The following is a 72,089-nucleotide window of genomic DNA, read 5'->3' as shown; positions in this document are numbered from 1 at the left end:
AGGGACTTTGAGGAATATCCTGACCCTTTAGTTGAGATCCTTTTGTAAAAGGCCATGTCCTGGAAGTGGGGGCAAAACTGAAAAAAACCTACTCTAAAGCCTAACACGAAGCCTCAACAGAATCAAAGCAATGTGCTGGTGATTTAACTGCTGCCAAGACAAAACTCAACACTTTTTAGAGGATCATAGCATAATCCAAAGCTTCTACAGTCTATGTCAATAATATTTGCAGTACAATTTTAAAAAACTTCTAGATATGCAAAGAAGAAAAACGTGTCTGATAAGAAATAAAGCAGTCAATGAAGCAGACCCAGGAACAATCTATATATCAGGTCTTAAAATAACTGTGATTAATAGCTTTTAAATACATTAGACTCCTAGTTCCAGCTCTGACATGGGAAGAGCATAAAAGGTGTCATTCCTGTTCTTACAATAACGGGGAAAAAAAGCTGAAAAAATGGAAAATCGATGACTTTTTTTGGACTCATTAGACAACTGAGTCGACAGAGAAAACCACCATCCTGAAATCTAAAGAGACATTTGAATACAAACACACACACAGACACACACACACACAACTAAGTTTATGTTTACCTGGAGCAGAAGCCACTGGAGCTATAAACTGGTAGTAACACACAAGTAGTAATTTTGACAAACTGTTGAGAGCTGAGTGTAGATTAGCATAAGAGTGAAAAATTCCTGGGGGCTACAGTCTGAGACATAACCTTTCATAGATTTTACTTCCTCAAACCCAACTGAGTTCTTACGGTCACAAGGGTCAAGAAAGATCCCCTTGTGGCTCTAGTAGGAGAAGGGGAATTATAACCATTTATAACCATATGCCCAGATCCTTGCCTAGCATTACTGTCTCACCTACTCAGGAGAGGAGAGTGATGGCTAAGTAATACTCGTGAAAGACATTGTCCAGGAACACAGGCCTACTATGAAAATGAAATTTAATTATAATATTATAGATAACTTCCCCTCCCCTACACCTTACCACCATATCAACAGACTCCAGTATAATAACAATGAATTATATCTGAAAGAACTGCAATGTGCAGATTCTATTTAAGAAGGCATTCTGGCTGGGTGTGGTGGCTCACACCTGTAATCCCAGCACTTTGTGAGGCTGAGGCGGTCAGATCACTTTAGCCCAGGAGTTCAAGACCAGCCTGGGCAATATAATGAAACCCCATCTCCATTAAAAGTACAAAAATTAGCCAGGCATGGTGGCATATGCCTGTAGTCCCAGCTAATGGGGAGGCTGAGGTGGTAAGATCCCTTGAGCCCAGGAGGTTGAGGCTGCAGTGAGCTGAGATTGCACCACTGCACTCCAGCCTTGGTGACAGAGCGAGATGCTATCAAAAAAAAAAAAAAAAAAAAAAGAGGGAGTTCTTAGAGAAGCCCAAAGACCACAGAGGAGAAATCATGGACACTGGAGTAATTTGAAGCCTCTGGCACCTACAGCTACAGAAGCATTAAATACAACCCAACTATTAGCCAGATCAACATAAAACTTCACAATAAAGACTTATTTAACCTCAATTCTTATTATCCAACCTAACATAGCTAAGTTTAAACAAAAAATTACAAGACATGTCGAAAGAAAGAAAAAAACCACAATCTGAAAAGACAAAACAAGCACCAGAACCAGACTCAGATATGACACAGACTTTGGAATTACCATATAGGGAATTTTAAATAACAATGGTTAATATGTCAAGGGCTCTAATGAAAAAAGTAGACAACATGAAAAGCAGATGTAAGCAGAGATGTAATTTAATGTAGGCAGAGAGAGAGAGAAACTCTAAGAAAGAAACAAAAAAGAAATGCTAGCAAAAAAAAAAAACACTGTAACAGAAATGAAGAATGAGCTTGATGGGCTCACTAGTACACTGGAGATGAATAAGGAACAACCAGTGAGTTTGAAGACAGGTCAACAAAAACTTCCCAAACTGAAATGCAAACAGAAAAAAGAATAGGAAAAAAAAAAAAAACAGAATAGAACATCCAAAAACGTGGGATAATTTCAAAAGGTGAAATATATGCATAATTGAATAACAGAAGAAAAAAGAGAGAATGGAGCAGAAGAAATATTTGAAATAATCATAGTCAAGAACTTTCCAAAATGAACGATAGACACCAAACCACAGATCCAGGAAGTTCAGAGAACATCAAGCAGTACCCAAAAAGTCTACATCTAGGCATCACATACTCAAACTGCCAAAAACCAAACACTTGAAAACAGCCAGGGGAAGACAAATAAATTTTTAATGGGCAGAAAGAATAAAAACATGGAGTATTTTAAAACATAATTTAAATCTATAAAAAAATCAAATGATAAACTGCAAAATATGAAATCTGAAATTTAAAATCCTCTGGATGCCGCTTAACAGCCAACTAAACTCAGCAGAAGATAGCATGAGTAAACTTCAAGCAGATCAATAGACAGTATTGAAACAAGAGCAGAGATGAAAAATAATGAAAATAGAACAGAGCAGAAGAGAAATGTGAGACACAGTCAGAAGATCTCCAAAGGGTAGGAGAGAATTTGATAAAGCCAGTACTTAAAGAAATCCTGGCTGAGAATAAGCCAAAACTGATTAACTACATCAATCTAGAGAGTCAAGAAGTTCGAAGAACACTAAGCAGGAAAAATAAAAACAGACCTACACCTATGCACATTATAATCAAAGTGGAGAAAAACAAAGTTAGAGAGAAAATCGTAAAAGTAGGCTGGGCGTGGTGGCTCACGCCTATAATCCCAGCACTTTGGGAGGCTGAGGCAGGTGGATCACCTGAGGTCAGGAGTTCAAGAGCAGCCTGGCCAACATGGCGAAACCCTGTCTCTACTGAAAACACAAAAATTAGCTAGGCATGGTGCTGTGCTCCTGTAATCCCAGCTACTCTAGAGGCTGAGACAGGAGAATTGCTTGAACCCGGGAGGCAGGGGTTGCAGTGAGCCAAGATCGCACCATTACACTCCAGCCTGGGTCACAGAGTGAGACTCTGTTAAAAATTACATGTTATCATCCGTGGGAAAATGCAAATTACAGTTAACTTCTCAATAGAAACAATGGAAGCCAGAAGACAATGAAGAGACACCTTAATGTTTAGAAACAGTCAACCTATACAGTGAAAACTTCTTTCAAAAATGAAGGCAGGCTCCACGCCTGTAATCCTAGCACTTTGGGAGGCGAAGGCTGGTGGATGGCTTGAGCCCAGGAGTTTGAGAGCAGCCTGGCCAACATAGTGAAACCCCATTTCTACAAAAAACACAAAAATTAGCCAGGCATGGCAGCACACACCTGTAGTCCCAGCTATTCAGGAGGCTGAGGTGGGAGAATCACATGAGCCTGGAAGGCCGAGGTTGCAGTGATTCCAGACTGTGCCACTGCATTCCAGCCTGAGCGTTGAAGTGAGACCCTATCTCAGTAAAAGAAGAAGAGAAGAAAGAAGAGGAGGAGGAGGAGGAGGAAGGAGGAAAGAAGAGGAAGGAGAAGAAGAAGAAAGTGGCAAAGTAAATAAGTTGTCAGACATTCTCAGACAAACAAAGGCTTAAAGAGCTCTTCACCATTGTGCTTACTCTACAAGGAATACTAAATTCTTCAGGCTAAAAGATCATGTTCCTAGATGGAAACATGGAAATGCAAGAGGGAGTACATGCCAGAAAAGGAAAGTATGTGGGTAAATCTAAAATTATTGATCATTTAGAGAAACAATAATAGCAATGTCATGTGAGCCGTGTAACAGAAGTCAAATCAATGACAACAATAGCAAACAAGGTGAGGTCGAAGGCAAATGGAATTAAACTTTTGTAAATTTTCTGCATTGTTCAGTATGCAAGAAAAGCACTAATTACTAATGTACACAAACTGTAATAAAGATATGTTTTGTAATTTATTTTGCACCCACTAACAAAATGACACTAAAAGATACAATAAAAAGGTTAATGGTGGAGATAAATTGAATAACACAATCCTGATTAATACAAACGGCAGCAAAATAGGCATAAAGGAATACAAAAGAGACGAGATAGAAAACTAAGAGCAAGATAATAGACCTAAAAGTATCACTTTGGCTTCTGAGTGGAATACAGGCTGTAGATGGCAAGAAAGGAAGCAAGGAGACTAGTTAGAAGACTTTAAAAATAACACAGAATAGATAATGGAAGTTGGATCAGGTTGGCACTGTCAGAGGTTGTGCAAAGTGGCCAGATTCTGAGTGTATTTTGAAGGTAGAATTAATAGGACATGCTATAAATTGGATGAGGGATATGAGAAAAAGAGAGGTGCTGAAGATAACTCCAAAGTTTTCTACTCGAATAACTAAAAAGGTAGAATGTGAATCTGAAAGAAATTTAATGGAATGGTCAAGAATAGAATCTATCCATGAGTATGAACCAAATGGTATTATTATGCTGTGGGCTATTATTTTGAAAGAACTCAAAGCTTTGTGAAACACAAAAACATATCAAAGACAATTGAAATTGACAGAATTTTTTAACATTTTATAATATTAATAAATAAACCAAACTACAAAAAATAAAAATAAAAAAAGGAATTTCCAGCATTCCCTATTCCCAAGACTCAACAAGAGCTGACTTGCTCAATCCAATGGCAAATACTCAATGCAACGGATTTATTAAGCACCTACAGACGTGTTTCCAGAGTTACTTACCTCATTGGCATTACCTGCAAAGATAAAACATCCAACCAATTGTTCTTTTGGTGGACATTTAAGTGCCTGTTAGGTACCAAGCACTAATCATAGGCATTTGAAACCCAAAATGAATAGAAAAACACAGTTCCTGCTTTCTAGGTACTCCTGGATAAACTCCATATAAACTGGCCTGCAGCCAGGAGTGGTGGCTCACACCTGTAATCCCAGTATTGTGGGAGTCCAAGGTGGGCGGATCACCTGAGGTCAGGAGCTCGAGACCAGCCTGGCCAACATGGTGAAACCCCATCTCTACTAAAAATACAAAAATTAGCGGGGCGTGATGGTGGGCGCCTGTAATCCCAGCTACTCAGGAGGCTGAGGCCGAAGAATCACTTGGACCCAGGAGGCAGAGTTGCAGTGAGCTGAGAACACACCACTGCACTGTAGTCTGGAAGACAGAGCAAGACTCCATCTCAAATAAATAAATAAATAAACAGACCTGCTCATGTCACAAGGGGGAAGACAAGAGAGAATATTTAACTTTCCAAAGACAGGAAAGGAAAATCAGGATAGCAGAGTGGACAAGAGCACAGCTTTGATGCCCAGACAAACCTGGACCATTTTTCTCACATGTCACATGGTAATAATATCTATCTCACAGGGGTGTTATAGAATTTAAAACTACATACACTTACACACATTTACAGACATATAATTGTATCACAGCACCAGGCACATAATATACATTAAATAAATTATCATTATTATTATGGTGTGTGAGTTATCTGTTTATTGGCTCTCAGGTCCAAATCAACTCTTCTTCACCCTGCTTTGTGAGACTCTGCAAAAGTTTCTCCTGTCTCAGCTGGCAGAATTTTAAGCTTCACCAAAAGACAGCACTGGAGTGACCTTAAAAGGCAAAGATAACAGGAAGACACCTCAGTTTCAGGTTCTTGTCTTCTGATGTTTTTATTATTACTATTATTATTATTATTATTCAGCATGGGAGTCCAGTGGCCTCATGTTCAGTTCCAGCTCTGCCCTCAGGCCACTCCCTCCACCAGCAGCCACATCCACCAGCAATGGCAGGCCACATCTACAGACCAGTTCTGCTCAGCTCACACCCTCCAACAAGAGCGGACCACTTCTAGGGACTACCGCCACCTGCACCCTGGCAAGTTTCTTCTCCATCTGAAGGCTTGGAAGCCATGCTGTCTTCCAAGAAGTTTGCATCTCAGCCTTCGTTGAGGCAGGGAGACCCTTCTGGTCCTAAGTTTCTTTATTGTTTACTCTACCTCAGCCTACAAGTTATAGCTTCTTAAAGTCCTCTTTGGTCCCTCTGAGTAGTTAAGCACTTTCCTCTAGTAAACAAGCTTTTACTTATTAAATTTGTCCTGTTCAAATAATGGGTGTGGTTTCTGTCTCCTTGCTGAACACAGACTGATACATAAGGTTTACCAAAGAGAATGAAACTTGGTATGAATGAATAGCAGGTGGAAAGGTATGCAGACAAGAAAAAGGCTGTCAGGAAATTGCAAGTAGGTAGTTCAATAGAACTGGAGAGTGGGCCTTTGTTCTAAAGTAAAAGAACAACAGAAAACCTGAGGAGGGAGTAGCTGGAGGAATTTGGGTAGAAGTAATAAAAACACAACCACTCTCTCACAACCACTCCCCTCCCCTAGAAGAGTAGCTCACATCCTACATTCACTGTGAGGCCACTGCTTTTGTTTACCACAGCACAGACAGAAGGACAATTCACTCACACCCTCTTGTTTCCTCTGTGTTCTTGCTGACTTGCCGCAATTATAAAAAATGTTGGCCAGGCATGGTGGCTCATGCCTGTAATCCCAGCACTTTGGGAGGCCGAGGCAGGCAGGTCACCAGAAGTCAGGAATTCAAGACCAGCCTGGCCAACATGGCAAAACCCCGTCTCTAATAATACAAAAATTTGCCGGGCGTGGTGATGCACGTCTGCAATTCCAGCTACTCAGGAGGCTGAGGCAGAAAAATCGCTTGAACCCAGGTGGCAAAGATTGCAGTGAGCCGGATTGTGCCACTGTACTCCAGCCTGGGTGACAGAGTGAGACTGTGTCTCAAAAAAAAAAAAAAAAAAAAAAAACTCTGCACACCAAACCAAGAGGCTGCAAGTTGTACTGTGGGCTAAAAACCGAGTCTGCCACTAGAGTTGGCTTTCTGGAAAGCCAACTATTTTGAGATAGGAACAGTCTACAATGGGCAGTTTCTTCATGGTGAGCTGATTCGTGAACTCCTGTTACTTATGGCAGTCACTGTGCTTGATCTTGGCACTGCTACCCAAGTACTCTGGTCTGGTGAATCTACAAGGTGTTTTAAAAAGACAGAAGTGGTAAGGGAGATGTAAGAGACAGGAAAAAGAGAGGAAAGGGGTATTTTATCTCTTTCAATGGGTTGATTTTCCTACCAAAAACACCCACATACAACTGTGAATGGTTACAATTTCACAACGAAAAAAGAGAAAATGTTTTCCACCTTTGCTGCCTATCTCTTTAAAGAATATTTATCTTAAATATTGTGTTTCAAGAAAAGACCTGGGGAAGTGATAATTTTCTAAGTACCATATGACCCAGCAGTCAAATTTGAGCCAGAAAAATGAAAACTAATGTTCACACAAAAACTGTCCACAAATGTGTACCCCAGTGTCACTCATAATAATAATCACAAAACTGGAAACAACCTCATTTCTTCCCATGGATGAATAAAGAAATTGTGGAACATCTGTACCATGGAACACAAGTCAGCAGCGAAAAGGAAGGAACTACTGACCCCAGCCACACCCTGGATGCATCCCCAGAGAGTTATGATGAGCAAGAAAAGCCAATCCCAAAGGGCTCCCTGTTGTATGATTCAGTTGACATGACATTCTGGAAATGTCAGGTTTATGGAAATGGAGAAGGAGTCCCCGGTGGCTGGGGTTACAGAGCGAGTGGTGAGGGAGGAGGCGATGAAGATGCTGGGTACTTTCCGCATGAACGTCTCTGTATCCCAGCTAGGGCGCCGCACCACAGCACTGTGGGATGTCACCATCGGGGAACCGGGGCAAGGGGTAGCAGATTGCTTCTTACAACTACATATGAATCTACAATGATCTCAACATGAGCAGTTTAATGTAGAGAGGCAAGAGGGCTGGGAAAGGTAATTTCCTGATGGTGCAGAGGCAAGAGGTAGGAGGGCTATGTTAGAAGTGCATCTGGCACGGGTGGCAGCTGCCACCGACAAAACCCACGGAACAGATGATTCAATTTTTAAAGCTGAAAATTTTAAAGCTGAAACACTAGCAAAAATCTCAATCTTTTCACAGCCATGTATGGAAAGCCTTTGTTTATGGTTTGGAAATTCTGCCATCTCACCTAGGGCAAGATGAGAAGACCTCTGGGCAAAGTGGTGCCTGTTTCCTTGCTAGCTCTGGGATCTGCTCTCCACAGGACTCAAAAGGAGCCTTCACTTGCAGTACAAAGTGGGGAAGGGTGAGCTCTCCCTCTCCTACACCTTCCCAGGAGCCAGCACCATGCCAGGTCTCTTCTAACAACACAAGCTTCCTACACATTGTAGTTTCTGAAGTGTGGTTTCTCCCTCATGGCCTACTGTTTTAGCAATGCTTTTTTTTTTTTTTTTTTTTTTTTTTTTTTTTTTTTGAGACGGAGTCTCACTCTGTTGCCCAGGCTAGAATGCAATGGCACAGTCTTGGCTCACTGCAACCCCCACCTCCCAGGTTCAAGTGCTTGTCCTGCCTCAGCCTCCGGAATAGCTGGGATTACAGGTGCCTGCCACCACACCTGGCTAATTTTTTGTATTTTTAGTAGAGGCAGGGTTTCTCCATGTTGGCCAGGCTCATCTCGAACTCCTGACCTTGTGATCCACCTGCCTCGGTCTCCCAAAGTGCTGAGATTACAGACATGAGCCACCATGCCTGGCCAACACTTTCATTTTATTGGAATTTATGACTAAGTTTAATTTAGTTGCAAAGACCTTCTTTAAGAAAGTTCTGGTTTCCATCGTTTCTGAATTAAAAATGCGATACCCCATTTTATTATGTGGACTTAGTGTTACGAAGTTGATGCTTTCAAAATTCTAAACAGGCAAACTTTTGGCAGGGCACAGTGGCTCATGTCTGTAATACCAGCATTTTGGGAGGCCATGTTGGAAGGATCACTTAAGCTCAGGAGTTCAAGACCAGCCTGAGCAATGTGGCAAGACTTTGTCTCGACCAAAAAAAAAATTTTTTTTAAATCACGGAATTAGCTGGGCTTGGTGACATGCACCTGTAGTCCCAACTACTGGGGAGGCTGAGGCAAGAGGGTGGTGTGAGCCCAAGAGATTGAGGCTGTAGTGAGCTATGATCATGCCACTGCACTCCAGCCTGTGCAACAGAGCAAGACCCTATCTCAAAAAATAAAATAAATATGCAACTTTGGTCCTGTTGACTATGCAGCCAGACAGAAACCAAAAGCTTATACCTCTTCTAAGGAATGCTTCCACTCAACAAGGACTCTTCTGTATTACTTTTAATTAATGCAAATAAAACAAAACTATAAAACACTAGACAAAGTTTAGGAAGTTTTTCTGCTCCTTCTACAATTGTATGCTACAGTTACTAAAATACATTTTTAAAAAAAAACACTTCCTCAATCTTATTACTTATCCCAACTAAAGCAGTAAGTGAACAATTTCGAAAATGGCCCTAAGCACAGAACATCACAACTAAGTTTTAATCACGTGCAGAGAAGGCTGTGGACCACAGGGAGAGAGCTGGACGTTTCTCAGCTCACACTCCAGGGTCGGTGTTTACTACAAAGGTTAAAGGCTCTCAATTCATTTACATGAGGAGGTTGGAGTATCAGCTGCTGACACAGACACCCAGCACTGTGCAAAGCTGGGGAACAGAAATATCGAGTGACCGGCCAAAACAAAATACAAACTAGCAGGAGAGACTGCAGCCAACCCAGGCTAATGCTGCATCTTTGCTCAGGCTCTGTCCTTGGCATGTGAAAGAAAAGCCCTCTTTCGGTCCTGATCAAGTGCAGCCTTCCCACCAGGAAGACGTGCCCCTTCCACGTGGGTGCAGGCAGCCTTCTCGTCTTTGAGGCAGTCCGTGACTGTGGTGGTTCCCAGACGCATGGCTTTCCTTGTTCGCTATGCTGCCCTTGCTCCCTGGGCTCAGGGGCCAGAACAGGGTGGAACAGCTGGGCAGATCCAAGCTGATGTCCCAGAAGGGGTCTACGGTAGTGGAGACTCTGCTGGAAGCAAACAGAGGGAACAGTGTCTGTGAGGACTGATGCCCTCCCAGCTCCAGAGGCATCCTGAGGAGGAGGCTGCGCCCACACCCCTTCCCCACGGCACCTTTTGTTTCAGGGACACTTGGGAGGGTGGGACATATCAAGAGCAGCAGTGCTCACACCCGACCTGTCCTGGCTCCCCAGGTGGCCCCTGGGAGGGGTGTGTGTGAACCCTGAAGCCAAGGGCTGCTCCTCAAGCAAGGGCTTCCCAGCCTGGAGACCATCATAGTCACTAAGGGGCTTTGGAAGAGGATAAACTCATGGGCCCCGTCAGAGGCTCTGAATCCACAGGTCTATTTCATCTGCATCTGGAACCTGGGGCCTGCGATCTAGGTGACACTGGAGACCTCTTGCACACTTCACAGAGTGTGCCCCAGCCAGGCTGGACTTTTTTTTTAATTGACAGAGTCTCACTCCATCACCCAGGCTGGAGTGCAGTGGTGCCATCTTGACTCACTGCAACCTCCGCCTCCAGGGTACAAGTGATTCTCCTGCCTCAGCCTCCTGAGTAGCTGGGATTACAGGTGCCTGCCACCATGCCTGACTAATTTTTTGTATTTTTAGTAAAGATGGGGTTTCGCCATGTTGGCCAAGCTGCTCTTGAACTCCTGACCTCAAGTGATACGCCTGCCTCAGCCTCTCAAAGTGCTGGGATTACAGGCATGAGCCACCGTGCCCAGCCCCGAGCTGGACATTTAATGCTGCATTTCACAAGGCCGGTTCCTTGCTAGAGATTTATTTGACAACACTAAAAACAAAAACTCGCAGACTGGGAAATTTGCTGTCAATATTTATACAGGATTTAAATCTGAGACAATCTCCTGCTGACGGAATTTAGTAGTTGAGGGCCAGCGAGGAGGTCCAAACTGCTCAGAGCAAACTCGGTTTCTAATGCTTAGAGCCAAGGCCCCTAACGGTCTATGCTCCTTACAGAAAATTGCATCTGTGACACAGCCAGCAGTGGCCTTCTCCGTTTTTCATTGGTCTTATGCAGACTGCAGGTGGCAATCCATTATGGGTTCTGAAATCATTTTAGTGGATCATGTCCAGGGTTTTTAAAACTTCTACTGGAGTAAAGAACAGAGCCAGGCACCGTGGCGCACACCTGTAGTCCCAGCTACTTGGGAGGCTGAGGTGGGAGGATTGATTGAGCCCAGGGGTTCAAGGCCAGCCTGGGCAACATAAAACCCCATGCCTAAAAATAAAAACAAAACCCAGCAGCATGCACTGAGGTTGGTTGAGAGGGTCCCTCTAATCTAACAAAGCAGCAGATTCTTCCTGCACTCAATGCCTGGAGCTATAAGCAAAGACCACACCTCAAAAGAATTAGGGCTGCTACATAGAGAAAATGGAACAGGAAACCATAAAATAATGATAATGAAAACTAACACACTTCAAAGCACATATGTAAATAATCTGCCATGCGTGATCCACCCCTTCTTGAAGGGGTTTTTTTTTTTTGTTTCCTGGTCAAGGACTAAAAGAAGAGAAATGGTGGGGGAAGCTTCCAAGAACACACTACTGGCTGTGGACAACAGCCAAGACCTCCACACGGAGGTCTCGCATCCCACTGGGACACCCGCCCCAGGATCTCCCCAAGAAGAAGCACCTCTACCCCATGACCTTCGCTCTCAGGGCGTCTGTTAACCATTTCTCTTGTAGCCTCCTTAAAGACCTCTCAGAGCACACACAGTTCTGGAGACTGGCAGCTCTGGAGACTGGCAGCTCTGGAGACGGAGATGTCAGCACAGCCCCGGTGGGTTTTGATGGCACCAAGCACACAGCCTGTCACTTACTGGCAGACTTGGCTGGTGACGTCCAACTGCAGCCCACCAGTGAAGATCTGATCTATGAGGCAGCTGCAGTGTTTGGGGTTGTTGGCTTTCTTCCTGTTGTCATCACCTGGGGACAGGCCACGGTTCTGGGATTAACATCTGTGCACTCCAAAGTTGGGGAGTCTCCAAGGGAAGAGCACATTCACCCAGCAGAGACCCGAGGAACCCAGGGCCAATGCTTTAAAAGGCCACGTGAGGCCGGGCACGGTGGCTCTCGCCTGTAATCCCAGCACTTTGGGAGGCCAAGGCAGGTGGATCATGAGGTCAAGAGATCAAGACCAACCTGGCCAACATGGTGAAACCCCGTCTCTACCAAAAATACAAAAATTAGCTGGGCATGGTGGCATGCGCCTGTAGTCCCAGCTACTCAGGAGGCTGAGGCAGGAGAATGGTGTGAACCCGGAAGGCGGAGGTTGCAGTGAGCCAAGATCGCACCACTGCACTCCACCTGGTGACAGAGCGAGACTCAGTCTCAAAAAAAAAAAAAAGCGCACGTGAGGACACTCCTCATTTCAACAAAGGGTCTCATTATTTTAACGTGATGAGAAATCACAGCACTTGGATTCGTAATGCTTCTTTTTCTCATTCCCTAAGAAGAGCCCCACAGCTTCAATCTTGCCAAGAAAGCCCACATAATACCCAAATGACTGAGTAGGGTAACTGATTACCTTTTTCATATAGAGAATGATTGAGTCAATATTTTTCTGGTAAGACAGCTGAACATATGGTGGGCCAGGTACATCCAAGGAAGCCCCTACAACCTCCCTCCCTGACTAGGTATCACCATGCCCTGAGTACAGAATGTGACACCACAGGATGCTCCTGGACTGTCCTCATCAGCTGGAGCCCCCGGGGGACAGCATGTCTTCCTGTCAGTTGCATCTAGAAGCGCCATGCACACCCTCTCTATCGAATACACGTTTCATCCATATTTGTGTGTGTGGATCAGTGAAGAAGAAACTTAAGTAGTGGAACTTAATACATATGTGGAACACATCTTCTACATAACTTCACTCAACCAGGCAGTAGGGATAGCGCATGGGGCCATCTGTATATAGGTCATAGTTCAAAGACATTGAATCCTGACAGAGGAATAGAGACTGACCACTGAGTCTTCTGAGCAGAGGTTTAAGATTAGAGAGAAAAAGGCTACCCAGAAGGAACTCAAATTCATGGGACAAAATGTTAGAATATCCATGTAGGAAGATGCAAAGAAAGATAAATGGAAAGATGCCAGGGAGGCCACAAGGACAAACAACTGCATGTAACCAAGGGCAAATGGCCGGGTCACCTCGCTAAAGGGTTCTGATGATCATGTTTCTAAATAGAAGAACCTTACATTGCTTTTCAGACATTTCCAAGGGAATGATATCAGAAGCACAAGAGTCTTGGTTAGGTGACCATGGACCCCTACAGCAAGAGTGCTGGCCCCAGTCGAGCACTTACCTCACTAATTATGACTCTCTATGGCTCCATGTCCCCATAGATTGTAGGTGCTAGGACAACCCCTGATGCATTCTAGGTAACTGGTAACTGTTTACTAAATAGCACATTTTATAAATGTGTGCATCAACGTCACTTCAGTGTTCACTACTAAATGACCACCTAGTTCCTTAGCTACTCAAGGCAAAAAAAAAATTATTATTGTTTTTCACATAGTAAATTTTTTATTGGAGGAGGAGAACATCTAAAATCTACATTCTTAGAAAAATTTGAGTATGCAATACAATATTATGAATATTATAATCCTTGTGCTGCACATTACATTTCTAGGCTTATTCAATTGATCACAGTTGACATGACTACAACCATAAAGACTGTTGAGATTACAATGCTCTTTAAAAATAACTCTCTTCAAGAAAAAAACTGAAATGACACCCACAAAAAAGCTGATTGCGTTTTTATAATAAACAACTATGAAAGAAAGAAAATATGTTTTGAGAAGAATTTAAAGTACTGAACTTAGGTTAAATTATTTAGTACCAAAAAAGTATTAAAGTGTAATTTAACTCATTTGTAGTTTAAAGTCAGCAGAATATACATACTTTTAATTGTCATCCTACTAAGAAGATACGTATACTGAAATCAACAAGGCTTTAAGTTTTTCAATTTTTAAAGATGCATATTTTAACGTTACTGAGACACTTTCCAACACATCTTCTAAGCAAGGCACCAGACTCCAAATTGTTTTTTCATGTAAAAAATATTCACTGGGCCGGGTGCATGACTCACGCCTGTAATCCCAGCACTTTGGGAGGCCAAAGCAGACGGATCACCTAAGGTCAGGAGTCTGAGACCAGCCTAGCCAACATGGCAAAACCCCGTCTCTACTAAAAATACAAAAAATTAGCCAGGCGTGGTGGCGAGCACTCGTAATCCCAACTACTTGGGAGGCTGAGGCAGGAGAATTGTTTGAACCGGGGAGGCAGAGGTTGCAGTGAGCCGAAATCACACCATTGTACTCCAGCCTGGGCAACGGAGACTCTGTTTCAAAAAGAAAAAAAAAATCATGTTACTGGTCTCTTCATTCATTTTACTGGTCTCTATAACAGACTTAAAAGAAAGGTTATAGACTGTAATTCATGCTTTATGTTATTGTCTACCTCCTACTTATTCTTTACCTGAAGGTGAAAGGTCTAACTGTGATTTGGAATTGTCATCAACCCACAGTATTCTAAGCATATATTATTTTCATTGCCAAATTTCATCTTCCCTGCTTGAAGGATTACTAGCAAAATGAGGTGGTGACAAGATCAACATGTGAGAAGTCAAAAGAAGGCAATCTGAGGCTACTGGCCCCCTGGCCATGTTATACCTAAGAAGTCAGTCACTTGAGCATCCCTGGGTAAGAGGCTACTTTGTGTTGTTGAGATCACATCCTGGCTGAGATGGAGTAAGTTAAATCACAAAAGCTAAGAGTAAAGAGTGTTGGTCAAACAAATAGACCCAATCCTGATATCCCTGAAAATTTCAGATGGAGAAGCATTTTCAAAGAAAACAATTGTTTCACAACGATCTGACAATGAATTTTTCTTGCCTGTACATTTTATTTGAAAAATGATAAAGATAAAAATAATTACATTTATCTGCCTTTTACACTCATCTGACCTAAAATAAAATTTCAAATCCCCTAGAACCTGGAGGCTATCACATGGCATATCCTGATCATTCAACCTGGAGTTGACACACTTTCTCCGGTGTCACCACCATCCATATACATACATGGCTAGTGATGCATCTTCATCAGATGCCTCTGATTAAATCTATCATGCTCAGTTATTCCTCCCAGGAAGAATCAAGCCATGGGAAAATAGGACTAAGGTTGAGGATGAGAAAAAGGTGAAGTATAGAAAGTACTGGAAGACTGGGGACATGAAATGGGCTGGGGAGACAAGGAATTTAATGGGAGATCCTGAACACACAGGAGCAGAAAAGGGGCAAAAGCTTACAATGAACTACCAGAAATTGGAGGGGAAATGAAGATGTCAAAGATAAAAGCCAGTTTCACCTAATACACAACTCTGTCTCCAGCAGGATCTATTCCTCTAGGCTTAGTGGGTGGTAACTACTGGAAGGTCGGCAGAGGTGCAGGAACTAAGAAATAAACCAAGACTACAAAATTACCACTGTGCCTACTTCAATACACCTTTCTTCCCCCACTCCAGGTAACACTCACATAGAAGGCACAGCACAAAATGAATGCCCACTGGTTGGTTAGTAGAAAGTTGTAAAGTAGACAGAGAATAGCAAAGGCACCATCATACTGTTACCAAGCAAAGGAGGCTCGCTGCCTGAGGCACTAGAAGTCAATACTATAACACTGGGTTTTTGATAAAATAAAAACTTTTATTGCATGTCAGCCAACAAAGAAATAGGAAGTCCAGTTCAAATCTGTCTCCCTGTACTGGCTTTAGGACAATTATTTTATTAGAAATGGTTTTGAGTATGGATTCTGGGATTAGCAGGTGCTTGGTGGACGGAAAGAGGAAGTCTGGAAAGTCCTTGCGCATGTGCTCTTATCTCTTCATGCTACCTAAGGGTTCCACGTGCAAATTCAGTGAGGAGTTAGTATGAAACATGGCAGTAGAAATTCAGCTGTAAGGTCAGCAAGCTGGATCTGTGCAGACTCTAGTTGGCCTTATAGGTTCCAATGGATTTCAGCCAGTTTTATTAACCTACAAGCCCAGGCATTTCAGCATTTCAGCAATTTGTTTCTTTTATCTGCCATCCTGTAAACTCGAGAATTTCTATGACTGTTTTCTTTAACTCTTTGGCACACAGTTTCAACGCCCTTCTTCTCAGAGGTGGTCATTCTCACCCTCACCTTCTGGTTCCTGCAGGCTCATTTCTAGCCTCCCACACTGTATTAGTCTTTTCTCACAATGCTGTAAAGAACTGCCCAAGACTGGGTAATTTATAAACGAAAGAGGTTTAGTTGACTCACAATCTCACATGGCTGCGGAGGCCTCAGGAAACTTACAATCATGGCAGAAGGCCACGGAGAAGCAGTTACCTTCTCCACAAGGGGGCAGGAAGGAGAAGTGCTGAGAGAAGGGAGAAGAGCCTCTTATAAAACCATCAGATCTCGTGAGAATTCACTCACTATTACGAGAACAGCATGGGGGAAACTGCCCCCATGATCCAATTACTTCCACCTGGTCTCTCCTTTGACACGTGGGGATTATGGGGATTACAATTCAAGATGAGATTTGAGTGGGGACACAAAGCCTAACCATATCACACATATCATACACACAACCTAACCTCCCCACATCCCATTCCTTGATGGGGTGGCAGGTGGCGAGGGGGGGTGACATCCCTTGTTCTCAGCCATCACAGGAACTCATGACCCTGTAGGTGCAGATTCGTGGCTCACATTTGTATCTTTTGGGGAAAACTGAGGTAATCAAGGTGGGGCTAGGCCCTGGGGACGAGGCAAGTAAAGGACTTTGCCATGTCCGCACCCACTAGGGAAGGAGCAGAGACTGTTAGGGCGCCATGCCAGGGGCTGCAGTTTCAGAATCCTGCAGACTCCACCCTCTATCTGGCCACACTGTCCCCAATTTTTGCGAGGTGACCTGGGGAGGGAGGACAGGTCGGATGCTCCGACCTCACCAGGGACTCCACTGGACCGGAGCTCTTCCTCCGCCCAGTCCACATGAGAGAGCTCCCCGGCCGGCCCTGAGACAGCTCCAGACCTGGCAGCCCTGGAAAAAGAAACTGATATCGCCATCGCCGCCGCCGCTAGAGGGCGCTTGGGGGCGGGGCGCGGGTGGGGCAAGGCGGGGTCCGATTGGAGGCAGGGCGGTGAGCCGAGAGGGGCGGGGCAAGGGACCGGGAGGCGGGGCCAGGGGCCGCAAGGCGGAAGAGCCCCTCTCGCCTCCGACCGGGCGCCTCGCACTCTGTTCACTCTCGGTTCCTCTTCGCATTCTTGCCAGTCCCGTAGCGCTGGGCTGGTTTCCTCCGAGGTCTCTAAGAGCCTCCTACTGCGCCCCGCTCGCCGCCCGGAAGCCCCCAGCCCCTCAAGGACGCATCACCTAATGCCGCGGTCACGGCCACCGTCACAAGCGCCCCCAGCCCCACCCCACCCCGGCCTGCCCGCCGTCCTTCTCCCGCTCCCGCCCCCGCCCCTGCCTGCCAGCTCCACCGGGCCGTAGGTGCGGACGACCTCAAAATTCCTCGGCCCGCGAAGGCCGCCAGCTGCGGGGAGGGGAGGGGAGGCGCGGTCCCGCAGCGCCCCCAGGCTCATGTCCCAGGTATGTCCAGACCCCCGAGGCACCGCTTGCAGGGCAATGACACCCCGTGAGGCTCGGCCTCGGCCCCTGGCACCCTTGGTCCCAGCTACGCCGCCTCCTGGCCTTCCCCCAAGTCCGAGAGAGAGGTGGGATTTTCCCCGACGCATTTGGAAACCGGGAATCCCCTTTAGGGTCCCGTTCGTGCTGCACCACTGACTCCACCATCTGCAAAGGGATTCTTGTCCAGAATCCCCGAAGGCTTTAGGACAGCGCTTATTTTGTTGAATGAAGAGTCTCTAATTTTCGGAAAGACCACAGGCTAAAAGTCAAGTGAGTTTTCTTGAAGTTATAGTTAAATTTGAGGCAGGAATTGAATGTCAGTTGATGGCCACAAAGTAGCGGACTGGTACGAACCTACTGGATGGTCATTCTGGTGACTACTTGGAGGCACCGTCCACTTTGTGGATTTGTTTCAGTTGAAATTTATTTCCATAGAACTTATTTAGGTCTCTATTTATTACTGATTTGACGGCTTTCCGTGCAGAGGGAAGCCTGTGACTTCTGTGCAGCGTCAGGTTGAACAATTTAGCAGTGTAAAATGTGTTTTCTGCCTGCCTTGACTCGACAAGTCAAATGTGCCCTCCTTTTCTTTTCCAGGTTGTGCCTTTTTAGCCAAGAAGCATGGAAGTCATTCACGGCAGGCCCTACTGTTGCAGGGAGCTTGAAGGAGCTGACATACTGTCCAACACCTTTTACTCTAATGAATTGCACACCCCCCTCCAGACGGTTACTCGCCCAACTGCCTCAGAGGACAGGTAAAACAAAAACTAGAAAAAGCAAACAAGAAAAAGCAGTTTTAATGTATTAGTGTATTTTATTATGTGAGGAAAAACATTTATTGTTCCGGGGCTCTTCTGTTTCTTTGTTTGTTTGTTTGTTTGTTTGTTTGTTTGTTTTTGAGACGGTGTCTCGCTCTGTCGCCCAGGCTGGAGTGTAGTGGTGCGATCTCGGCTCACTGGGACCTCTACCTCCCAGGTTCAAGTGATTCTCCTGCCTCACCCTCCAGAGTAGCTGGGATTACAGGCATGCGCCACCATGCCCAGCTAATATTTTTGCATTTTTAGTAGAGACAGGGTTTCACTATGTTGGCCAGGCTGTTCTCAAACTCCTGACCTCAAATGATCCACCCACCTCGGCCTCCCAAAGTGCTGGGATTACAGGCGTGACCACTGCGCCGGGCCGGGGCTCTTCTGCTTATCGTATAATAGGGAAGGCAAAACGTGGCAATTATCTGAACCTTCAAGTGTCTGTAAGGAACTCGAGAAGTAAGTGGCTGTCTACTATAAAAGCCACACATCGAATTCATCCACTACATTCTAAAATCTTAGAATGGTCCGTTCCTTCATTGGGAAATTAATATGTTGTAAGCAAAGACTTTTATAAATAGTACTGTATTGGTTCCCTAACATGCCCTTCTACCATCTGCCCAAAAATACTCCCAGAATTTGCTGCTTATACTTGTGTAAATTTTTGCTTCACCAAATTCCCTGTAACACGTTAATTATACATTATGATTTAATTTATGAAAAGCAGTTTGGTGATTTCTCAAAGAACTCAAAACAGAATTACCATTTGACCCAGCAATCCCATTATTGGATTCTAAGTTGTTCTTATAAGTTGTTCTATCAAAGGAATATAAGTTGTTCTACCATAAAGACACATGCACAAGTATGTTCATCACAGCACTATTCACAATAGCAAAGACATGGAATCAGCATAAATGACCATCAGTGGTTGACTGGATAAAGAAAACATGGTACATATACACCATGGAATACTATGCAGCCATAAAAAAACGAGATCATGTCCTTTGCAGCAACGTGGATGGAGCTGGAGGCCATTATTCTAAAGCAAACTAACACGGGAACAGAAAACCAAATATCACCTATTCTGACTTATAAGTGGGAGCTAAACATTGAGTACACATGGAGACAAAGAAGGGAACCACAGACACCAAGGCCTACTTGAGGGTGGAGAGAGGGAGGAAGGCGAGGATCAGAAAACTACCTCTTGGGTACTATGCTTATCACCTGGGTGACAAAATAATTTGTACACTGAACCACTGCAACATGCAATTTACCTGTATAATGAACCTGCGTATGTCCCCCTGAACCTAGAAAAAAAGTTTTTAAAAAAAAATTACAATGAAAATAATTGCACCTATCTAGTGATTACTGTGTGTCAGCACTCTACCAAATGCTTTGTATGTAGTAATTCTTTTAATCCTCATGACAACCCTATAAGTACTACTGTTGTCTGCATTTTACATATGAAACAACAGATACACACAAGTAATTTGCCAAGATCTTAGTGTCAGCATTTCCTGTATTGTATTTACTTGAATCATTTTGAGAAAAGGAAAAGGAAAAAACACCTCAAAACACCTGGGCAGTGAAAAAATAGCCTGAGTGGTTGTCTACTTGTTTTGTGTTTTTTGTTTTTTTGTTTTTTTTTTTATTAGACGGAGTCTCACTCTGTTGCCAGGCTGGAGTGCAGTGGCACGATCTCGGCTTACTGCAACCTCCGCCTCCCGGGTTCAAGCAATTCTCCTGCCTCAGCCTCCTGAGTAGCTGGGACTACAGGCACACACCACCTCGCCCAGCTAATTCTTTTGTATTTTTAGTAGAAATGGGGTTTCACTATGTTGGCCAGGATGGTCTCGATCTCCTGACCTCGTGATCCATCCGCCTCAGCCTCCCAATCATTTAAGAATTCTCTAGGAAACCAGACGGGAAGTCACCCAGCCTCAGTTTAAACACTTCCAAAAAGGACAGCACTTCCACACCAGGCAGTCCATTCCATTTTTGAATGCTCCTGATTGTTAGATCATTTTCTTTCTAATGTGAACAATTTTTTCCCTTGTAATTTCTGCCTGCTGATTCTGGTTTCTTCCCTCTGAAGCTATGCATAATAGTCATTCATCATCCCATGCTAGCAGCCCTTCAAGATCTGAAGATTCTCTTGGCCCATGTGAGAGTTCTGTTTGCCAGACTAAACACTGATTCTCACAGATTCAGCTCCTTTTTCTTCTTGCACTTAGCCTTTCACCATCTCGATCAGACTTCCACAGATCTTCTCCGGTTTACAAACATGCTCTTTATATTAATAAAGAAAAAGAATGATTTTTCCGTAATTATAAAACTAACACACATTCCTCATAATGTAGAAATCTTAGAAATTTGTAAGGAAAACAAATTCTTTATTTTTCCAACAGAAAAATTATGAAAATGAAGCACAGGAAAGAAACCCTCTATATTTCCTTTATCCAGAGATAATAACTGCTGTGTTAACATCTTAATATGTGTCCTCTCCAATTTTTTTAAATGTAAAGATCATATTCAACATGTTTTAAATCAATTGCTATTTTCACTTAATGAAAAGAAATATTCTTGTATTGGAGGAAAAGGAGCTCTTGTCACTTCTGGGTCAGTCCTTGCTGCCCCTACTCCTCTACCATTGACCTGATTCACAAGAGTTGTTTTCAGCCCTAAATTCCTGTTCAACTCCAAGGGTTATCACATTAGGCAGAGCTTCCCTTGAGTCAAATAAAACCCTTAGTGGATCGTGTGTGATCTGGGAATGGGCAGTTGTCCCTGGCTCAAAAACAGCAATGTGAGGTTTTATATTTGGCCTAAAGGAATCCAAGAATTTAGGGCTGCCATATCTGAATGCACCATCAAAAAGCACTGTCAAAGGCTTTTCACTGAAATGTTGATCCCCTCTACCTAAACGGTCCTATAGTTGGTTAGTGATCAGCTCCAAAACCCTTAACTGGCATGAAATTTAAGAGAAGCACGTTTTTTGTTAACTGACTATAAAATTCAACACGATATATGGCCAACTATAAACTACAAAAAGGTATTATTTGAGGCTCTATCTAGGTATAACCATGCTCCTGGCTCCTAATAACTACAACTTGCTTTCCCTTTTATTTCACGTGAATTCTTTCCTTTCACAATCACCAGATTAAGAAAACCAGGATGATCATGTGTTCTCAGAACCCCTCCTCTTAACCCCCTCTTAAAAAGCAGCCAGACAGCTTACAAAAGAGTGTCTTTTCTCTCAGTGTTAGTGATGGAACGGCTCTGGACGGTGATAACAGGATACTGGTGGTAACTCTGTTCTATCATTGCTGAGGCTCACTTCTTCAGACCAAGTGCAGGGTCCGTGGCTCCCAATTTGAATCACAAGGTATCTCAACAGCAAAATAAAACAATACAAAACAGAAAGCCCCTGGTTTTTCAGGATTACCTTCATAATGGTAAGGGTGAACGTGAACCCTAGCATACTTTTGCACTCAGCAGCTTAATTTTCTAAACACAGATGTACTTAAAGGGACACCCTTTTTCAATATCATGATGTATCCAGGTACAACTTAGATCATGTAGGCCATACCTACAACCTAGATGCAGCCATCATGGCACTCACTTGGCAGTTTTAACAGTGACGCAAAACGATTTCCTCACATCAGCCTACTTTTCTTTTCTTTTCACAATAGGTGAGGTGAATACAAAAATTAGCCAGGTGTGGTGGCTCACACCTGTAGGTCCCAGCTACTTGGGAGGCTGAGGTGGGAGGATCACTTGAGCCTAGAGGCAGAGGTTGTAGTATGCCAAGATCACACCACAGCACTCCAGACTGGGCAACAGAGCGAGACTCTTTCTCAAAAATCAAAACAAAATAAAACAATACAAAAATAGGTGACACGGCCTAGCTCCCCTGTTACCCAGGACTGGTCTACAGACAGGGTACTTCAAAATCACCTGAGGAGCTTTCTAGAAAAACAGATTCCCAGGCTGCCTCTATATATGGACATTCTGACTCCCCAGGTCTGAGGGGGTGCAAGGGAATCTGCATTTTTTAGTTTTTCAACTTACATTGAGAACTACTGGGCTAGCAGCACTGAAAATGTAAGAAAACCAGGACTATGGATCTGGCTTACCTGATGACCAAGAGCAAGTTAGTTGCTACACTTTAATTACTTTACTCAAGTGGATTTTTTGGGACAATTATGCTAGCCACTATTTTATATAAACTTGCTTGATCTCCATTAAAAATATTAAGTATATAAACAGGTGGTATTTTTTTCTCATTTCTTCTGTTGAAAATTTAACTGGCAGGAACAGCTACTCAAAATCATCAAGATTCCTATCCTCTTTTTCATTCAGCTGACTTCTCCTTAACTTCTAGCAAGTTCTCTTAGCTCACAGGGCAAACAAACATATCCATTAAGGAAGTGCCTTGAGAATTGCTTAGGATTTCATTATATAATAGGATTTCATTATAGAATTTCATTATCAGTTCCCATTTTGTTTCTGGATTCACTTTGCTGTTTTCTGACTCTTAAAACATTTTTTTAAATAATAGTTATCTGCCAACTAAAAATGAGGGTTATGTTTATTTCGAGCTTTTCTTTAGTCATGCCTCCTAGTAATTACTGGCTAAATTACTGAATTTGGGGTTTGATGCACAAAATCTTGTACAGTGACTTTAAAATGAAATATTGGTTCATCTATAGGGAATGTATCTTTTTCAAAAACAAGTAAACAATTTTCTATTGCTAGAGATGGTAGCACCAATAATTTGATAATTATTCTCTTTGTTATAGAGATGTATTTTATTTACATTGAGAACTACTGGGCTAGCAGAAAGGGAGAGAGAGGGAGAGAGACATGGAGAGAGTGAGAGAGACAGTGAGCGAGAGGGGGAGGAAAAGAGGGAGAGAGAGAAAGGGAGACGGAGAGAGAGGGGGAAGAGAAAGGTTTAAAATTTCATTAAAATTATTAAAATATAACCCTCATTTGTAGTTCACAGATAACTATCATTTTTTAAAAATGTTTAAGAATCAGAAAGCAATGAAGTGAATCCAGAAACAAATGGGAGCCTATAATGAAATCCTAAATTATTACATCCTAAAATGTCAATTTTTATTTTAATTTGGTTCCTTCTCTGCAATTCTGTGAGTATTAAGGCTAAGGGGAGGGAGACATGATACCTTAAAGTAAGAGGGAAATATGACTTATTTATGCATTGTCTTTTATTTTAAATGATTTCCTGCAACTTTCCAGCTTTAGGTGGATGCCAGCCCAAATGATTGATTAGCATTTTCTACCGGCTCATCTTCCAGGGACAATGTAATATACGGGGGTCAGATGTTGAGAAATTGACTCATTTAGGTGTTGAATGTAACTTTTACAAACTTAGATATTAAAGCTTAGGTTGTCATTAATCAAATGCATTTAAATATTTTTCACTTGTCATGTCCCCCAAATCGTGTCTGTTGATCGTTGTCAGACAGCTAGGGAGGACGTAGAGGTCTGAGAGCTGAATGCCAGCATCCCTTCTGCAGCACCCCACATCAGTGGGCCCAGGACTCTCCTTGCCTAGCTAGTGCGGGGTTAGCAAACTTTTTCTGTAAAGAGCCAGATGGTAAATATTGTAGGCTTTACGGTCTCTGTCCAACTATTCAACTCTGCCATTGTGGGGCAAAAGCAGCCATAGACCGTATGTATATAGTCCATAAATGAATGGTCATGGCTGTATTCCAATAGACTTTTGTTTACAAAAACGGGCAGGGAGTTGGATTTGGCCCATGGGCCATGCTTTGCCAACTCTCAATCTAGTGACTTCACAAGATAATACATTCCACTTATAGTCCTGAGTGTTGCTTCTTCATTCTATTCAACAGTTATTACAGGTGGGGGAGGAGGGGTTATGTTAAGCCAAGCACTGTACTGGTAAAGAGGAAAAAGTAGCTCCACAGTCCATACCTCTTTCTCCTTCCCTCTCTCTCTCTCTTCCTGTCTCTCCCCTTCTCTCTCCCTATCTACCTACCTGTCTCCCCTTCTCTTTCCCATTCTCTCCCCCTCTCTCTCCCTCCCTTTTTCTCCCACTTTCTTCCCCCTTCCTTCTCTCGCCCTCCTCCCCCAACCCTTCACCCCACCACCCCCTTCCTCTCCTCCATGTTTCTGACTGGATCCTACTGTTCTCAGGGTATAGTCCAGAGGATTTAGAAGGCCCCACAGGATACCGTCCTTGTTTTCCTCTCATGCTCCACCTCTCACCATGGCCCTTGTCTACATGCCCCAAGTTCTAGAATTCTATATCAACTCTTCTAATATAGTTCAAAATTCAACTCTATTTTCTCAGCCCCTAAGATCTGGGTAAGTTCTACTCAGATCTCAGATCTTTACTCCATGCCTTGTGGAATTCCTCCAAATTTATCCAAGTTCCCAGGACAAGGATAGGGATAGCATTTGAAAGTCTCATGGTCACTTCTGACTTTGGGTTCCTGGTTCCACTTAAAACAACACACTGACCCAGATGTGAAACTCAGTCATCCCTCATTTTTCTCTAAGGACCTTGTCCATGCAGAGCATTTGTGAGCCTGGTAAACTTCACTGAACTGTTGGGGATCAGGAAGGAGAGTCACACCATGCCATGCTACATGTAACCAAAACACCTTATTAGCCATAACTTCCACATTCTTAAAAGGTCTTTAACCAGCTGTCGCCAAGGGTTTCTCCCTGGGTTTTCAACCAGTGCAGTCCCCAGTAGCCTCACCATCCTGCTGGCTCCTCTCATCTCCCTCTTCCCTTACTCCCCTTTCCTCTCCTCTCCCTCTTTCAAGAGCAAACAAACAAGTTTCTCCCACTGCAGAGCAGTTTAATCAGTCTGAGCTTGCTTGAGCTCCTACCAACACCCATACTTTCAGAGTCTCTGTGTCTGCAAGTGGCTTAACAGAATATTTTACCAAACAAAAGTAATTCTTCCCTAAGAGAGATTCTAGACTGAAGTCAACACTGTGAGGAATTTTCCAGTCTATTAAACTCTAGGCCTTTCTACCTGCTATTCCCTTGCATGCCACAGTATTTCTTCTGTTTCCTCTAGATAACTCCTACTCATCCTTTAGAACACATCTTGTGATTTCCCCCAAGAATCCTTCCTACTGAAAGGATTCCTGTTTGTCCTGCAAAGTGCCTTATAGGTATATACCATAATACCAATCCAGGACCACTTAAATCCAAGCTTAAGTTTAGGGTAGATGCAAACTGGGGCCACAGGGGAACTGGTTAACTTCTGACTCACCTTGAACATGAAATGGTAAGCATTTTAAGGTCCCAGCTTCTTGTGTAGATGGTCTCCTTTAGTTTCCTCACTTGGCTGATTTCCATATCCCTCACCTTAAAACAAATGTAAATTTGCCAGGATCGGCCCTGCCCTAAGGGCAGAAGTGGCTTCCCCGCTTGCTTACTTCACTGGGTTCCTATTTACCCTCTATGTAGCACTTATCCCTTTCTGTCTTGTCAAAAAGCTAGTTGTTTTTAAGATTTTTTTTTCTCCTCCCAGTATTTTTAGTTGTTTTCAGTGGGAAGTTTGGTCCAAATAACCTAGGCCGCCATTACTGGAAACTGAAAGTCATTAAATCCTTCCTAATTAGGAAGCAGAACTTTTGCCAGATACATTTGCAGGTGTTTTTGTAAGGCTGTGTTCCTAACCAGAAGATTTGATTCCTCTATCACAGAAAGCAGTATAGGAAACAAATCCATCTCTTTGGCCTTACTCATTTATTCAATAGTATTATTTGAGTGCTTCCTGTGTGCCAGGCACTGGGGTAAAGGTTACAACAGTGAGCCAATAGAATCCCTGCCCTTCACTCCTTTGTTAAGAAAAAGCAGAGTAAATCATCTGAGCTACCAGTTTCAAGATTAGATAAGCCCTACCAACCAATTTAGGAAACCGCCAGTCCACTGCATAGTACTGTTGTAAGGGGTGGGACTTGGAGACATGATTAATTTACAAGGTAACTATTGAATAGAATAGTGCTTCTAAAACTTTAGCATGCACAAGAATCACCTGGAGGGCTTCTTAAAACATTACTGCACCCCATCCCCAGAGATTCTGATTCTTAGGTTTTGAGATGGATCCTGAGCATTTGCATTTCTAAGAAGCTCTTAGGAGATGCTTATGCAACTAGTCTAGGGACCACTCTTTGAGAACCATTGTTATAGTAGCCCTAGATAAAACTTATGGGTGAGTAGCTCCTTTACAAGATTAGGAATATTCCTTTACAATACTCTCCATTTTTGAAAATCCAAAGATAATCTTTAGCCAAGACCATTTAATGAGGAAGAAGGATTTTCAACAAATAGAGCTAGAACAACTGGATATCCACATGCAAAAGAATAGATGCATGAGATCCCTTATCTCATATTGTATCCAAAATTAACTCATCCTGAATCAAAGACCTAAGCGTAAGGGCTAAACTGTAAGATACTTAGAAGAAAACATAGCGATAAATCTTTATGGCCTTGGATTTGTAACTGTGTTCTTAGATATGACTCCAAAAGCACAAGCAGTAAAAGGAAAAACAGATCAAGTGAACTTCGTCAAAATTAAAAAACTTTTTTGCTTCAAGGGACACTATCAAGTAAGTAAAAAGAAATTGCACAGAACAGGAGAAAATATTTGCCTATTATCCCTGACAAGGGACTTACATGTAGGATATATAAAGAACTCTTGTAACTCAAAAATAAGACAAATAACAAAAAATGCAAAGGATCTGAATAGATATTTCTCCAATAAAGATATTGCCAATAGGTACATGGAAAAAAATGCTCAACATCATTAGTCATTGGGGAAATGCAAATCAAAACTACCATTAGATACCACTTCACATCCACTAGAATGGCAATAATTTTTTTAAATTTTAACAGAAAATAGCAAGTGTTGGCAAAGATATGGAGATACTGGAATCCTCATACAATGTTGGTAGGAATGTAAAATGGAGCAGCTACTGTAGAAAACAGTTTGGCAGTTCCTCAACAAGTTAAACAGAATTATCATATGACCCACTTCTAATTTAATTCCCCAAAGAATTAAAAACAGGTATTCAAACCAAAACTTGAACATGAATATTCATAGCAGTATTATTCACGAGAGTTAAAAGGTGAAAATAACCCAAATGTCCATCAACTGATGAATGGTGAAACAAAACGTGATATATCTATACAGTAGAATATTACATAGCCATTAAAAGGAATGAAGGGCTGGGCACAGTGACTCACGCCTGTAATCCTAACACTTTGGGAGGCCGAGGTAGGGGGGATCACCTGAGGTCAGGAGTTCAAAACCAACCTGGCCAACATGGCGAAACCATGTCTCTACTAAAAATACAAAAAATTAGCCAGGCGTGGTGGTGGGCACCTGTAATCCCAGCTACTCGGGAGGCTGAGACAGGAGAATCACTTGAACCCTGCGGTGAGGTAGAGGCTGCAGTGAGCCAAGATCGCGCCATTGCACTCCAGCCTGGGCAACAAGAGTGAAACTCCATCTCAAAAAAACAAATAAATAAATAAATGGAATGGAGTATGGACACATACTACAAAATAGATGAACCTTGAAAACTTTATGCCAAGTCAAAGAAGCCCATCACAAAAGGCCACGTGTTACATTATTCTACTTACAGGAAATGTCCAGAATAGGCAAATCTACAGAAAGTAGATTAGTATAATAGTTGCCGAGGGATAGAGTGAGGGTGGGGAGTATAGGGGATGATGGCTTAGCAATACAGGGTATTCTTGAGATGATGAAAATGCTGTAAAGTTGACTGTGGGGATGCTCGCACTTATCTGTGAATAAACTTTAAAGCCATTGAATTATACACTTTATTTTTTAATTAATTATAAATTTATAAAATAGAGACAGGGTCTTGCTATGTTTCCCAGGCTGGTCTTGAACTCCTGAGCTCAAGCAGTCCTCCTGCCTTGGCCTCCCAAAGTGCTGGGATTACAGGCATGAGCCACTGCACCTGGCCTGAATTGTACACTTTAAATCGATGAATTGTGTGGCAAGTGAATTAAATCTCAATAAACCTGTTTTTAAAAATAAACACATGGGCAGATGCAGTGGCTCACACCTGTAATCTCAAGCACTTTGGGAGGCCGAGGGGGGTGGATCATCTGAGGTCAGGAGTTCGAGACCAGCCTGGCCAACATGGTGAGACCCCGTCTCTACTAAAAATGCAAAAATTACCCGGGTGTGATGGCACGCCCCTGTAATCCCAGCTACTCGGGAGGCTGAGGTGGGAGAATTGCTTGAACCCAGGAGGCAGAGGCTGCAGTAAGCCAAGATCATGCCACTGCACTCCAGCCTGGGCAACAGAGTGAGAACCTGTCTCAAAAAAAAAAAAAACGAAAATGAAAAAATAAACACACTGTAACTGATGACCAAGAAAAGGATAATCTATAAGTCCTCAGAAATTTAACCTCATTCTTTCAGCAGTCCCATGATGCCTAAATAACCAGTATCATAATCTATCTGACACTGAGAATTCTGTGTTCTGAAGATTTAATCTGAAAATACTTATGAAGTGGTAGGAATTTTATGCAATCTGTTATGCAATTTTGTGCATCTATTATGTTGCTGAGGCTCTTTAAAGTCTCTCTTTTTTCACAGGTATCGGGAATTAAGGGAGTCACTTCAACAATGTAGGCTTCCTTGGGGCGCTGAAAGAGAGTATGGTGGGATAATACCAATTTCACTCCCCGAGGACCACAGGCCAAAGTGTGAGCCTCCTCGTGTCATGGGCAAAGGACATCAGCATTATGGGTTTGGTGGAGAAACCTGGCCAAGGTAAATAAACTTTCTGCCATTCACAGAAAGGTCTTTATTATCCATTTTTCTTTACTTCTATTGTGAGTCCTTTGTTTGCTTAAATCTGTCTTCAAACTTATTTCTCTTACTATTTATGAAAAGACACAGAATGAAAAATTAATTTCTAATTGTGAAATAATAATAAATGAATGGTTTTTGCTGTCCTTAGTGATGTTAAAATATTGTGATCAGAAATTTTGATTCATTTAATTCCTTTACTTACTTATTGTATCTTATCTAAAACTAAATGGGAATGTTCCTGAGATAGAAAGAGAGAAAACAATTAAATTTTAAATATTTTTGTTTGAGCAAAGACCTGGCCTAATCTGTACAGATGCTCTTGGTTTTTGGAACTTTTGATTTGTAATTTGTCAGTCTTTTTGATAGTCACTAGAATCTGCTGGGCATTGTTTTCAAGTGATAAAACCTTTCAATAATAGTTTATAAATCTTAAAGTTACTCAGCAACTCTATTCAAAACACATTAAAATTCAACAGAAAGCAGAAAAAAATCTGAATAGCAAATGTTATATTAAATATTTCCTAAGGATTTACTCAGAGCAGAGTCTATCATACACTTGGCACAGAGCCTGCTTCCTCCTGCTTTATCTAACAATCCTGATTATCTGGTTTATGAACACTCTAGTTAACTAGTTCTTTGTTCTAAAGCAGGTAAAAGAAATAAGTTAAGGAAGACAAGCCACAGCAAGAGAGAGAAACATTAACAACAGGGACATGTGCCGCCGATGACCTTATCAAAGCCTCAGAAAAGCAATAAAAAGCAGACAAATAAAAAGGCCTGACAGTCACAGGCCAATTAGAAAGATTCAGACATCAACATACATTATAGATAGTGAGGACCTCACATTCATTCGTTCACTCAACAGATGTGTTTAAGCCCACGCTCTCATGGAACTGTAATGTCTTTCTGAAGCAGATACTGCCATCCTTGTTTTACAATGAATAAACAGACCCAAGAGATTCAGCACTTTCCTTGGGTCAGACAATTATAAAGTTGTGGAATAGGGATTTGAATCCAGATGTATTGACTCCCAACACCCAAGTTCTTTTCATCTGTTCATTTTATTTGTGCATCTGTTTATTCATTTATCTGCTCAGTAATTTAAGTATAGGAAGCATTGTTCTAGAGACTGGGGAGATAGCTCTGTATGGAATTTACAGCTACTGCCCTCCCAAAATTTAATTATTAAAAAATGCACAATACTTTATAAGAATTAGAAATGTTCATACAGAATTCCAGTGTGTAAAAAGAAAGCCAAAGACTTGTTTCTTAAGGGTGATCTACTTCAAAATGATATTTGTGCATGATCTCTTACTGAATGTGACAAGGAGAGAGAAAATACTTGTTCCACTTAGAATGCCAGTTACACTTGCATATCTCTTAATTTTTTTTTTTTTTGAGGTGGAGTTTCACTCTTGTTGACCAGGCTGGAGTGCAGTGGCATGATCTCAGCTCACTGCAACCTCCCCTTCCTGAGTTCAAGCAGTTCTCCTGCCTCAGCCTCCCAGCCTAGCTGGGATTACAGGCATGTGCCACCACGCCCAGCTAATTTTGTATTTTTAGTAGAGACTAAAACATGGGGTTTCTCCATGTGGATCAGGCAGGTCTCGAACTCCCGACCTCAGGTGATCCACCTGCCTCGGCCTCCCAAAGTGTTGGGGATTACAGACATGAGCCACCGCGCCTGGCCAATCCTGTTTTTATTTTTCAGACAGAGTCTTGCTGTGTCGCCCAGGCTCGAGTGCAGTGGCACGATCTCAGCTCACTGCAAGCTCTGCCTCCCAGGTTCATGCCATTCTCCTGCCTCAGCCTCCCGAGTAGCTGGGACTACAGGCGTCCGCCACCACGCCCAGCTAACTTTTGTATTTTTAGTAGAGACGGGGTTTCACCGTGTTAGCCAGGGTGGTCTCGATCTCCTGACCTCAAGATCCGCCCACCTGGGCCTTCCAAAGTGCTGGGATTACAGGCGTGAGCCACCACGCCCGGCAATCCTGTTCTTCTTAAACTAACCATTGCTCTCCAGCCTGGGCAACAAGAGTGAAACTCCGTCTCAAAAAAAAAAAAAAAAAAAAAAAAGAAGAAGGACAGAAAGAAAAAAGAGCAAGATTATGAGACAAAACTGTGGGATGCCTAGAGAAATAGGCTCATTGTTCGGCATCCAGGAATAGTGGCCAGACTCACTCCCAGGACTGGCCTCATCAGGGAAGAAGTGCCTCTTTAACTGGACACCTCTCCTGCAACCTTGTTGGTGGTTTGGATGCCCCTCATGAAGCTCATGTTCTCAGGCTACTCACAGTCAACTCAAAATCTAGTATAGATATGGATGATTGACAGAACTTAGGGCACATTTGCACCCTGGCTGCTAGGAAGGCTGGGAAGCGGGGTGTTCCAAATGTGGGAAACTAGCAAAATGTAGAGAGGGTATTGTAAAGATGACAGTCTTGAGTGCCAGTGGACTGTCACTCTAAACAACAGCAGCAACAATAGCATGCTTTTCTATTCAATACACGGTACATCGGCATCACCTAGGAAATGGCGAATGCCACATCTCAGCCTCCACCCCAGATTTACTGAAACAGAATCTGCATTTTAACAAGATAACCTCAGATAATTCCAACATGCAGCAAAGTTGGAGGACCGTTGCTTCAATGTAAGAAAATGCGGCCAGGCACGGCGGCTCACGCCTGTAATCCCAGCACCTTGGGAGGCCAAGGTGGGCGGATCATGAGGTCAGGAGGCTGAGGCAGGAGAATCACTTAAACCCAGGAGGCAGAGGTTATAGTGAGCCAAGATTGTGCCATTGCACCCTAGCCTGGGCGACAGAGTGAGACTCCGTCTAAAAAAAACAAAAAAGCAACAATTTTCATACAAATGAAAATATACTCACCTCCCCAAAAGCAGAGGCCAAAGGAAAGTGGTTTCCAACTTTGCTATATCCAATTCCAAGTGCCCACTCCTGTCTAGTTGAGTTGTAATCTTGTCCCAATATTCTATACTTATGCTCTCTAATAAAGTTAACCATCACCAATGCATCCTATATGAAATAGTAAGGAAAATGAAGAGGAAAAAAGAAAATACATAAAAGTATATAAGACACATCAAGGCAGAAAATAGGAGAAGTGACTGTAGTCCTCATTCCCACACCTGGTCATGAGGCTATCATTGGTGTTATAATTTCCTTCCTCCAGAAAAGAAGTCATTATATGAAAAAGACACTTGTACACACATGTTTATAGCAGCACAATTCGCAATTGCAAAAATACGGAACCAGCCCAAGTGCCCATTAACCGAGTAGATGGAGAAAATGTGGCATAGATATACCATGGAATACTACTCACCATAAAAGGAAATGAAATAATGGCATTCACAGCAACCTGGAGGGAGTTGGAGACCATTATTCTAAGTGAAGTAACTCAGGAATGGAAAATCAGACATTGTATGTTCTCACCTAGAAGTTGGAGCTAAGCTATGAGGATACAAAAGCATAAGAATGATACAATGGACTCTGGGGACTCAGGGGGAAGGTTGGGAAAGGGGTGAGGGATAAAAGACTACACATTGGGTACAGTGTACACTGCTTGGGTGATGGTTACACCAAAATCTCAGAAATCACCAGTAAAGAATTTATTCATGTAACCAAACACCACCTGTTCCCCAAAAACTATTGAAATTAAAAATGCTTTTATAAATAATAATAATTTCCTTCCTTCACTACCTATTCCAAGTTCCCTTGCCCTCAGCCAATACCTGAGCTGGTAGGAGTACGTTACTTGATAGAACAACCCAAAAGTATGTTCTAAGAGATCTTAGCTCTTAGTGGTTCTGCCTGTGTAAGGCTGCTATAGTGTTTCATTAACTCCATGCTACTGAAGACAATACTAGGTGTTCAAAAGGTTCCCCAGGTTCCAGAAATACTCCTTTCCCCCATCATTGTGTAATATCCTCTGGCCCTTGATATTCAGGATCAGTCATCCTGCCCAAAATTACCACACCATCATCAATTCAGCTTCCAATGCAATTGGAACCACTGTTGTATCCCCTGATGGAAGTATTTCTCCCTTGACCTCTAAACCACCAAAGCTCAAGGTAGCTGGGGAGGGAGTCAAATTTTCTCAAGTGTAACCATAAGTATAACAGTAAGACGCACCACTCCCACTTCCACTCTTTGGTTTTCAGACCATGCATTCTGGCTAAGGGGGAATCTATTTATTGGTCACTGGTTCAGAGCGTGTCCCACACTCTTTAGGACAACACTTAGCCATAATTGAATATTCAGTAAGCCATCCTAATGTTCTGTAAGTATGGCAAAACCTAACATTCTATCAATACAGTGAATCATTTGAATTCAACCAACTGTTGCCCAATGTCTTTTGCAGTACATTGAGTTCCTTAGTCAAAAATAATATTGTTTAATACGGCATGGCAACGAATGAGACATTTAGTAAGTTTACTGATGATGTTACTTGCAGAGGCACGGTGAGAAGGGAAGGGAAATCCCTATTTTGAAGAAGTGTCTAATCTTATGAGGATAAGTTATCTCTTTGATGATGGAAGGGGTTCAATGTAATTATCCTACTACCAGATGGCTGACTAGTACATCCAGGGATAGGTCACCCTATCAAGTGCTTATGATTGGTCACTTCTGATGGCAAACTCAAATTTGCCAATAGCCAGGTGAGTCTTAGTGAGGGAAGTTCATGTCACTGAGTCCATATGTGATAATTTCTGTGCTGCCGCCATGATCACTTCGTTATGAAGCCACTGAGCAAGCACCAGGGTGACTGGAGAAAACCTGACACACACAGAGCTGGTCGTTTTATCTACCTAATTATTGAGAACATACTCAATGGCGTGTTTCTCTAGGTGAGCATTCTTGTGGGGTACAAATAACCCTCACACTCCAGGGCCATTTGGAGGCTGGAAAAAGCAAGTTAAAAAGAATGATGTAGATCTATGTTTGTCTACATTTACAGACATATGGCTATTTCTAGATTATAGAGAGAAAAAAAAACAAAATTGCCTAATACTATGTATCTAGTGATTCCACACATACAGGAAATGACACTATATTTTCAATGGGTACATTGTTTTTAATTTCTCACAGTATTCTACAATACGGATGCATCATAGATTATTAGCCGTCATGTATTCTTTTCTCTCTGTGTCTCTTTTTACATTAACCGTACTTTAAAAAGCATCCTTGTACAAGGCTTCTTGAGATCATGCTCAAAGGTTTCTAAAAGGCAAATCCAGCTGGGCGCAGTGGCTCATGCCTGTAATCCCAGCACTTTGGGAGGCTGAGGTGGGCGGACCACCTGAGGTCAGGAGTTGGAGACCAGCCTGGCCAACATGGTGAAACTGTCTCTACAGAAATTAGCCGGGCACGATGGCGGGTGCCTGTAATCCCAGCTACTCAGGAGGCTGAGGCGGGAGAATCATTTGAACCCAGGAGGTAGAAGTTGCAGTGAGCTGAGATCGCGCCATTGCACTCCAGCCTGGGTAACAGAGCAAGACTCCATCTCAAAAAAAATTTTAAATACATGAATAAATAAATGCCAAATCCTAAGTGGGTCATAGTATAGGGATTTTTTTAAACCTTAGTGCATGTAGCACAAATGATTTATATTGTCATGGTAGTGTCTAAAAGTATTCATTTCCTCACACTCCCGGCCATCTATATTATCAAAATGTATAGTTTTTGCCTATCTAATGAATATAGAGGGTATCATGGGTATGAGAATGCATTTCTCTGCTTACTAGTTGGGTTGAGTACTTTTCTTATCCTTTAGGTATGGCCATTCTACATTTCCTTTTCTACGTTTATTCTTCGCCCATTTTTATTGTTTGTATTTTACTTATAGATTCTTGTTGGTTCTTTATGTTCTGGAAACAATCCTTTATGTGTTATCTTTATTAATATTTGCAAGTATTTCTTCTAATTTTTATTTTATTTGAACTTTTACAGTTTTGTCTGATAATTTAATTTGGGTTTTTTAGTTTTTTTATTTTTTATTTTTTTAATTAATTTTTTTTTTTTTTTTTTGAGACAGAGTTTCACTCTGTTGCCCAGGCTGGAGTACAGTGGCATGATCTCAGCTCGGTGCAACCTCTGCCTCCCAGGTTCAAGCAATTCTCATGCCTCAGCCTCCCAAGTAGCTGGGATTACAGGTGTGGGCCACCACACCCAGCAAATTTTTTCTATTTTTAGAAGAGATGGTTTTCACTGTGTTGGCCAGGCTAGTCTCGAACTCCTGGCCTCAAGTGATCCGCCCACCTCAGCCTCCCACAGTGCTAAGATTATAGGCGTGAGCCACCACTCCCAGCCTTATAATTAAATTTGATGATCAAATTTTCTTTCAGGCTTTTGACTTTTAAAGTAGAATTATTGTTTTAAAGGTCCTTCCTACCACCAAAGAAAAAGCATATTCCTATACATTTTCTTTTAATTTTTGTACAGGTTTTTCCCCAAATACTTTAGATTTTTAAATCCATCTGAAATTATCTTTCTGAATAGTGTAAATAGAGATGGATTATTTTTCAAAGGAATACTGAATTTTTTCTATATTAAAAAATACATCCTGGCTGGGCATGGTGGCTCATGCCTGTAATCCCAGCACTTTGGGAGGCTGAGGCGGGAGAATCATTTGAGTCCAGGAGTTTGAGACTAGCCTGGGCAACATAGCAAGACTGTCTCTACCAAAAAAAAAAAAAAAAAAAAATCTATAAATAAAATAAATAAAAAGTTCTAACATTTTAAAAAAGAAAAATACATCTTTTTTCCCCTGGTTTAAAATGACACCTTTGGCCGGGCACAGTAGCTCATGTCTGTAATCCCAGCACTTTGGGAGGCCAAGGCAGGAGGATCTCTTGAGCCCAGGAGTTCAAGATAAGTCTGGGCAACATAGCAAGACCTCGTCTCTATTTATTATAAAATAATAATAAATAAAATGACACCTTTTCATATATTGAATTTCTACATATACGTGGATATGTTATTAATCTATTTGTCTTTTACTATCTCACCATTATATTGTGTTAATTTTAAAACATGTTTAATTTAATCTTTTCTTTCTTTTCAGAAAGCTTCCTATTGAACAATTTTATTATTTGACCCAGAACAAAAAAAGTGATGTCTATGGAAATGATTCTTTGTAAGTCTGGGTTTTTTTCCTTATATAAAATCAAATAACATTTTTAAGTGGAAATGAGTTATATGAGACATTTTTAAAGCCCCAAATGGGGACTTTTAGAGAAACAAATTATTTCTTTTTTAAAATAGAGACAATTAATGCCAGAAACCAAGACCAAACAAACAAAAGCAAATAAATAACAAACCAATAGTTTTTAGTGTTTAAAGAAATCAAGAAAAAAAAACAGAAACTGATGAATAGTAATGTTCAAAGGGATTCCTAAAAGTTATCTTGGTCCATTTTCCTGCCTTTGACCTACTTACCCAACCTAGTAAGAATCTGCTACATTTATTAAAATATCAATAGAAAATGCCATAGTGGCCCTCAATAAATTTTCAACCAGAATTTTACGAGGATAGAAGTTTTTTATTATCATCTACAAATAACTCTTAATAACACTTCCTAAGTATTATTTTTAACGTAAGGCATACTTGTTAATTTACCCGTCACTTAAAGGTATTCTTTTCAAGTGTATTATTTTGTTACACTTTTAAATAGTTTGTCGTGTACATTACAAAAGCATACATTTTTATTTTTAGATAAAAATAAAACACAGCTGGGCACAGTGGCTCATGCCTGTAATTCCCAACACTTTGGGAGGCTGAGGAGGGTGCATCACCTGAGGTCAGGAGTTCAAGACCAGCCCGGCCAACATGGTGAAACCCTGTCTCTACTAAAAATATAAAAATTAGCTGGGCGTGATGGCAGGCGGCTGTAATCCCAGCTACTAGGGAGGCTGAGGCAGGAGAATCACTTGAACCCAGGAGGCGGAGGTTGCAGTGAGCTGAGATCACGCCATTGCACTCTAGTCTGGGCGACAAGAGCAAAACTCCGTCTCAAACAAACAAACAAATAAATATTAAACACGACAGCATTGAAGTAATAATGAAACTATCACTTCTTTATTAAGAAGTACTAGTTGTTGATAGGTAAAAATTTAATATAGAAGTTAGCCACTAGATGGCGCCAAAAAGACAAAATTTGTGGTTGTCTCGGTTTATCCCTTTGGTGATTTTTGCAAAGCAGATGTGAAGGGTGGCAGTAAAATTAATGGGCTGATTTAGGTCAAGGAAGAGGTGTCTCAGCATTTGTTACTTTCATTTTATCTTTTCAGATCTTGAAGTTTTAAAAAAGATTTTATATTTTAAATTTAATTTTTTTTTCATTTCGAATCAAATCAAAATGGCATATGCTTTTAGGCATATGCTTATCAATATTGTAGTGGAATTTGTCACATAAGAATAATTTTAGATGCTAGCTTAATGTATTATATATAGTTGCCAATCTATTAATAACAACTCTAGATTCCTTGGATTCATATATTCATCACTTCCCTGCCCTTTGTGCCCCCACCATCTTTCCAACTCAGTGATGTTGATGGAAGATAGAACATGCTTTTTTTAGTTTCATGCCCACACATTTAGAGTTGAAATTTAAAAAGATATAAACTTTTATAGTTCGTGAGAGTCAGGTGTTTATAATACATTACAGGATAATAAATTTATATGGCTTACATGCCACTTTCTAGGGAGTATCTGCTAGCATGGAGGAACATCTAAAAAATTAAACAGTGTATTCAATTTTACTGACTTTTACTATCAAATTGATAACATTCTGTTCATTTTTCACACCTGAAATCTTTCAGAATTTTATTTGCATAGGCTGAAACGAATTGTTGAAATCCAATGTAGGTGGATGATTACCCGTCTTTAGTCGACTTTTTTCCAGGGCTACAGGATTATTTCTTGGCATGCAAGTTTCGGAGTAATTAGTAAATGCACAACCTTGGAATGAACTGCTTCAGAAAAGGCATGCTTCCAGGAACTTGGTCAGTTTTGTTCTATTCCCTCTGCTGACCGGGCAACATTTACTATCATGAGAGATCAGCAACACAGAGCAAAGGTAGAAAGCATACATGGTACTTAAATATCCTCTCCAGCTGGGCCACACTCACGTCACTTTAGGCTATGAAATTGCACCCCATGTATAACATCAGGCTTCCTCAAAGCACTCTGGCTACTGCCTGATTATGAGAGTAAAGGTCAGAAAGAACCAGAGCTCTCTTATCATTAGAAGTAGTCATCCCTTGTATCTTCACCGCAAATGGAAAATGCAGAAACAGTGGTGAGGTTAGAATAAATGGATGGAAAAATTAATCAACAGACAACTGAAATAAGGAAACAACATATCCCTGTCTTGTCAATATTCAGGAATCCAGAAAGTTAATCAAGAACATTATCTTAATGACATTACAGTTTGAAAATGGGGTATATCATTATTTTTTTTTTTTTTTTTTGAGACTTTTGCTCTGTCACCCAGCAACCTCCACCTCCTGGGTAATCCTGAGTAGCTGGGATTACAGGCATGCACCACCATGCCTAGCTAATTTTTTTTGTATTTTTGGTATTTTTGGTATTTTTCTATTTTGTATGTTGCCCAGGCTGGTCTCGAACTCCTGAGCTCAAGCGATCCGCCCACCTTGGCCTCCCAAAGTGCTGGGATTACAGGCATGAGCCACCATGCCCAGCCTATATCATTAATCAAGTTTCTAATAGGGATATAAACCTTTAAAAGCCCTCAATATAAGTTAGAACTTGTTTCCTGTTTTTATTCTAGGATACCCAAGCCGCCTAATTCAACAGTAGGGTAAGTAAATAACTTATATTTTCCTTCTCTGTTATAATCAAAGAAAAAAAAATTGACATTTCCTATGTCTTAGAAGTGTGAAAACAAGTGAGACTTCCCATGAAAACTTTTCTTCTTTTTCTTTTTTTTTTTTTGAGACAGAGTCTCACTTTGTCGCCCAGGCTGGAGTACAGTAGTGCCATCACAGCTCACTGCAGCCTTGACCTCCCTGGGATCACGTGATCCTTCCACCTTCACCTCCCAAGTAGCTGGGACTACAGGTGTGCACCACTATGCCTGGCTAATTTTTGTAATTTTTGTAGAGATGGGTTCTTGCCATGTTGCCCAGGCTGGTCTTGAACCCCTGGGCTCAAGTGATCCGCCCACCTCGGCCTCCCAAAGTACTGGATCACAGGCGTGAGCCACAGTGCCTGGCCTGAAAACTATGTCTTAACAGTTGGAAGGAAAGGCTGGTGCAAGTCCAGGGTAACATTACTTTGATTTCTCTCCTATTATATGCCCTGAAAATCTTTTTTAGTAAGTGTTTTATTTTCATATAATTTTAGGTTTATAGAATTATTAGAAGATAGTGTGGAGAGTTCCCATATACATCACACGCAGCTTCCCCTATTGTTAACATCTCACATTAATATGGCACATTTGTCACAATTAATGAACCATTGCTGATGCATCACTGTGACCCAAAATCCATGCTTTATCCAGATTTCCTCAGTTTTTCCTTCATGTCCTTCTTCTGTCGCAGGATCCCATCCAGAGTACTGCATTACATTCAGTCACCATCTCTCCTTAGCTTCCTCCTGGCTGTGACAGTTTCTCAGACTTCCCTTGTTTTAATGACCTTGACAATTTTTAGGATTATTGGTTAGATATTTTGTAGAATGCCCCCAAATTGGGCTTTGACTGACATTTTTCTTATGGTTAGACTGGGATGATGTATTTGCAGAAGGAAGACCACAGAGATAAAGTTCTGTTTTCATCGCATCGTAGCAAGGGTACATGCCGTTGGCATGATCTATCCCTGGTGATGTTAACCCTGACCACCTGGCAGAGGTGTCCTCAGCAGGTTTCCCCGCTGCACACACACTCTTTCTTTCCTCCTTTCCACACTGCACTCTAGAAGAAGCTCTCTTGTGTCTGTGTGCAGCCCACACTTAAGGCATCTGGATTTATACTCCACCTTCTTGAAAGCAAGTACCTGCATAAATTATTTGGCATTCTACATGGGAGATGTATCGATTCCACTCCATTTGTTTATTTATTCAATCACTTATTTCTCTCAGTATAGACTCATGGAAATTTATTTTGTGCTTTAGTACTTAGGTAGCAATCCAATACCACTTTCTTTTGTTACTAAGATTGGCAATGAGGAGCTCTTTGAGTTCGCTCCTATATTCTTTTGACATTTCCCCATCATCGTGGGGTTTTGGCTTTCTTTTTTTTCCTTTTAGCATTTCCTTTCTTTCTGTCACTCTGCAATAATCCAGGCTCATCTTATATAATAGCTTCCAGAGTGGCCGGGCGCAGTGGCTCATGCCTGTAATCCCAGCACTTTGGGAGGCCATGGCAGGTGGATCACAAGGTCAGGAGTTCAAGACCAGCCTGGCCAACATGGTGAAACCCCATCTCTACTAAAGATACAAAAAATTAGTTGGGTGTGGTGGCGAGCACCTGTAATCCCAGCTACTTGGGAGGCTGAGGCAGGAGAATCGCTTGAACCTGGGAGGTGGAGGTTGCAGTGAGCTGAGATCCTGCCATTGCACTCCAGCCTGGGTGACAGAACAAGACTCTGTCTCAAAAATAATAATGATAGTAATAATAACTCCCAGAAACCCTGACTCCTTTGACTGGGGACAGGTGTTAGAAGCCGAGATCTGAGCACCCAGTATCCTCCGTGCCACAGGAGTCCTCTATCAAGCTTAACAGAAATTATTAAGCTGCCATTTAAAAAATTGTGTTTCAGCTAAAGACCTATTCAAAAGGCTATTAAAATTAACTTCTAGGTTTTTTTGGTCTTTCTATTTTTTAAAAAACGACAAAGTGAAGAACCCTTGTCTTGAGCTTTTCAAATTCTCTTCATAAACAGTTTGAAAAGTAAAGTCCTTTTTGTTAGGTCATATTTCTTGGATTCACCTTTCTGCTTGTAGCCTGGCAAGTTCCAAGGTGGGAGGCCGGAAGTCTGAGATGAAGACCTCAGCAGGGTTGGTTCCTTCTGAGGACTGTGATAGAGACTCTGTCCCATGCCTCTCCTCTGGCTTCTGGGCTTTGCTGGTGATCTTTGGCACTCCTTGGCTTGTAGATGCATCATCCCGATCTCTGCCTTATCTTCACATGGCATTCTCCTCAGGTGTTTGTCTGTGTCCAACTTTCCCTTTCCTAAAGGGATACCAGGCATCTTGGGTTGGGGGCCCACCCTGCTCCAGTATGGAATAACGCGGTCTTAACTAAGTATATCTGTAATGACCCTATTTCCATACAAGGTTACAATATGTGGCCCTGGAGACTAGGATTTCAATATATGGATGGGGGCGGAGGGGAGGAATTCAACACATAAACACTTGGTCTTGCTTTTTTCTGCTTAATTTTCTTGTTATGAATAACATTTCTCTATCCCATGGACTTCCTAATTTTGCTTTTCTTCTAGTTTAGACAGCTCCCACATGGTTTTTTTTTAACCTCTGCCAGTTCTCCAAATGATAGGAAAATTATATCCCTATGGTCTCTTTAACATGTTTATTTTTTCCTTCAGTGTGCTAGCTGTTTTTGGCTTTTTGATTTTGAAGCAGTACTGTGTATATAAACAGGGGTTATATTTTGTTGATTGTTGATTGTTGATTGATTGCTTAAAGAAACAGATGGCCTGGGTTCAAAGTTCATTCAAAGATGGTTAGAGATCACTTTGCTGAAGCAGAATGCCCAAAACAATTCCTGGGAGCCTCTTAAAATAAGACACAGTAATTAAAAGCAACTATACCATTCTACAAACACAAAACTCATTTATTTTTTGCTTTATATTTTTTATACCAGTTATGAAACTTACTCACTGATAAAGAATTGGGCATGATTTATTTTAAAATTAAATTTAGTTTTGTCTAGCAAAATTAAGAAAATGTCCTGTTTCGTGGTGTACATTCCAAGAGAATGCTAATTCCATGAGCACAGGGACATTGACTCACTGTCCTATCCCCCAGCATTAGAACAGTTTCTGCCATTAAAAAAAGGGTCCCAATAAATTTTTGATGATTAATTTTTTCAACCATACTTCTTTCTGTTCTTTTCATTTTGTTTTGTTTCCTCAATAAATCTTAGAGAGATCTGCTTGCCATATCCAATTGAACACCCCTACCACACACACATCTGTCGCGGCGCCATGTTCCCCACCTTCACGTCACCTGAGGACCTCTACACGGGCATTAAAGCCCGCACCCAGCAGCCCTTTCCTCCCACAGTGCCAACCAAGGCTTATGATTCAACAGTTTTGAAGACAAGAGGTAAAATGTGATCTGGAATCAGAACTGTATTAATTCTTATTATTGGGATTTCTTCAATAATAAAATTAAAGCAAGGAGCACAAAGGACTCAAGTCACAAATGTGTGACTCAATAGATCAGGAAACTTGTTCACAGCTGCGACTTTACAAATCAGCTGGCGTGCCACCATGGACCCATCAAATCAGACTCTCTGCAGGTGCTCCCAAACTTTCCCCTCGACACAGCCTCTCATGTTACAATCAGAAACCAAAACGTTGTAGAATTGGTGGTTTTTATTCCACTTCTATTTTCTATTTTTATTTCTTTCCTGCTCTCACGGTTTAGCTTTTAAAAATTTCATCCTAGCCCAGGTGATCAGCACAAGGGACAGTGTTTGCATCAATCACAGAGTCTGGACGTGGATGCAGCAGCAGTGATAGAATTGAAAGATCCCCATTGAAATAAGATGCAGAAAGCAATGGGAGTAGTTTGTTCAGTCCTTCTTAACACCCTGGAGCAGGTTCTCCCAGCTGCAAACCTTGGAGTCTTTGTGAATGTGTTTTATCAGGAATCCCGTACACTAGTCATCGAATCTCTCCCACACTAGACACCTCGGTCTTTGCTGAGGAGTCCTACACATGTGCGTAAACAGAGAGGCCACCTCTGGAGAAAGAGTGAAAACACTTGAGAGAGGGACGGAAATGATACATGGTAGGCAAAGACAAATATTTGTTGAGTGCATTTAGGTGAGGTAGAAAAGACTCAAGAATTGTCCTATCCTGCAGTTCCTCTATACATGAATATTTGGACCAAAATGCAAGGACAGAATATTGCCATCATCAGCCTCAACCTCAGTGTCTTATTAGCAGACAGTAACGTTTTGAAAGCTAGCATAGTGGAATATGTAAGAGCATGGATTCTAGAGTCAGACTGCATGAGTAGAATTCTGGATCTGCCACTTACCTGCGGTCCATGGGAGAGTTTCTGAACTCCTCTGTTCTGCTTCCCAGTCTGCAAAATGGGAATATTATTAATAGAACCTACTTATCAAATAACAGAGATAAATGTTAGCAGTTATTCTCTTACCCTGCTAGCGTATAATGACTGCAGTATGTGTGTACCATGCTGAACTTTCCCATTGCCTCTCAGACCAGGCAGCATTGGAAAAAGGCAGTGAAAGCTATATCAAGTATACTGGCTGTTAGTATCGAGCACCATGCTTAGCTCTATAGCAGAAGTGGGGAGAGATGGTGCCATGCAAAAGAACTATAAATGTTCTAAAGGAAATGATAAGTATGATACCTAAACAAGTAAAATTTTTATGACTTTGTTACATAAATTGTCAAAGTAGATTTCTTTTTCTCAATCCTGAATTCAGTAATTTCTGAAATTATCTGAAGTACACATAGTTAGCAAGAAATCACAGAAATATGTGTTGAATTCATAACAACACTTTTTTTTTTTTTGAGATGGAGTCTTGCTCTGTTGCCCAGGCCTAGAGTGCAGTGGCACTTTCTGGAACCTCTGCTTCCCGGGTCCAAGTGATTCTCCTGCCTCAGCCTCCCAAGTAACAGGGACTATAGGCACGTGCCACCACACCCACCCACCCACCTAGTTTTTGTATTTTTAGTAGAGACAGGGTTTCACCATGTTGGCCAGGCTGGTCTCGAACTCCTGACGTCAAGTGATCTGCCCGCCTCAGCCTCACAAAGTGCTGGGATTACAGGCATGAGTGACCATGGCCAGCCCGTAAAAACACTTTTCAATGCAGTAACATAAGGGACTGAAAAAACAAGTTGTCCTCTTAATTTCCTGCTCTTCCAAGCCTCTACCTCTCTCCAACCATTCAGTCACTATTAGGGAATTTTTAAAAGATGAGCATACTCTAACAACCCTTATAAAAAAATCTTTCCAGGAACTAGTACAGCATTAGGTTTCTACTCTTCCACTTATTTTAATTCTTCTTTATTAGAACTAAGAAGCATGGGCCAGGTGTGGTGGCTCATGCCTGTAATCCTAGCACTTTGGGAGGCCAAAGTGGGCAGATACTTGAGGCCAGGAGTTCGAGACCAGCCTGGGCAATATGGCAAAACTCTGTCTCTAGTAAAACTACAAAAAGTAGCCAGGCCTGGTGGTGCATGCCTGTAGTCCCGGCTAATTGGGAGGCTGAGGCGTGAGAATCTCTTGAACCCAGGAGGTAGAGGTTACAGTGAGCTGAGATCATGCCACTTGCACTCCAGCCTGGGTGACAGAGAGACTCTGTCTCAAAAAAAAAAAGAGAGAGAGAGAGAAAACGAAGGGAGGGAGGGAGAGAGGAAAGAAGGGAGGGAGGAAAAGGAAGAGAGAGAGAAAGAGGAAGGGAGGAAGGAAAGAAGGAAGGAAGGAAGGAAAGAAGTTAGGAAGTTAAGAGTGCAGACTCTAGAATCAGATTGCCTGAGTTTGAATTCTACCTTTGAGATGTGGACAAATCACTTATTCTCTCTCTGCTTCAATTTCCTTATTCACTAAAGTTGGAATAACAGTACCTTTCTTATAGTAATGTTAAAAATTGCATGTGGTGATGTATATAAAACAGTACAGTGACTGGCACATGGTAAGTGTTCAATAAACACCAGCCCTTGTTCCTATTACATATGAAGATGGGTATTCAGAACATTCTTTAACTTGAAACTTATCACGAGAGCAAAGCAAGCCATGCTGTTTGGTAAAGCTTATCAGATATAAAACAAAATCTAAAAAGCTGTATTGTTTAAGATGTTCCCTTTCAGTACCTTTTTGGTAAGCAAGTACTAACTCAGTTTCAGAAAACTTGATATTTAGGCAGAGAAAAGCCAAAACAGATAATATAGAAATGTATATGTTGAGCCCCCAGAGGCCAGAAAAAAAGATCAGAAAGAGGATCCAGGAACACTTATTATTTACCTAAGATCTCTCTCATTAAGAAGAAAGGTGAAGTACTAGTGACTCCTATTACTACTGAGAGCACTAGGGTTAAAGACTCATTCGCACTCTGTGTGGCCCACATGCTGCTCCTGCACATGCTCAAGAATTCAAGAGCAACAAGCCAAGTGTGGTGGCCTGCCCTGCCCTGTAGTCCCAGCTACTCAGGAGGCTGACGTGGAAAGATCATTTGAGCCCAAGGGTTCAAGTCCAGCTTGGGAAACATAGCAAGACGCTATCTTAAAAAAAATAAATAAAAAGAATTCAAGAGCAAGCTGAATCTCTCTAAAGCTGTAACTACATAGGTAAAATGTACACCAACATCCATCTCTACCTTGTATTATCTCATTTCTATTTATTGTACCTATTAATCCCTTAAAAGACTGTTCTTATTTATTGCTTTTCCTGAAATTTTCAGGTAATCCTTATAGATATGAACTGATTGATGTTCCCATGGATTCAAAGAAGAAAGCACTGACTTGGCCAGGTCAAGGTGTATATTATGATGTAAGTATCTTTTTAAATGTGTGTTTAAAGGAAAGTAACAAATATTTTTAGTCAATACATTTATAAAAATCTAGGCTTGACATGGTGGCACATGCCCGTAATCCCAGCACTTAGGGAAGCCAAGGTGGGCAGATTGCTTGAGGTCAGGAGTTTGAGACCAGCCTGACCAACATGGTGAAACCCTGTCTCTACTAGAAAATACAGAAATTAGCCGGGTGTGGTGGTGCATGCCTGTAGTCCTAGCTACTCGGGAGGCTGAGACACGAGAATCGCTTGAACCTGGGAGGTGAAGTTTGCAGTGAGCCAAGATCATGCCACTGCACTCCAGCCTGAGCAACAGAGTGAACTCTGTTTCAAAAAAAAAAAAAAAAAATCTAAAAGTTTATTTTCATTTTCTATCTGAATGTAAAATTTGAGATTTTGACTATGATTTACATTTTTCAGTTTTCTTAGCTGATTTCATGTACTGTTGGTAGTTATGGAACATTCCACAGTTACCAAAAAAAAAGATTGCCCCCAGGAAGATGGTGGAGGAGGGCTGCATTTCTCACACTGTGTTCCTCCAACCCTATTCTTACAACTTATAATACCTCCAGTCACTCCAAATATGCAGAGAGTAAGTGGGAGATTCCAGAAAGATTTGCAAGCTATTATTGTTCCAGCCATTATTATCATATTGGTGTCAAGTTTAAAATGAAATAAAGCAATAGCCACCATTTATTGAGAAATTGCTACACACCTAACCACTCTAAATACATCATTTAACCCTTTCAATAACCCCCTAAGGTTAGCATCATCATTTCCATTTTATAGATAAGGAAACTGTGACTCAGAATTTGTGACTATGTCATGATCACAGAAATCTGGTTTGTGAAATTCTAGTCTCTGACCTTAACCTCTGTCCCATAACTCCACATGGATAAAAAGAGAAAATTATAAATCAAGAGGGAAAATATCTAGACGTTTGAAAATAATAATAGCTAACATGGTTGGTGAGAAGCAGTGCCAAGTGTTCTCCATATATTATCTCTTGGCATCCAGCAATCCATGAGATAGGCAAGTGATAATTTTGGGAGGTTGAAAACATTTGAATTTTACCTGGCAAACCATTATGACAGGCCCAGCATGTGGTCACCGCCATGTCACAGAGTCATCTATAAAGTAAGTCATTTCCCGTTTGTTTTTTTAAAGTTAAATGTCAAAAAGAAGTCCTAACGAAGCGTCTGTTTTACTGGATCTCTTTCAGTTTTTAAGCAAAATCTATATCTAAACAACCCAGAAATATGAGAGTTATTCTAGAACCCATCCTATCATTACATGTTCTTATAGCCAAAGGCTCCAGATCTGTAGCTAAGTTTCTTCCTAGTCATTAAAATCCTGTTTTCCTCATGTCACATTCCTTGGCAGCCATCCTGAATAGCTCCCCTCTGCCTGAGCGTAAATGCCGATGCTTTAACTGAGGTGCAGAGACCCCTCAGGATCTGCCCTTACCTCCAGCCTGCAGCCTGGCCCCACCCACTGGTTCCCAAACAGGTTCATGCCATTTCCCTTCCTGGAATGCCCTCCTCCCAAGTCCTCTCTGCCCAACACTTGCTAATTCAAGGCTCAGCTCAACCCTCTTTGTTTCTGTTATGTAGCAAAGAGAACCAGGTCAGGAGGCCTGTGTGCTTGCTGGTCACTCCTCTGTTGCCATTTACTGTGTAAGTGATACTAGGCAGATTATTTCCCTTTTCTGAGCTTCAATTCATAAAACGTATCTGGGTAATTTCACTAAAATCTGTCCTGTAAATTTCACAAGATATGAGGATCATATGAAAGATTCAAAACTAGAAAATACTATAATTTATAAGGCATTATTATTACTCCAGCAGAAATGATATCTCCCTCATCTGACTTCTGCCACACATACTATAACCAGTAACTTTTCACGTATTTCATATTTCATCAATTAAATTATGAGTTATTTGAGAACAGAATATGTTATGTATATATCCCCACAGTGCATTGTACATAAATATTTTTGGCTGATTTATTTATGTATTTCTTATTTCTGATGATTAATCCCACTTTCTTAATCTTTATTAACTGCTCTTAATTTTCAACCTTTCACATTTTCTTCTGGCTCATCCCTAACTCTAATCAAGTTTTGCATTTCCCTGGACAAAGAAGTAAAAATAAAATAGATGCTGAGCTTCGTGGGAGTAACTCATGACTCACCTTTTTTTTTTCTCTAATCTCTAGGATAATACCCTATACTTGTCCTTCCTATTTTTCCTGCCTTTTGTCATTTAATTGGGGGAGGTAATCTACAATGTTCTTTATCTACAATGTTCTCTTCCTATTAAAGGATTTTTTTTTAAGAGGTGAGGTCTCTATGTTGCCCACTAACCAGAAAGGGGGAATTGTTAAATATAGCCTACAGCTACCTCCTCATGTCTTTTAAGTTTGGCCTAAAGATTTCTCCATACAGAATGAACTGCAGCCTAACTGGATGCATAAACAGACTGTAACCTACTCTTGTGCTAATCACCTAGTTTTGGCCAATCAAAGGCAGCCAACTGTTCAAACCGTGTTCAAATAAGACAAACATTAAGCTGTAACCAATCTGGCTGTTTCTGTGTCTCACTTCTGTTTTCTATAGGTCACTTTCCTTTTTCTGTCCATAAACCTTCTTCCACCACCTGGCGGCAGCAGAGTCTCTGAATCTATTTTGGTTTGGCGACTGCCCAATTTATGAGTTGGTTTTTGTTTAATTAAATGCTTTAAATTCTAAAATATTAAATAAAAATGAGAAACAACAGAAAAAGAGATGGCCAGATGCAGTGGCTCACACCTGTAATCCCTTTGGGAGACACTTTGGGAGGCCAAGGCAGGTGGATCAGTTGAGGTCAGGAGCTTGAGACCAGCCTGACCAACATGGCGGAACACTGACTCTACTAAAAATACAAAAATTAGTTGGGCATGGTGGGGCATGCCTGTAACCTCAGCTACTCAGGAGGCCGAGGCAGGAGAATCGCATGAACTCGGGAGGCAGAGGCTGCAGTGACCCGAGGTGGCACCACTGCACTCCAGCCTGGGTGAGAGTGAGACTCTGTCTCAAAAAAAACCAAAAAGAGACAGATTCTGTCTCATGCTGCCTTTCTCAGATCTATTAATTATTTAACACCAGGCTGGAGTGCAGTGGCTGTTCACAGGTGCAATCATGGCACACCATATCCTCAAACTTCTGGCCTTCTGCATCCTCCTGCTTCAGCCTCCTAAGTATCTGGGACTACAGCTGTGCACCACCACACCAGGCTCAGGAGGATTTTTTTTATAGTATTTACCTTTCCTATTGCCAGAGCAGTGGTCCTCAACCTTGGCTGCACATTAGAATCACCAGGGGTGCAGGCTGCACCCCACACCAATTACATCATTCTCTGAGAATGGAACTCATAACAAGAATGCCTTGTTTCTCAAGGACTTGTAACTTGCATTTCTGGGATAATAGTCTTCTCCCTCCTTCTGCTCTACCCAGGGAAGGAGAAGGGACACTACTAACCTGATAAGCAGGTCCAAAAATGTGTCACTTAGCTGCAAAACAGAAAACTCCGGGAACCATATGTTAGTACTTTCCATCCAAGCCAATAAGAAAATATGTATAACATACTGCTCTAAAACTTATCAGTTCTGTGACCTGGGTAACATACTTAATCCTTCAATACCCAGTTTCCTCATAGATAAAGCAGGAATAATAATAAAATCTACCTGATAGTGCTGTCCTGAGAATGAAATACACAGAAAAGCACCCAGCACAATATTGGTACATCGTAAGTTCATAATAAATATTAGCTGCTATCAGTATTATTATTCCAATGGTTATAATACTTTGTTGACCTAGCAACATAAAGAAATGGGTAACCTTGGAAAGGAGAATATTCCACATAAGAACGTTAACCTTTTAAAAATTAAGTCCCGGGGCTTCATGTTAACAGTGTGTTAAATGTCGTTTTTCCCTCCTCCTTTCACGTTGCATGTGGATGCAGCAGCTGTGCCTTGAGCAGCTACTGAGATCAGACGCCCCTTTCCCACCCAGACCCCAGAGCTGCCCTAGCTTTGCCTCTTTGGACTGGCCCAGTTTTCCCCATCAGAGTCATTAGTGATCATTGTACTTATCACTCTATTCGGGGCCTCTCCTGCTACCCTTCTCTTCCCGCTGAGATCTCTTCTCACTGATCGTTTCCATCTGTTACCAAACCAATCAACATTCCTTTTCCTTTTCCAATTGGCAAACATAAATAGGTTTTATTTTTATTTTGAAATGGAGTCTTGTTCTGTCACCCAGGCTGAAGTGCAGTGGCACAATCTCGGCTCACTGCAGCCTCCGCCTTCCAGGTTCAAGCAGTTCTCCTGCCTCAGTCTCCAGAGTACCTAAGCCCACAGATGTGCGCCACTATGCCCAGCTAATTTTTGTATTTTTAGTACAGATGGGTTCACCCTGTTGTCCAGGCTGGCCTCAAACTCCTGGCCTCAAGTGATCCTCCCTCCTCGGCCTCCCAAAGTGCTGGGATTACAGGTGTGAGCCACTGTGTGTGGCCCGTACATAGGTTTTAATACTTGACTCTTCTGGGCTGTTTGTTTCATTGCTTACTCAAGTGAAGACTTTTGTCCTATTTCTCAAGAACTTGAATGTCTAGCCTTAGCTTTTAGGATATGAGAATAGTCTCTAGGATGAAATCTACCTTGTAATCATTTGCTGATAAGATGAGATATAATCACAAAGGTCAAGTGCCATAAACCTCCTTACTTTGGACTTTTTGAAATGTTTTTAACAAAACCATTTTCAAAGCCTCACTGAGAATAACACAGTGTTCATTACAACCCAGCTTTCTGCAAACCTAAATATTTGGACAGACCCTTGGCTTCCCTTTGAAAGAGAGCTCACTGATATCACCCCTTCAAAGGGGAGCAGTTTTTCTTCTTGATCCACCTGCCATCTTTCCAATCTAAAATGCCCATTCCCATCCTAGAGATACTTTCCTCATTCCAGGGACAATTCTCTCTCCAACATACCACCCATACTCCACACTCATCCTTAAGTGGCCATAATGAATTTGGTGATCATGCAGGGACCTCCTTTAGAAAGGAGTCATCTTACCAAATAACTGGACGCCCACAGTGCACCTCTCCATGACTGCCAGCACCCTGTGCCCCCTCCCACCTGCTCAGGCCCATTGACAGACAAGGTGCCCAGAATGGGAAACAAACTGTCTGTCTCTCTCCTCATCTTCTGTCTCACACCCGCAGTGTTCCCACCATTCCATCTCAGGCAGCGCTGTTATCCAACCAGGCGTCCTCTTCTCCCTTCAGCCATCTCTCTTTCCTAAGCCCTGACTAGAGGCCAAAAATAATTCTCTCTGCCAGTCTCTCATTTGCTCCCTCTCTCCGTCTCTCTCTCTCTCTCTCTCTCTCTCTGTCTTCATTCCAGATGTAAATGAACGAAGTGCCTTATCATAACCTGTTAGTGTAAAAATGGTGCTAATAGAATTAATTAAAATATCTAATAAAGAACCAGTATTCCCAAATGCTAAAGCCTCTGCAAATGGCAATGTGGTCTCCACAGTAAACCTTTTAACCTCCCCTATTTAACCTGGTTAAGCCCCATCATTCAAGACTAAAATAAAACAAAAAAAAAACTATATTTGCTTTTTTTGTTTCATTTAATATATTACAACCATGTTATTTTAGTGACAATTTATGGAGTTTTGGTGCCTAGCACAGAACTCTCAGAACCTTGTACATGGTTTTGCATGCAATAGGTATTCAGTAAATGTTTATTAAATAGGTTATGAGTTACATATATTATATGAGCTATGCTGGGAATGTAACCACCATTTATATAGTACTATTCCTCTGAGAATATATTCCAAATTCAAAACAACTAATGTCACTTCTTTGTAGACTGGAGTGTCTGTCTAGAAACTAACATCTCAGGAACTGGAATTCCTTTCTGCCGTAGGCTTATCTTCCATATCAGATACAAACTGTACCCTGAGTTTAGTGTATCGAGCCAATGAATACCTTTGGAGTGAATGACTTCCACCACCCCTCTCTCAGTATCCTCTCAGAGTAACATCCCCTTAACGTACTGAAAATTGGCCGGTTCCCCTCTCAAATGTTTCCTGCCTCTTTAGCCCCTTCTCAAGACATCACACGCTACAGTAAAATTTCACATTGCTTATTTCCTTTCCCGTGCCCTTGAATGTGTTTCAGTAGATCTCTGTTGTTAGTTCAACCAGTGTAAGATACAAGATTAATCCAGCCCCGTAGAACAATATTTTTTTAAAAGTCCTTCTTGGCCGGGCATGGTGACTCATGCCTGTAATCCCAGCATTTTGGGAGGCCGAGGCAGGCAAATCACCTGAGGTCAGGAGTTGGAGACCAGCCTGGCCAACCATGGTGAAACCCAGACTCTACTAAAAGTACAAAAATTAGCCGGGCGTGGTGGCGCACATCTGTAGTCCCAGCTACTTGGGAGGCTGAGGCAGGAGAATCACTTGAACCCGGGAGGCAGAGGTTGTAGTGAGCCAAGATCGCACCACTGCACTCCAGTCTGGGGGACAAGAGCAAGAGCAAGACTCCATCTCAAAAAAAAAAAAAAAAACAGTCCTTCCTATTTCCAAGTAAACTGGCTCTGCAAATAATGAAAAAGATAAGGAGATCAAAAGGGGCTTTCTTTATCCCTGAATAAGTAAGCCACATATTTGTTAAAGGTTTATAGGGGTAGCAGTGCCTTTTACCATGATTACTGTATATGTAAAATGGAATCACTCTAATCTCACAGGGTTGCTATGAACAGCATAACCCTTAGGCCCAGGAACTTTAGAAGGCCCCACACTTTAGAGGGCCAGTTCTGGCCTTCCTCTGGCTGTGGCCCTTTCTGTGGAGCAAGAGGATATGTTCGTCTGGAGCCCATGCTCCTCTGTCTCCCTCCCCTGACCATGATCTTGAACCACAGAATTCCCTGACCAAATGGCTTTAAACCCAATCCTAGGCCCTTCTTAGGGTCTCTTCCTTAAGTCCATCTTCCCAAGGGTTGGCAGTGCTGCCAAGCTGATATATACCTCATGGCCAAAGGAGTGACCAAAACATGACTGCATGCCTGTTTGCTAGAAGTGAGGTGGTGGGTAAATGGGGTGGGTAAAGAAGAAAGCAGTCAGGGTGCTGAGGCCAGGGGCCAGCGGCTGGCTCTCCCTGAACCACCCTGTCCCAGTGCAGAACTCGAAGTAGTCCAAGAAGTCCAAATTTAAACCTGGTCTTCCAGGTTGTTCCGGAGATATTTTGTCAAAGCAGGTGAAAGGAACATATTTTATTTAACGTTTATTTACTTGATTTATAAATTTATTTAGTGAAATGGAATACAGACTTCCATTTGTACTTTCATCCCAGGCCCTCAAGTGTTAAGGGTGGGCCTGGCTGTGAGGGCACCCAGCAGCCTAATGTTGAAGAAATGCTAGTTCCACACTTGCCACCACTATCCATACCTCTGCTCCTGCTGTTCCTTTGGCCTCCACATCTCTGCACATCATTCAAGGCCCAGTTTCTGCATATAACATGACATGGCCTCTTGTCTTCACCCTCCCTCCCTGTTTCCCAGCTCCACTTCCCCATTCAGGTGAATTCAATCTCTCCCTTCTTTGAACTTTCAAATAATTGTGTCTCATGGTCGAGCATGGTAGCTCATGTCTATAATCCTAATGCTTGATAGGCTGAAGTAGGAGGATCTCTTGAGGTCAGGAGTTTGAGACCAGCCTGGGCAACATGATGAGACCCTGTCTCTACAAAAAGTATTTTTTAAAGAAAAAGCCAGGAGTGGTGGTACAGGCCTGTAGTCCAGGCTGTTCAGGAGGCTGAGGCCAGCGGATCACTTGAGCCCAAGGGTTGGAGGTTTCAGTGAGCTATGATTGTACCACTGCACTCCAGCCTGGGTGGCAGGGTGAGACCCTGTCTCTGGGAAAAAAAAAAAAAAAAAAAAAAAAGTGTCTTTACTTCTTTTATGACAAAGAATTACTTGTTAAAATCTTTTTGTCATTTGTGTTTCATGCTTTATCTCCCCTACTAGCCAATATGTTCCTGGATGGCAAGATTTGTTTTGGATCCATGCTTGTTTGCAGCCACTACTGTGCACATATAGGTGCTTAGTAAATATTAAGTATCATAAGAGAGATACTGAGAAAAGGTGAATTTCTAAGTAATCAAAAAGACTGCAGTGAAACTCACTTATTCACTCATGTTTACATGCATAGCTCTTTTGAAAATATAAAATAAAACTCTCTAGTTACGTCTGAAGAATGAAAATTTTATTTGAATTTGAGTGATTTAAACTTCATTGGAAATTCATAAAAGACATCAAATGGTTTCATTTCAGGCATGGAAGGAAAAGTAGAAGGCACACAATTTTAGCTAAACTTAGCCCAAAGACCACCTTAGAGCCCTTTGTATTGCTAATAAAATTTCACTGGAGGTAGAATATTCAGGGACATTTCTCCAATACACATTATCAAAGTCCCAGCTAAGGCAAAAGACTTTTAGAAAAGACCTTACCATTTATTTGATAGAATATTGTGTTTAACTCTATATATGGTTCCAATTATAGCAATTAGTAATTAACTAGTAATTAATGACCAAAAAAAAAAACAACATTCTGACGTCAGCCTGGAATTTCCTTTGCCTCTTTCCTGCTGAGATCATGAATCAGCTCTTATTCTACTAGATGACATTAACAGCAGTAATCTTTATGTTCATATTTTAGTTTCCCAGAGGTGTTGAGAAAAATAAGCCAGTATTCTACCCAAAACCTCCTAAAACCTTCGCTCCTAACACTTCTTTAAATTCATGGGACCCTATTTGCTCTGCCAAAGAAGCCAACATACAAAGAAATCTTGAGAGGTCCCACTGGCTCACTTCGTACACTCATGATTTTACAGGTATGAGTTCACTTTCATACAAGTAAAAATTAGAACAAAATTGGAATATTTAACAAATGCTATGACAAGCTTTCAACTTCTCATGTTTTTGCCTTTTTCTCGAAGTATTTAAATCCTAAGTAATAAGAATTAAGGTGGGTGGTAAATTTCTCTTCATAGGTAGCTGGGAGGTAGGGTTGGTTTTCATTTTATTGGTTCTAATTATATTACAAAAGGAATGGGTAAGTTTTCCTATAAAGGGTAATATAACTGTCGTTCTTCGTTTACCCTAACAAAATAATAAGATGATGTTTCCATTAAGGTCTGGGGCCCATGGACCCCCTTGAACTGGATGATTACCATGAAAAGACGGTAGCAGAGTTAACAGGAAAGATAGGATTTGACCCAGAGCCTGTAAGTAATTGCAGTCAACTCTCAGTTGTTTGGGGGGAGAGTGCTGGGCTCCTTCTTGCTTTGCCACTTTTTGTGTCTTGGGTTTTAGCAACCAAGTTAGCAAATGGAAATTTTTACTCATTTTAGAAGTGAATTCTGAGCTGATTTGAACTGGTTTGAATACTTTGTCTGCTGTTTGGGAAAACAAGCAAGATTTCTTTTCTTGGGCCAGGCACAGTGCCTCACACCTGTAATCCCAGCACTCTGGGAGGCCGAGGCGGACAGATCACGAGGTCAGGAGTTCGAGACCAGCCTGGCCAATATGGTGAAACTCTGTCTCTACTAAAAATACAAAAATTAGCCAGGCGTGGTGGCACTCGCCTCTACTCCCAGCTACTCAGGAGGCTGAGGCAGAAGAATCGCTTGAACCCAGGAGGCAGAGGTTGCAATGAGCTGAGATCGTGCCACTGCGCTCCAGCCTAGACGACAGAGCGAGACTACGTCTCAAAAAAATAAAAAGAGATTTCTTTTCTTCTTCAGAGTGGTTTTTTTTTAAGAGATTTTCTACTATGCTACTGTTGCTGAAATAACTTACAAAAGAAGCAGTTTACAAAAGAATTTAACTAGTGATTTAATGAGATTCCTAGTAAATTCCATAGATCTTTGCTTTTTTTTTTTTCTTGAGACAGAGTCTCACTCTGTTGCCAGGCTGGAGTACAGTGGCACAATCTCAGCTCACTGCAACCTCCGCCTCCTGGGTTCAGGCGATTCTCGTGCCTCAGCCTCCAGAATAGCTGGGATTACAGGCACGCACCACCACACCCAGCTAATTTTTGTATTTGTAGTAGAGACGGGGTTTCACCATGTTGACCAGGATGGTCTCGATCTCCTGACCTCGTGATTCGCCCGCCTTGGCCTCCCAAAGTGCTGGGATTACAGGCGTGAGCTACTGCGCCTGGCCCTTTGCATATTTATATATCTTGTACATTACCATTGCTTTTGAAGAAATAAAGGCTTCCTCCTGATATTCATAATAATTGAGAGCTGGCTGAATTACAATGAAAAGCCAATACATTCTCTGCAGATATCAATAGAGACTTTTAAATTGATTATGCGAAATGGCCTGGAAGAAATAATCGAGCCCTTTAATAAGCAAAAGTATAATCTGTTGGTTTAATTATGTAAATGAGATGAAATGACCTAATAGTTTGCATATGTGTTGTTTTATTTGAGGCCTAAATTTTATTCTCGACAACTACAAATTTTGAAAACAAAATTAACATTTTGAAGATATATAAATTGTGAAAAACACATGGAAAAGCATCTGTAAGATTATTTCAGTGTGAACACTTTAAAAACTGAGCTGGGTCAGGCTCGGTGGCTCATGCCTGTAATCCTAACACTTTGGGAGGCTGAGGCGGGTGGATTGCCTGAGGTCAGGAGTTTGAGACCAGCCTGGCCAACATGGTGAGACCCACCTCTACTAAAAATACAAAAATTAGCCGGGCGTGGTGGTGGGCGCTTGTAATCCCAGCTACTCTGGAGGCTGAGGCAGGAGAATCGCTTGAACCGGGGGGATGGGGCAGAGGTTGCAGTGAGCCAAGATCATGCTGGGTGGGGGGAAAAAAGAAAACAAAAGAACTGAGCTGAGGGCCAGGCGCGGTGGCTCACGCCTATAATCCCAGCACTTTGGGAGACTGAGGCGGGTGGACCACCTGAGGTCAGGAGTTGGAGACCAGCCTGGCCAACATGGTGAAACCCTGTCTCTACTAAAAATACAAAAATTAGCCGGGCATGGTGGCACATGTCTGTAGTCCTAGCTACTCAGGAGGCTAAGGTGGGAGAATCGCTTGAATCTGGGAAGCAGAGGTTGCTGTGAGCAAAGGTTGTGCCACTGCACTCCAGCCTGGGCAACAGAGTGAGACTCCATCTCAAAATAAATTAATAAATAAAATAAAAACTGAGCTGAACATACTGATTTTACATTTGCTTCAGCATTTCCTAAGGTGATATAAAATCATAACACCAGGAGCAGGTTTATAGACTGTGTTTTATCATTCACTGAAGGGTTTTTAATAATTTTTATGTTGAATTTGCAATGAGCATTCTCTAAGTATAGAAAATATTATATGAACACATGTTGTCAGGTGTGTTCAACAACTGTCCAGATTTCCAGAGATTCGACCCTGTATGGTATGTACAAAATACATATTCCATTATATACAGGATGTTTGCCAAATATGTTATATACAAAATCATTGTGCAAGCAAATCAACTCTTAAATATTTATGAATAACGAGATAAAATATACCTAAGATAATTGGAAGTTTAAAAGAAAGTTTTAGTGACTCTTGCTGGTTTCTGATTAAACCATAAAGAACAGACTGGGAAAACATGTTTTAATGGTAATAAAAATGTGTATGAAATATTTTATTGTAGTAGTGTAAAATAAAAGCACTAAAAACTGCTTCTTGCATACAGAAATATATATGGTCAAAGTACAATATGATAAGTCCTGTCCTTTTTTATGACAAATTTAACAAAGCACGTCAAAGAGCTGAAGTTTTTTCATCACAGTATTTACTCAAACTTGATTAGCTAAAGGCTGTAACAAATTTGTTACCTCAATATGGAAATTTCTCTGACTATAAGCAGATTAGCTTTCAAAAGGATGTTCCTAAGTCCATTTTTTTAAGTCCAAGCTACAGTGATTATTTTCTCACTACTCTCATTTGTATTATCTCTGCTGTCAATTCCATCATCATTATACATACATTCTTTGGTAGTTTTTTTACTTTAACATATTATTATAAAATGTTTGAAACATACAGAAAAGTAAAAAAAAAAAAAGTATAATTAACACCCATATACTCACCACCTAGATTCTACCACTAACATTTTGCTATGCTTGTTTTATCACATAATCTATCCATCTTTCCATCCCTCTAACCATCCATCATCCAGAAATAATAAAAATATATTATTTGTATGCATTTTAGAGTAAATTGCAGACATTAGTATACTTCACTCCTAAACATTCAGCATGTATATTATCAACCAGAGTTCAATATTTGTTTGCGGTTTTTTTTTCTTTTAAGGTGAAATAAAGTTCAATGCAATTGCACAAATCTTAAGTGTACATTCATCGAGTTTTAACAAACACACCTTTGTAACCCAAACCCCTATCAAGATACAGAATACTATCATTCCAGAAAGTTTCCTCCTCATACCCCCTCCCAGTCAGCTGCGTCCTCTTCCCACCACCCAGCGTGTATCTATTAATAGCACTTTAAATACACTCACTACTTTCGCAGTTACCAGACATAATTGAGTTCATAATATTTATAAAACAACTTAAAAAGAAGCACAGACATGACACCTCAGACCAGTGTTTCTCAAAGCATAGCAAATCTCCAGCCTCACCATCACCTGAAATGCTCATTGAAAATTCAGCTTCCATATATTTACATGCAAATCTGTGTATGGACATATGTTTTTGTTTTGGGAGAGTAGTTATATGATTTTAGGAAACTTCAAAACCATTTTTCAAAGTGGCTGTAACTCTTTACATTCCAACCAGAAATGTATGAGGGTTTTTATTACTCAACATAAATGCCAACAGTTATTTATTTCTCTCTTTTTGATTATACGGTGACTGTGGAGTATTAACTCATTGTGGTTATTTTTGGTTTTGTAAATAAATTTTATTAGAACATGGCAACAGTTGCTGGGCACAGTGGCTCAGGCCTGTAATCCTATCATTTTTGGGAGGCAAAGGCAGGAGGATTGCTTGAGCCTAGTAGTTAGAGACCAGCCTGGGCAACATAACAAGACTCTATCTTCACAAAAAGAAAATAAAAGAACTCAGCAATATTCATTTGTTTATGGATTGTTTATGGTTGATTTTATTCAACAATGGCAGAGTTGCATTGTTACAATGATGATCATATGGTCCACAATGCTTACACTAAATTATGAGCTTATTACTACTTGGCCTTTCACAGAAAAAAGTTTTCTGATCCCTGGAATAGATCAACAAAATTGACAAACTTCTAGTTAGATTGATTAAGAACAAAAGAATACACACATAAATCACAGTTATAATGAATTTTTTTAAAAGATTATCATTACATATTCTCCAGGCATTAAAAGGATCATAACTTAAAATTGACAAGTGTCCTTAAAAAGTGGTCCTCCCAAAATTGGCATGAGAAGATAAAGAAAATCTGAATAGTCCTATACATAATAATAAATTGAATTTATCAAAAACCCTCCTAAAATGGAAAGTCTAGACCCAAGTGGTTTTACTGGTAAATCTTTTCTAATCTTCAAGGAGAAATAACACCAATCTTACACAAGATTTTTAGAATGTAAGGAAGGTTAAATTACCCCATATTATGGGTAATCTCTTTTGTTGAAGTTGTAGCATAATCCCAAGTACCTTAGAATGTGACCTTATTTGGAAATAGGGTCATTTCCAAGGTAATCAAGTTAAAATGAGGTCATGAGGGTGAATTTAATCCAATCTAACTGGTGTTCTTATAAAAAGAAAATTTAGAGGTAGACATGCTGCAGAGAGAATGTCTTGTGAACATGAAAGCAGACAGTGGGGTCATGCCTCTACAAGCCAAGGGACACTAAAGATTTCCATTAAACCACCCAGAATCTTGGGAAGAGGCAGGAATCAGATTTTTCTTCACAACCCTCAGAAGAAACCAACCCTGCCAATACACTGAGGCTGAACTTCCAGAACTATGAGACAATAAATTTCTATTGTTTAAGCCACCCAGTTTGTGGTACTTCATTATGGCAGCGCTAGCAAATTAATACACTCCGCAACTTGTTTTATGAGGTTCGCATTACTCTAATACTGTCAAAACCTGCCAAAACCATAAGAGAATGAAAACCAAAGAGAAAGGAAAGAAAAAATAAAAAAATAAAATAAAATTCAGCTTCCTGGGGCCCACTACAGACCTTCTGACCCACAGTCTTGGAGGGTCTTAGGAGCTTAGGAATTTCATGCCAGCTCTGCAGATGATTCTGATTCAGCCAAGGTTTAAGGGCACTTGCTAAGGCCTAATAAAGGAGACTTTGGCTGAGATTAAATAACTGCACACACTGCTAATGCCATCTGTTAGTGATGGACAGAAGTTTTATTCCAGTGATTGCTTTATATCTTTGAAGTTTAAAAGCAGAGTTCCCACACAGAAAGAGTTCTGTATAGCCAAATAAAAAACATGCCCCTTTCATACTCTCTAAAACCAGTAAAGGAGGAAAATGTATTTGGACCCAAATTTCAATGTCTTTAAATTAGTATCAAAGAGCATTGCAATGTACACTCCTACGCCCATCTCGTGTACTCAGACAATGAAAATGGGTATGACTTTTGACCTACCATTTGTGGCAATATCCCTGATCAATTTTTTTCTCCTTTTTATCCCACAACTACAGCAAGAAAAATTCCATCCTGTCTTCAAACCTCCCAGACCGTTGGAAGGACGAATTGCCCGATTAATTCAGAACCGACGTTCTCTGGAGGCTATAGTCCAGCAAAGACCACGTTCCTGTCCAGATTGTACTCCTAGAGTTTTGTGTAATTTTCATACCTTTGTACCCAGTTCTAAAGAAATGATGGCACTTAGTGATAACATACCAGCCGGTGTGACCCATAAAAACCAGGATATTGAAGAGAAGATCATAGAAGAACAGAGCTTGCTGTCTACCTATGAACTCCCATCTTGTTACCCAACAAAAGACCTGACTAGCATTTATGACATAAAGCCATTTCCAAAAATCACAGATACTAAAAAGACAGAAGATTTATACTGGAGACAGCAGTCACTAAAAACCCAACCCACACCTTACTGTAAACCAGACCACTGGATTCACTATGAAAATCTTAAATCTCCCCTACGTGATCAGTATAATATATGTCCAAACCCTGTTAGCCTTAGTAAACCTAGTGTTTTACAAAATAAACAAGACACGGAAGCTTTCACTTTAGAACATTTTTTAAGTAAGCCAGAAGAAGAGTTGTTCTTGAATATGGAAAACAATGAAGAAACAAGACCTGTTCTTGGTTGGATTCCTAGAGCTAGAGTGACCAAACCTCAGACCAACCTGCTGGAGCTTAAGAACTCTTTTTCAAAAACTGGTGCACAAAAGCGTTTCCATAAATCAATTCTAGAAGACCATAAAGACCTCAGGGATAATGAGCATTCGGGGATGAAGCACCAATTCTATGGCCATAATTCCTATTATTTCTATAATTGAGATACTCATTCTTCCCTTCAAAACCCAGCCTCTTGCAAGAAGCTAAAAAATATAACAGAATTTCCTTCGTATTGCTGGATTCTGTTTTCTAGATTAAACCACAAGGACCTTGTTAGTGAGGTTTACATTTTCAGGAATTTAAGTTAGTATCTGGTTGGAGGAACCCAGAAAAGGTGATGTTATGACTTCTTGAAAAGTTTAACAATTTGGCAATAAAATATTAGAACTAGAAAAATTTATAGTCTTTAATCTCTCATCTTCAGATTATACAAGGAAATTTTCTAAAATCACAAAAAGCAATGTGTACAACAAAGTTTACATCATTGTTTCACCAAAAAAAATTGAAAAGCTGGAAAGAACTCAAATGATCAATAATTAATGAATGACTATACAAATTATAGTATCTTAATAAAAATGAGAACACTGTCCCTTTATGTAAATTTTTGTACATAGTAGCATTAGGTAGAAAAGACAAAACCCAGACACCTAGTTAATTGAGGGATGGACACCTCTAAAAACTATATTGTCTTAAAAGTATGTGGACTCTGTTCCTTTATGTAAACATGTAAAGAAAATAAGTCAGCAAAAAAAATGAAACCCAAAACTCTCTGCATGTACACATTACAAATTGAATTGTTTGCTTACCCTTAACCTTCTGATTGAGAAACATAACTGTTTCTTTTATGCAGATAAAATTATTTTACTGAAGATCTAGCAATGGCCTTAATTAGCAACTGGTGAGTTCTAATTATAGCAAGAAAGGATGGCTTGGTATCAGTTATTACAGAGCCCCAAATCTTCATTTCTGGAGTGTGTTCTCTAAGAGTTTGGCTAACTCCCATATGCAAGTCAATTCATTTAATGTGCCAAGAGGTAGATTTTAAACATAGTCTATCGTGGAAGTTCAAGAGGAATTTCTTTAAGTATTTTGTGAATATTTATTTTAATTTTATGACCAACATGTCGTTTGGTTGTAACCTCCTTAAAACTATTCTGGGCTGAAGTTAGAGAATTTTTTTCCAACTGCATTCTGTACAGCACTAGTTACATTATGACAGGAAGTAAAAGTTTACATGGTGAAATAATACTGGGGAAATCGGAGCAACAATGTCAGTTGCATGCCTTGGTCACTGGGTTCTCTATAGCCTTTAATATGTAATGCAATTGGGAGTGTCCGAGGTGAGGGAGATATAGTGTACACACTTTTTATCACAGAGTAGATCACTGGAATGGAATTCCAAATAATAAACTTTGGAAGATGTAACTCTCCAGTATAAAAATTTGAGGTTTTGATTGCACTCCTAGAGTTTTGTGTAATGTTCATACCTTTGTACCCAGCTTCCCTGGGTTGTGTGGAAATTAGTTAGAAATTACATTCTAAATATGGTGTTCACTCTGCCTACCTCCATGCAAGGGTGGCACAGCCTTCTCTTTAGGCATTGTCATAGTCATGCTCCTCAACTAAGAGGAAGTCAGCCTTTCCTTTAACTCTGCTGATTGTTAAAGCTAATGAATCTGCCCTTATTTGATGACAGAAAATACCAAACTCCAAGCATGCTCATCAAAAAGCTCAATTTTTTTGTTTTGTGTGTGTGTGTTTTTTGTTTTTGTTTTTTTGGTTTGTTTTTTTTTTTTTTTACAAAATGTGTTAGTTTACTAACTGGTTCTTTTGTGTGTGTGTGTGTGTTTTGTTTTTGTTTTTGTTTTTGTTTGAGTCAGAGTCTCACACTGTTGCCTGGGCTGGAATGCAATGGTACAATCTTGGCTCACTGCAACCTCTGCCTCCTGGGTTCAAGCGATTCTCCTGCCTCAGCCTCCCAAGTAGCTGGGATTACAGGCACCTGCCACCACGCCCGGCTAAGTTTTTGTATTTTTAGTAGAGAAGAGTTTTCACTAGTTGGCCAGGCTGGTCTCGAACTCCTGACCTCGTGATCCACCTGCCTCGGCCTCCCAAAGTGCTGGGATTACAAGCGTGAGCCACCATGCCCAGCCTAGTAACTCTATTTTTGTCATACATTGGCAACGTCTTTAATATCCAGATTCGGTATTATAAAGTTAAGACTCACTTGTCCAGTACATGCACAATATATACAGTACAGAAAAGTTAAATCAAAAGAACATAATACATAGAGCAATGGATAAGCTGAAATGTTCTAGTACACGTTAGCAAAACACCTTTTGCAATTTCCTCCCTCCTCCCTCAACCCAATGAATGATACAGAGAGTACACTGTTCACAGAGGTGGTTTAACATTCTATTATACTTCCAAACACTGTATTTTCCATTAATTTTTAAAAGCTATTTACAAAAAGTATTACTCTACTACTTCTGCTTTTAAAACATTAGGCACATCCGAATATCTACAAAGACTAGATATTTCATATCAGAACTTGTCTACTATATACACAGCAGTTAAATTACACACATTACAAGGGTCACAATCTGAGAGATCTTCTAAATATGACCACTTTGGCCTTGAACCATTCTATCCTCACTTCCTTCTCTCTGCCTTCAATCCAGTGGACAAACATAAGCATGTGTAATGCTTAGAGATGGTTGAACAAATTCATATCCAAGTCATTTACAGAAGACAACTTGCTATTTCAACACAAAGTGTACAAAACTGTGCTAATTCTAAGTGCTTTCATACACTGGCAACCTCTTTAACATCTAGAGACTGGATGTTGCAAAATTAGGACTCATTTGTCCATTATATACACTATATACACAGCAAAACAAAATACACAAAACATACAGAAAAAAAGTTCCTGAAAATGTCCAAATATGAACACACTAGCATATTACCTTTTGCAGTTCCTTCCCTCCTACCTCCTCTAAACCACTGAACAAGTACAGACAATAATATACTGCTCACAGAAGTGGTGTAACAATTCCATTTCCAAAAGCCAATTTTCCTATGAATTTTAGCAAAAAGTGATATTTTACTACCTCTACATTTAACATACATAAGGAGTTAATTTGTCCACTATGTGTACAGCAGTCTTGAATAAATTGCACACATGTAAGAGTAGTTATAATTTGAAAGAGCCTTTAAAATATGAACATTCTGGCCTAAAACCCTTCCCATCTCCATCAACTCAGTGGTCAATAATGCTCAAATTTTCGGAAATTTGAGCAAAATGTATAAAACATACTCGTTTACTAACCTTACTTTTGTTATACACAAGCAACTCTTTAACATCTAGAAAGACTAGATGTTGTAAATTAGGTATTGTTTATCCTTTATATACACAGATAAGTACAATAAAATGCATAGAAGTAAAGAACAGTGGTTAATCTTGCCTCACTGTGGACATCAGCATAGAGCTCTTTGCACTTCCTTTTCCTGTCTCCTCCCCTGAAACAGTGCACAAACACAATGTGTACTACTCAAGGGGTGGTTTGGCCATTCTCCCTCAAACATTTCATATGGAATTTTAACAAAAAGATATTTACAAAATGTATTATTTTACAACCTCTACTTTTACTTTTAACATATGTATCAGGCACTGAATACCTACAAAGCCTAGATATTTCAAAAAAGTACTTAGCATTGTCAATGATATATACAGTAGTGAGGAATAAAATGCACACAACAATAGTTATACTGAGAGACAGGACTAGCTGGATTTCCTAGGTCGACTAAAAATCCCCAAGCTTAGCTGGGAAGGTGACCCCTTCCACCTTTAAACACGGGGCTTGCAACTTAGCTCACACCCGACCAATCAGATAGTAAAGAGAGCTCACTAAAATGCTAATTAGGCAAAAACAGGAGGTAAAGAAATAGCTAATCATCTGTTGCATGACAGCACAGCGGGAGGGGCAATGATCGGGATAGAAACCCAGGCATTCGAGCCAGCAACAGCTACCCTCTTTGGGTCCCCTCCCTGTGTATGGGAGATCTGTTTTCACTATTTCACTCTTATTAAATCTTGCAACTGCGCTCTTCTGGTCCGTGTTTGTTAAGGCTTGAGCTGAGCTTTCACTTGCCGTCCACCACTGCTGTTTGCTGCCGTCGCAGACCCGCCGCTGACTTCCATCCCTCCGGATCCAGCAGGGTGTCTGCTGTGCTCCTGATCCAGCGAGGTGCCCATTGCCACTCCCAATCAGGCTAAAGGCTTGCCATTGTTCCTGCAGGGCTAAGTGCCTGGGTTCGTCCTAATTGAGCTGAACACTAGTCACTGGGTTCCATGGTTCTCTTCCATGACCCATGGCTTTTAATAGAGCTATAACACTCACCACATGGCTCAAGATTCCATTCCTTGGAATCTGTGAGGCCAAGAACCCCAGGTCAGAGAACACGAGGCTTGCCACCATCTTGGAAGTGGCCTGCTGCCATTTTGGAAGTGGCCTGCCACCATCTTGGGAGCTCTGGGAGCAAGGACCACTCCTCCCCCACCGTAACAATAATACGAAGTGTTTTCTAAATATGACCAGTCTGGCATAGAACCTTTTTCTCTACCTTCTCAGGTCTTCCAGCTCCATGTCCTCTAACCCAGCAGTCCACAACCTTTCTGGCATCAGGAACCAGTTTTGTGGAAGGCAATTTTTCCATGGACCGGGGCATGGGGGAGGATGATTTTAGGATGATTCAAGTGCATTACATTTATTGTGCACTTTATTTCTATTATTATTACATTATAATATACAGTGAAATAATTATATAACTCACCATAATGTAGAATCAGTGGGAGCCCTGAGCTTGTTTTCTTGCATCTAGATGGTCCCATGTGGGGGTGATGGGAGATAGTGACAGATCATCAAGCATTAGATTCTCATAAGGAGCATGCAACCTAGATCCCTTGCATGTGCAGTTCACAATAGAGTTCGAGTTCCTATGAGAATCTAATGCCACCATTGATCTGACAGGAGGTGGAGCTCAGGCAGTAATGTGCGTGAAGGGGAGTGGTAGTAAATACAGATGAAGCTTCATTTGCTCACCCCCCACTCACCTCCTTCTATGTGGCCCTGTTCCTAACAGGCCACAGAGCAGGGATTGAGGGCCCTGCTCCAAACCACTGAACAGATATAGATGTGTGTTGCTCCCAGTGTCACTGAAACTGCATTTGCAAAAATGATGAAAGTCAAATAAATCTGACATAGCTATTTCCATCTTGCTTCTAACCTCACAAGCTGTGTGTTCATTCCTGGGCATAGGCCAAGCTAACTATGGGAGGAATTTATAGTTTAACTGTAAGGCAAAGACAATAATAGCTCCTTCCTTCCCAAAACTATCCCCCTACTTGTTCAGGAACCAAAAATCACCCTTGAAAAACTAATGAAAGTTCACAAGGTTAGGATTATGGGAGGGGCCTGAATTGCTAAGAAGTAGGTGTAGTTAAGTGATAACTGGCTGGGCGCGGTGGCTCACACCTATAATCCCAGCACTTTGGGAGGCTGACGTGGGCGGAACACCTGAGGTCAGGAGTTCAAGACCAGTCTGGCTAACATGGTGAAACCCTGTTTCTACTAGAAATACAAAAAATTAGCCGGGCATGGTGGCACACACCTGTAATCCCAGCTACTTGAGAGGCTGAGGCAGGAGAATCTCTTGAACCTGGGAGGCAGAGGTTGCAGTGAGCCGAGATCGCGCAATTGTACTACAGCTTGGGCAACAAGAGCGAAACTCCGTCTCAAAAAAAAAAAAAAGAAGTGATAACCAGCCACTGTCCCCAGCTTGCTTTTCTTTTTTCTTTTTTCTTTTTTTTTTTTTTTTTTTGAGATGCGGAGTCTTTCTCTGTCGCCCAGGCTGGAGTGCAGTGCAGTGGCATGATCTCAGCTCACTGCAACCTCCACCTCCCAGGTTCAAGTGATTCTCCTGCCTCAGCCTCCCAAGTAGCTGGGATTACAGGCATGCACCACCACACTGGGCTAATTTTTTGTATTTTTAGTAGAGACGGGGTTTCACCATGTTGGCCAGGCTGGTCTCATACTCCTGACATCAAGTGATCCACCCGCCTCGGCCTCCCAAAGTGTTGGGATTACAGGCATGAGCCACCACACCCAGCCACCAACTATCCTTGAAAAACCCTAGCTTCCGTATTCTTAGGGAGGCAGATTTGAAAATTATCTCCCATCCTTCTGCTTGGCCGGCCCTCTGATAATTAAACTCTTTCTCTGCTCCAAAAACTGTTGCTCTCAATGCATTGGCTTTTCTAGGCAGCAGGCAAGAAGAACCCATTGGGCTGTTACAGCACTTCCAGAGGTAGTCTAATAACTCCTCTCCAAAAAGTCATTTTGGTGGAGAGGTGGAGCAAGATGGCCAAATGGAAGCCTCCAGGAATTGCCCCCGACATAGGAACAACAAATTGAACAACTATCCACACAAAAAAGAACCTTCATAAGAACCAAAAATCGTGTGAGCAATCACAGTACCTGGTTTTAACATCATATTAAGGAAAGAGGCACTGAAGAGGGTAAAAAAGGCAGTCTTGGATTGCCTACACCACCCCTTCCACATCCCCCAGCAGTGGCCACATGGCATAGAGAATCAGTGTGCTTGCGGAAGGGACAGGGCAGTGATTGCAGGGCCTTGCATTGGAACTCAGTGCTGCCCTGTCACAGTGAAAAACAACACTGGGCAGAAATCAGCCAGTGCCCAGAGGGAGCATGTAGATGAGCCCTAGCTAGAGAGGAGTCATTCATCCAAGCAGCCAGAACCTGAGTTCTAGCAGGCCCAGCTACCGTGGGCTAAAGTGCTCTGGGGGGGGTCCCAAATAAACTTGAAAGGCAGAATAGGCCAAAAGAACTACAATTCTTGGGCAAGTTCTGTTGCTGGGCTTGGAGCCATTGGGCTTAGAATGTACGTGACCTAGTGAGATGCTAGCCAGGGAGGCCAAAGGAATGCTTGCGTCACCCCTCTCCAAGCCACAGGCACTGCTGCTGACAGCACTGGGAGAGACTCCTTCCCACCACTTGAGGAGAAGAGAGGGGAGAGTAAAGAAGACATTGTCTTACAACTTGAATACCAGCTCAGCCACGGTAGAACTGTGCACTAGGGGGAGGCCCCCATTTCATGCCCTAGCCCCCACATGAAATTTCTAGAGACACCCTGGGCCAGAACGGAACCTGTTGCCTTAAAGGGAAGAGCCCAGTCCTGGCAAGATTCATCACTTGCTGACTAAAGAGCCTTTGGGCTTGAATAATCAGTAGTAGTAGCCAGCCATGCTGGCTTCAGGTGTGGTGGCTTCAGGGGAGAGACTCCTATTTGAGGAAAGGAGAGGGAAAAGTAAGGAGACTTTGTCTTGCGACTTGGATACAAGCTCAGCTACTGGAGAGTAGGGCACCAAGCAGGCTCCTGGAGTCCCTGACTCCATGCCTTGGCTCCTAGACAGCATTTCTGGACATGCCCTGGGCCAAAGAGGACCCCACTGCCCTGAAAGGAGAAACTCGGGACTAGTAGCATTTATCACAAGCTGACTGAAGAGCCCCTGTGCCTTGAGTGAACGTTGGCATAGCCAGGAAGTACTAGCCATGGGCTAGTGCAATGGTGGTCATGGGGAAGGACTTTGATGCTTGAGGAAAGAGGAGGGAAGAGTGAGAATAACTTTATCTTGTGGTTTGGGTGCCAGGTCAGCCACAGTGGAATAGAGTACCAGGTAGATTCCTAAGGTTCCCGACCCCAAGCCCTGGCTTCCAGACAGCATCTCTGGACCTACTTGAAGATGGAGAGAACTTGTTGCCCTGAGAGGAAGGACACAAGGCTGGCTGAATTCACCAGCTTCTGAATGCAGGCCTTGAGGAAACATAAGCTACTGTAGCCAGACAGTGGTCACTGCAAGCCTTGGACCAGACCCAGTGCTGTGTTGGCATCAGGTCTCTCCTAGCACAGTCACAGTGGAAGGTGGCCACAAGGGTGCTTGTGTCACCTCTCCCCTAGCTCCAGACAGCTCAGCGCAGAGACTCCATTTGTTTGGGTGAAAGTAAGATAAGAGAACAGAGTCTCTGCCTGGTAATCCAGGTAATTCTCCTGGATCTTACCCACGACCACAAATGTCGTACCCCTACAAGTCTGCAAAAGCTATAGTTTTACTGAGCTTCGGATGGCCCCTAATGCAGATATGGCTGCAGTGACCAAAGACTTAGATCACAACACCCAAGTCCCTTCAAATACTTGGAAAGCCATCCCAAGAAGGGTGGATACAAAAAAATTAAAAGCCCAGACTGTGAAGACAATAATAAATACCTAACTCTTCAGTGCCCAGACACCAACAAAAATCCACAAGCATCAAGACCACCCTGGTAAACACGACCTCACCAAACAAACTAATGAAGGCACCAGTGACCAATTCCAGAGAGAAAGAGATATGTGACTTTTCAAACAGAGAATTCAAAATAGCTGTGTTGAGGAAGCTCAACAAAATTCAAGATAACACAGAGAAGAAATTCAGAATTCTACAAGATTAACAAAGAGATTAAAACAATTAAAAAGAATCTAGCAGAAATTCTGAAGCTGAAAAATGCAATTAACGTACTAAAAAATGCGGTCCCTTACAGGCAGAATTGATCAAACAGAAGGAAGAATTAGTGAGCTTGAAGATGGGCTATTTGAAAATACACACTCAGAAGAGACAAAAGAAAAAAGAATAAAAATGAATGAGGGCTCTCCCTCTCCCTCTCCCCATGGTCTCCCTCTGATGCTGAGCGGAAGCTGGACTGTACTGCTGCCATCTCGGCTCACTGCAACCTCCCTGCCTGATTCTCCTGCCTCAGCCTGCCGAGTGCCTGCGATTGCAGGCGCAGGCCGCCACGCCTGACTGGTTTTCGTATTTTTTTGGTGGAGACGGGGTTTCGCTGTGTTGGCCGGGCTGGTCTCCAGCTCCTAACCGCGAGTGATCCGCCAGCCTCGGCCTCCCGAGGTGCCGGGATTGCAGACGGAGTCTCGTTCACTCAGTGCTCGATGTTGCCCAGGCTGGAGTGCAGTGGCGTGATCTCGGCTCGCTACAACCTCCACCTCCCAGCCGCCTGCCTTGGCCTCCCAAAGTGCCGAGATTGCGGCCTTTGCCCGGCCACCACCCCGTCTGGGAAGTGGGGAGCGTCTCTGCCTGGCCGCCCATCGTCTGGGATGTGAGGAGCCCCTCTGCCTGGCTGCCCAGTCTGGGAAGTGAGGAGCGCCTCTTCCCGGCCGCCATCCCATCTAGGAAGTGAGGCGCGTATCTGCCCGGCCACCCATTGTCTGAGATGTGGGGAGCACCTCTGCCCCGCCGCCCCGTCTGGGATGTGAGGAGCACCTCTGCCCGGCCGCGACCCCGTCTGGGATGTGAGGGGCATCTCTGCCCGGCCGCCCCGTCTGAGAAGTGAGGAGCCCCTCTGCCCGGCAGCCGCCCCGTCCGGGAGGGAGCTGGGGGTCAGCCCCCGCCAGGCCAGCCGCCCCGTCCAGGAGGGAGCTGGGGGTCAGCCCCCGCCAGGCCAGCCGCCCTGTCCGGGAGGGAGGTGGGGGGTCAGCCCCCGCCCGGCCAGCCGCCCCGTCCGGGAGGTGGGGGGCGCCTCTGCCCGGCCGCCCCTTTTGGGAAGTGAGGAGCCCCTCTGCCCGGCCACCACCCTGTCTGGGAGGTGTACCCAACAGCTCATTGAGAATGGGCCATGATGACAATGGCGGGTTTGTGGAATAGAAAAGGGGGAAAGGTGGGGAAAAGATTGAGAAATCGGATGGTTGCTGTGTCTGTGTAGAAAGAAGTAGACATGGGAGACTTTTCATTTTGTTCTGTACTAAGAAAAATTCTTCTGCCTTGGGATCCTTACCCCCAACCCTGTGCTCTCTGAAACATGTGCTGTGTCCACTCAGGGTTAAATGGATTAAGGGCGGTGCAAGATGTGCTTTGTTAAACAGATGCTTGAAGGCAGCATGCTCGTTAAGAGTCATCACCACTCCCTAATCTCAAGTACCCAGGGACACAAACACTGCGGAAGGCCGCAGGGTCCTCTGCCTAGGAAAACCAGAGACCTTTGTTCACTTGTTTATCTGCTGACCTTCCCTCCACTATTGTCCTATGACCCTGCCAAATCCCCCTCTGCGAGAAACACCCAAGAATGATCAATAAAAAAAAAAAAAGAAAATTTTGGACTCCAGAATATTTGAAAGTCTGGGAGTTTTGTTGACATTCTGGAGGACAAACAAATTTTTTAAAAATGGAATATTAGGAATAAATACTTAAAAGAGACCAATAAACAAAAATACAAATTAAAAAAAAAATGAATGAGGTACACCTATAAGATCTAGAAACTAGCTTCAAAGGGCAAATCTAAGAGTTATTGGCCATAAAGAGGAGCTAGAGAGAGAGATCAGGGTAGAAAGTTTATTCAACGAGATAATGACAGAGAACTTCCCAAACCTAGAGAAAGATATCAATATTCAAGTACAAGAAGGTTATAAAACACCAAGCAGATTTAACCCAACGAAGACACCCCAAGACATTTAATAATCAAACTCCCAAAGATCCAGGATG

At 41.8% G+C, this 72,089-nt stretch overlaps 1 protein-coding gene across 2 annotated transcripts; it reads left to right on the top strand.

Moving 5' to 3' along the window:
- Positions 1 to 17,121: 17,121 nt before the first annotated feature.
- On the top strand, positions 17,122 to 61,879 carry SPMIP4 (sperm microtubule inner protein 4). 2 transcript variants are annotated; one of them, XM_009452791.5, is made up of 11 exons: positions 17,122 to 17,568; positions 17,739 to 17,877; positions 18,205 to 18,362; positions 29,065 to 29,241; positions 36,363 to 36,434; positions 39,090 to 39,119; positions 42,426 to 42,607; positions 45,945 to 46,033; positions 54,825 to 54,999; positions 55,301 to 55,392; positions 60,823 to 61,879. In XM_009452791.5, exons 3-11 carry the CDS (start codon positions 18,229 to 18,231, stop codon positions 61,642 to 61,644), a joined length of 1,773 nt encoding a protein of 590 aa, XP_009451066.1. In that variant the 5' UTR covers positions 17,122 to 17,568; positions 17,739 to 17,877; positions 18,205 to 18,228; the 3' UTR covers positions 61,645 to 61,879. The 2 variants fall into 2 exon arrangements, with proteins under 2 accessions (XP_009451066.1, XP_009451065.1); XM_009452790.5 differs by lacking the exon at positions 17,739 to 17,877 and having other exon boundaries at positions 17,127 to 17,568.
- The last annotated feature ends 10,210 nt before the right edge of the window (positions 61,880 to 72,089 follow it).

This window comes from Pan troglodytes, chromosome 6, assembly GCF_028858775.2.
Source record: "Pan troglodytes isolate AG18354 chromosome 6, NHGRI_mPanTro3-v2.0_pri, whole genome shotgun sequence".
NCBI lineage: Eukaryota > Metazoa > Chordata > Mammalia > Primates > Hominidae > Pan > Pan troglodytes.
This window is presented reverse-complemented; position numbering and strand designations above follow the sequence as displayed.

Coding starts and splice junctions, on each gene's coding strand:
- SPMIP4 (XM_009452791.5), top strand. CDS start 18,229: ATGGAAGTCATTCACGGCAGGCCCTACTGTTGCAGGGAGCTTGAAGGA. Junction 46,034..54,824: donor GTCAAGGTGTATATTATGAT/GTAAGTATCTTT, acceptor TTCATATTTTAG/TTTCCCAGAGGTGTTGAGAA. Junction 55,000..55,300: donor GTACACTCATGATTTTACAG/GTATGAGTTCAC, acceptor GTTTCCATTAAG/GTCTGGGGCCCATGGACCCC.